This window comes from Micromys minutus (assembly GCF_963924665.1).
Source record: "Micromys minutus genome assembly, chromosome: 19".
NCBI lineage: Eukaryota > Metazoa > Chordata > Mammalia > Rodentia > Muridae > Micromys > Micromys minutus.
In genome coordinates, this window is record NC_137954.1 from 32,280,185 (window position 1) to 32,352,273 (window position 72,089).

Consider the following 72,089-nt stretch of genomic DNA (forward strand, 5'->3'; position numbering starts at 1 on the left):
CTCCAATGAGAGATCTTTTCCCACAAAATACTCTGGAGAGATCAAAGAAGGCACTGATATTCCCCTGCTTGTGCATACACCAACATGTATTTGTACATGTACCAACACACACATGAGAGTTCATGCATTGATTTATCTTTTTTCCCTTTATAATTGCATGTTTCATGTACTTACATTTCAAATGTTATCCCCTTTTTCTGTTTCCTCCTCTCCCATTCCCCCTCCCCCTGATTCTTTGATGATGCTCCCACTCCCACCCACTCACTCTCACCTCAATACCCTGGAATTCCCCTAGACATGTGAAATGAGCCTTCACAGGACTAAGGGCTTCTTCTATTGATTCCAGACAATGCCATCCTCTGCTACATATGTGGTTGGAGCCTTGTGTCCCTCCGTGTGTACTCTTTTGTTGGTGGTTTAGTCCCTGGGAGCTCTGGGGGTTCTGGTTGGTTGATATTGTTGTTCTTTTATGGGATTGCAAACCCTGTCAGCTCCTTCAGTCCTTTATTTAGGTCCTCCATTGGGGTCCTAGTGCTCACTCAAATGGTTATCCAAAAGCATCCTCATCTGTATCAGCTAGGCTCTGGCAGAGCCCCTCAGAAGACCTTCATATCAGGCTTCTATCAGCAAGCCCTTCTTTTTCTTTCTTTTTTACTGTGTATATTTTATTCACATTTAAAATTTTATCATTTTTTCCCTGTTTCCCCCCCGCCCCCCATTAACACCCTATCTCATCCTCCTCCCCTGCTTCTATGAGGGGGCCTCAGACACTATTTTTTATTGGTAGGGAGAGAGTAGGCAGCCTGTGTCTAGTTACTGATTTTAGTGGGATTGCTTCCAGTTTCTCTCTATTTAGTTTAATGTTGCCTACTGATTTTCTGTATATTCTTTTACTATGCTTAGATATGGGTCTTGAATTCCTGATGTTTCTAAGACTTTTCCTTTTAAAAAAAGGGGGTGGTGTATTTTGTTTGATGCTTCCTCAACATTTAATGTGATGGTTATGTTTTTTTCCTTTGAGTTTGTTTATATGATGAATTACATTGATGATTTATATATATTGTAGCATCTCTGCATCTCTGAGATGAAGCCTACTTAATTATGGTGAATGATCATTTTGATGTGTTCTTGGATTTGCCTTGTGAGAATTTCATTGAGTATTTTTGCATCAATAATCATAAGTGAAATTGGTCTGAAGTTCTCTTTCTTTGTGTGGTTTCAGTATAAGCATATTTGTAGCTTCAAAGAATGAAGTGGGTAGTGTTCCATCCATTCGTATTTTGTGCAGTAGTTTGAAGAGTACTGATGTTAGGTATTCTTTGAAGGTCTGATAGAATTCTGCAGTAAACCCATATTGTCTCGGGCATATTTGCAGTTGGGAGACTTTTGATGACTGTTTCCGTTTTGTTAGCGGTTATTGGACTGTTTAGATTGTTTATCTGATCTTTATTTAACTTTGGTATATCATATCTGTCTAGAAAATTGTCCATTTCATTCAGATTTTCCAGTTTTGTTGAGTATGCTTTTGTTATAGGATCTGATAAATTTTTGAATTTCTTCAGCTTTTGTTGTTATGTCTTTCTTTTCATTTTTGATTTTGTTAATTTGGATATTGTCTCTGTGCTCTCTAGTTTGTCTGGATAATGGGTTTTCTATCTTGTTTTTTTCTCAAAGAACCATCTCTTGGCTTTATTGATGCTTTGTATAGTTCTTTTTGTTTCTACTTGGTTGATTTCAGCCCTGAGTTTGATTATTCCCTGTTGTCTACCCTTACTGGGTGTATTTGCTCCTCTTTCTTCTAGAGCTTTCAGGTGTTGTTTTTCAATTGTGCTGCCAAGCTGTTAGTGTATGCTCTCTCCAGTTTCTTTTTGTAGGCACTCAGAGCTATGAGTTTTCATCTTAGCTCTGCTTTCCTTGTATTCCATAAGATTGTGCCTTCATTTTCTTTAAATTCTAAAAATACTTTAATTTCTTTCTTTCTTTTTTTGACAAAGTTATCATTGAGTATAGAATTTTTCAGCTTCCATATGAATGTGGGCTTTCTGTTGTTGTTGTTGTTATTGAAGCCCTGCCTTTGTCCTTGGTGATTTGATAGAATGCATGGGATTATTTCAGTCTTATTGTATCTGTTGAGCCCTGTTTTGTGTCATGTCTTGTGGTCAATTTTGAAGTAGGTACCATGAGGTTCTGAGAAGAAGATATATTCTTTTGCTTTAGGATAAAATGTTCTATAGATGTCTGTTAAATCCATTTGGTTTATACCTTCCGTTAATTTTAGTGTGTCTCTGTTTACTTTCTGCATACATAATGTGTCCATTGATGAGAGTGGAGTGTTGAAGTATTTTATTTATTTATTTATTTATTTAAACTGTATTTTAAAAAACAAAGATAAAAGAAAAAAATTTAAACATTTTTGCATAAATGTATACAAATACAATTGTGTCATTGCTTGGCTTTTTTTTTCTTTTTCTTTTTTTTAAGGTTTGATACTCTGCATTAAGGTCTTACTATTTACAATGAGCAAAAAGTACATGTAAAACAGGGTGTAACCCGGAATTTGTCAACGTGTTCTTGGTGTGTAAGGATTGAGCATGACTTTTTTTTTTTGTTTTGTTTTTGTTTTTTGTTTTTGTTTTCTTTTTTTCTTGAACTTCACACAGTCTGTGAGTTGTTTCTGGGGCAGTCCAAGCCTCTGGGGTTAACATCCCACTATCAGTGACTGCATATTATGTCTGTTCTTTTATGACTGGGTTATCTCACTCAGGATGATATTCTCTAGATGCAGCCATTTTCTTAAGATTTTGGTTAAGTCATTGTTTCTGATAGCTGAGTAGTATTCCATTGTGTAAATGTACCACAATTTTTGTATCCATTCATCTACTGAAGGACATCTGGGTTCTTTCCAGCTTCTGGCTATTATAAATAGAGCTGCTATGAACATTGTGGTGCATATATCGTTGTTGTATATTAAAGTGTCTCTGGGGTATATGCCCAGAAGTGGAATAGCTGGAGTTGCCAGGTTGTCTTGGTTTCCTTGGGATATACTCTTTCACTTTCCTCTTGCCATCTTGTTGTCAGTGATATGTTCTTGCCTTTCCCTTGTATCTGTTCTGTGTCCCTGGATCTCCACTGGTCCAGGTGGTGGATGATCCTAGCCCTGTTCTGCGTCCCAAAGCTACCATGTGGAAGCAGAGGTCCCAGTGCTGGGTTCCTGGTCCCTGGGTCACTCAAAGCAGGGGCGCGCTTTCAGTGTGCACTCGACAGAGATCTCTCTGCTCCCTGGCTGCCCAGATCCCCTATTCACCAGTCTTTAAACATTTGGGAACTGCTGGTCCAGGTGGCAGATGGGCCAAGCCCTGTTCTGTAACCCAAAGCTGCCAGTGGGAACAAAGGTGCCAATGCTGTGTTCCTGGTTCCTGGATCAGGCAGGGTAGGGGCACGCTTTCCGTGCACACTTGGCAGAGATCTCTCTGCTCCCTGGCTGCCCATATCCCCTACTCACCAGTCTTTAAACCTTTGGGAACTTGTGTTGAAATATTATTGTGTGTGATGTAACATATGCTTTGTGCTTTAGTAGAGTTCCTTTTATGAATGTGGATACTCTTGTATTTGGAGCAGAGATGCTCTCATTTTTTCCTTTGATGAGTAAGAAGTGTCCTTCCTTGTCTTTTTTGATGACTTTTGGTTGAAAAATCTATTACATTTGATATCAAGATGGCTACTCTAGCTTGTTTCTTGGGATCATTTGCTTGGAAAGTATTTTCCCAACCTTTTACTCTGAGGTAGTGCCTGTCGTTGTGGTTGAAATGAGTTTCCTGTATGCAGCAAAATGCTAGGACTTGTTTATGTATCCAGTCTGATATTCTATGTATTTTTATTGGAGAATTGAGCCCACTGATGTTAAGCAATATTATGGAATAGTGATTGTTATTACTGCTATTTTTGTTGGTAGTGGTAGAATTATGTTTGTGTGCTTTTCTTCTTTGGTGTTGTGTGGCAAGAGGAGTAGTTTCTTGATTTTCTTAGGGTGAAGTTTCCATCTTTGTGGTGGAGTTTTCCATCTATTATGTTTTGTGGGGCTGGGTTTGTGGACAGATATTGTGTAAATTTGTCTTTGTATTGAAATATTTTGGTTTCTCCATCTATGTTGAATGAGTTTTTTTCTGGATATAGTAACCTGGGCTGGAATTTGTGTTCCTTTATGGTACGTATGATGTCATTCCATGATCTTCTAGCTACCTTAGTGTCTGTTGTAAAGTCTGGTGTAATTCTGATTGGTCTTTCTTTATATGCTACCTGTCCTTCTTCTCTTACTGCTTTTAGTATTCTTTCTTTGTTTTGAGCATTTGTTGTTTTGAATATTATATGTCAGAAAGAATGTCTTTTCTGATCCTGTGTATTTGAGGTTCTGTAGGCTTCTAGTAAGTTTGTAATTATCTCTTTTTTTTTTTTTTAGGTTAGGGAATTTCTCTTCTATAATTTTTTTGAAAATATTTACTGGGCCTTTCAGTTGGATGACTTTTCTCTCTTCTACACCTATTATTCTTAGGTTTGGTCTTCTCATTGTGTCCTGGATCTCCTGGACACTTTGAGTTAGGAGCTTCTTGATTTTTGTATCTTCTCTGACTCTTTTTTCTGTTTTCTATGTTGTCTTCTGCTCCTGAGATCCTCTCTTCCATCTTTTGTAGTCTGTTGGTTATGCTTACATCTATGACTCCTGATTTCCTTCTTAGGTTTTCTAACTCCAAGGTTGTCTCTTTTTGTGACTTCTCTATTGTTTCTATATCCATTTTCAATTCCTTCACCTGTTTAGATGCATTTTCCTGTAGTATTTTTAGGAATTTCTTCTGGTTCCTGCTATAATTTTTTTTAAAAGATTGATTCATGTGCCTCTTGAAGATCTTTATCATCACCATGAAGTATGATTTTAAGTGTAAATGTTGTTTTACTGGTGAGTTGGTATATCCTCTATTTGCAGTGGTGGGAGAACGGTGTTCTGATGTTGCCAGGTTGTCTTGGTCTATGTTTCTTAAAGTCTTGTGCTTTCATCTTGTTATAGGTGATGTTAGGTGATCTTGTTGTCTCTTTCTGGAGCTTGTCTTTCTTGTGGGTCTGTGAGTCTATGGTCTCCAGGGAGAGATTGTTTCTGGGTTTTTGCTCTCTGGGTAGGCTGTGGGTTGTGATGGAAGTTTCCAGTCCCGATGTAGCTGAGCCTGGTCTGGCCTTGGGCCTGAAATGTGTCCTTCCATGCTGCACTGCTCCCTGTGCCATGAGAGTTCTGGGCAGCTGTTTCTTGGGGTAGACAGTGGGCAGAAGTTGTGACTCATCCTTCCATGTTGTCCCTCCTGCAGCTCTTCTGAGCACTCATAGATCTGTTGGCTGCTTAACAGTTCTGATGAAACTTTGTGATTTCTTTATTGCTTCTCTTTTCATTTTTTGATCCTGGATGGTTTTGTTCATTTCCTTCACCTGTTTGCTATTGTTTTTTATAGTTCTTTAGCAATTTTGTGTTTCCTCTCTAAAGGCTTCTAATTGTTTACCTGTATTCTTCTGTGTTTCATTAAAGGAGTTATTCGTGTTCTACTTAAACTCCTTTCTCATCCTCATGAAATGTGCTTTTAAATTCAAATCTTGCTTTTCCAGTGTGATGGGTATCCAGGACTTGCTGTGTTGTGAGAACTGAGTTTTGATGATGCCAAGTACCTTTATTTTTGTTGCTTAGGTTCTTATGCTTGCATCTCACCACCTGATTATCTCTGGTGTTAGTTGGTCTTGTTTTCTCTGACTGGTGCTTGTCCCTTCTGTGGGTCTGTGAGCCTGTGATTCTAGGAGTGAGAGCATTTCTGGGTCGAGATTTGGGTATGAAGGGCTGCAGGTCAGCCTTAGCACTGTGAGCAGATGAATACCAGAAGGGTCCTATTCCAGGCTACTCCACAGATCCTGTCACTTGTGTGCTCCTGGCGGGTCTTTCTTTGGACAGTTATTGAAGTGAAAGTGGGGTCTCACCTATGGGCCTAGGATTGAGAGCACTCCTGTAAAACCTGCTCTCTCTTGGTAAAATTTGTTTATAGAGGATTGTGGGACAGCCCTAGCTCTTAGCACCATTCCAATGTATTATTTCAAAATTTCTCTGAAAACAGGCTATGGGATTTCAAGGTTTTTCAGGAAACTTCCATTGTGACCAGAGACAAATTAATGCAGAGGCAATGAGTGTAACCAGAGTGAAGAAGTGGAGAAATGGTGATCTTCTGTATTGAAAGGGACAGCAGGGATAATCTCTACAAAGTGTCTCCCCAAGGTGTGGATGCAGTGAAGTTTTGATGGAGTGACTTAGGTTTGTTCCTACTGGAGAATTCTGTTCTCACATGTACTGTAGGATGACATCTCTAGTACCCGAAATTTGAGACCGTGCTTCATACCTGGTATGATTATAAATGGCAGGAGAGTGTGCTCTGTGGTGGCAAATGAGCATTCTGATAATATTATAATGAAGAGATGTAAATCTCAAGTCCCCTAAAGACTGGCTGAGCAGTTGATGATTTAAAGCCATTTCAGTGATCTTCTCTGGCCAGCATTACCTGAAATAAACAAAACAAAACAAAAGAAAACAGAAGAATTTTGAGCAGTCTTTATAGGATGAACATCTTCCCAGAAGCACATCTAACCCTAATATTGTTGCTGAGCAAAATTTCAAAACTAATGTGTAGTTAGAACTAGAGAGGCTAGAGAAGCAATGTCAAGATTTGAAGTGCATGTCATAGATGAAGTTACAGAAAACACCACAAACACACAGACACACACACACACATACACAAACACACACACACACACACACACACACACCAAAAGAAAGCAAAGCTTGTTGTCTGTTCTCCAAGGCAATGGTGAATGTCCTTAAAGGATAGAAATAAAATATTATCTGTATTTCAGTAATGAGTGTTGTTGTTTGTGTTGTGTGTGTATTTATACATGTGAGTCATTATGTCTCTCTGTGTGAATGATGGAGAGGCTGTATTATGTTGAGGTTGTGCATGTGAGTGTTGTGAGTTTGTGTGTAAAACAAGGTTATCGATGATTTGTGGAATTTGACTTTCCCAATATGGATCTGAGATGTCTTCTAGAGATCAGGTGTAGTGTGTTTGGTCCCAATACAGAAGGCATGACCTTGTCAGAGGGGTATGATTTCATCAATGGCTTAATCACTATCAATGATGGGCCACAGAGACTTGAGGTAATCTTTGAGTTGGATCTAATTGTACGTGTGAGTCCCAGTTTCCAACTCCTTGCCCTATTGTGAGTTTTCTTTTTATACCCAATTGCCATGAGCTGTGTATCTTTGCAACATCATATTTCCAGTGGTACTGTTTTGCCTCTGTACAGGTATTATGGGATGGGGTTGAGGAAGCATGAACTGAGATGTCTGAAACCATGAGCTTACATTAATCGTCCCTCCTCTAAGTTGACCTAATTAGGAATTGTGTCACAGTGACAGAAAAATAAAAGACATGTTGTAACTGGTACTTCTTGAAACTGGAACTCCAATCAGAGGAGAAGCAGATCCTTGAGGAGTGTCAGGATGTTGACAGTACAACTGTTGGTGAGCAGAGAGGAGAGAGAACTGGCCTGAGGGTTCTCTGCCACCTCTGGTGTCCACCAAAGTTTTTTATAAGGATTTAGAGAATGTTTAGGAATGGGGATGCAGTCACACCAAAGAAGAGAAAATAGAAACATTCAGTGGTTATTTGCATTTTATTAGAAAACAAAAATTATATTGGATAAGTACCAATAAATAAAAAGCATAGAGACAGGAAAGCACGGGGGAAGAAACAGTCCTTTATCGGCAGAAACATCCAGAATAACTTGAGTCTCCATTCTGAAGGAGCACAGTGGGATGACTACTGCCGGGCTTGGCTACTTATTACTGGAGAGCAAACACCTCAGAAGGGATGTTGGAAATACCAAAGTAGAAATAAAGGAAACCAGAATCCAGAGGCAAAGCCATATGCCAGGAGACATGCAAGGACAGGTAGGAGAAGGTAAAGCTGGTGTGGAGGTTTGAGGAAAGGTTCTGGTTTCCTCATGCCCATGACGCTGAAACAGACCTGGTGGCCATGTTAGCAGCAGCACTTCTTGCAGCCACACTTCTGCTGACAGCAGCAACATTTCTGCTGACAACATCCCTTTCCACAGCCACAGCCACAACCACAGCCACAGGAGCTACAGCAGCTGCGGTGGCAGCAACAGACTACCACAGGCTTGCAACAGCCACAGCAGCCACAGCAGCCACAGCAGCCACAGCCACCACAGCCACAGCCACCACAGCCACAGCCACCACAGCCACAGCCACCACAGCCACAGCCACCACAGCCACAGCCGCCACAGCCACAGCCTCCACAACCACAGCCACAGCCTCCACAGCCACAGCCTCCACAGCCACAACAACCCATGGTGTCAGTAGAGAGGACTCAGGTGCAGTGAGGAGAGAGACTCAGGAGAGGAGAGGAAGATGTGATGCTCCTCCTGCAGAGAGAGCCCTTTAAGTACCATCTTGGGAAGGGGAAGGAGAAGGATGGAGGACACATGACCTGAGGTCACTTCCTTGTGGAGCAGCTGCTGTTTGTCCAGCAGGGTCACCCAAAGTTCTGCCTGTTTATATCCCATGCACTTCATGTGATCTTGTATACTTGCTAGCAGTGACTTTTCCTTTGTAAAACTAAGGTCCCAAGCCAGTGATGAGTAGCTGGTTTCAGGTAGGTGCACTCGTCTTCTATGGGCATACCAAAACTTTGAAATATGTGGAAGTAGACATCTTGTTGAGAGTACCCTCTTCATGGTCCTCTTTACTGTGTGTCTCTCCATTTCCTGCTTGAAGTCTCCCCACTTCAACAGGAAGTCTCAAAGGAAAAGGCATAATAGGAACATCCAAATAGAATTTCCCCACCCCCTGAAATAGTTATATCTACCATACTGTGATTTTCCCATTAACTGCCCAATTAGCATCTTGTGAGTTTGCCCATTCTCTATTTAATTAAAGAAGACAGAAAGAGACGATATAGAAAAAGAAATGATTCTTCTTTTTCTATTTTTTTAAACTTTATTTGTTTTATGTATATGAATACACTGTAGCTTTTTCAGACACACCAAAACAGCATTTTGGATCCTATTACAGATGGATGTAAGCCACTGTGTAGTTGCTGGGATTTGAACTCAGACACTTTGGTGCAGCAATCAGTGCTTTTAACCACTGAGCCATGTGTCCAGTAGTTTTCTTCTTTCTTTACTACATAAACTGTGTGTTGGTTACTTTATGGCACAATCTTTGCTCCTTTCCTTCCCATCCCTGGACTCACCCCCTTCCTGATCTAATAATTCACTGGCTTGGATTTAAGTTTGTAGGTAATGTTCTCCTGTGTATCCTCTAGTGTAAGTCATTCACACCGGACTCTGACAACACAATCTACCCATATTCTGCTCTTGACTACATGTTGCTCTGGGGCCTCTGCGGCACAGTTAGTGTCCCACTCTCACATTTATGTTAATATTCCCCTGAGTTCCCACCTGCTACACGGATGCTCCACCATACCTTATTCGTAATGCATAAAAATCCTGTTTGAAAGCTTCCTTTCTTTTTAAAAATATTTAAAAGTTATATTATACTCATACAATTACACTTTAGCTATCTTCAGACACACCAGAAGAGGGCATTCGATCCCATTACAGATGGTTGTGAGCAACTATGTGGTTGCTGGGAATTGAACTCAGGACCTTTTGATGAGCAGTCAGTGCACTTAACAGTTGAGCCATCTCTCCAACCCTGAAATCTTCCTTTTTTCTTTCTTCAATGTCTACTCTCCCACTGGATTCACCAACAACCTTAAGTTAAACCACACATCTCCAGTTTTCCTCAAACCAAACCCCTGTGAACCAACCAAGTACGAGGTGCCATTAATAAACAGATTAATTAGCTCATGAAACTTCCAACCTAAGATCCCCCAGTTCAGCTTTGCCAGTTCAGGAAACAGGCTCTGGCCAATGAGGCAATCCCACAAGAGCTGAGGAGATCTTCTGGGATCCTACTCACCCCTGAGCTGTGTAGAGCTCTCCATGGTCATCTGCAATGCTTCTTTTGTGTTTTCTTGGAGAAAAGTCTTCACCTGTGTTTCTGGTGCTTTGGTTCATATGTTTACACTCACCTCTTTGGGGCCAACCCTGAAACCTCAGCAGAACCCTCAGCAAAGACCTTTATCTCATATCAGTATATACCTTCCATTCCTACTCTAGCTATGAACAACTCTCCTCTGTTCCTTTTGTGGCTGCACTATGTCCAAACTGCTGACCTATGCACAGTTTCCTAAACAGTAAGAATAAGGTCTCAGGCAGAAAGAGCCCATGTGAGGATATTTGTGTTTCCTTCAAATTAATATCTAGACATAGGAAAGCATCTTCCTACCCCAACTCAAGCTGTAAAAATTATTGTGTCATTGAAATACATATCCCAGAATGACTGTCATGTTAAGAAATTGTTATTAAGGCGTGAGTGCCCATTAGATAAATCCCACAGTTATGGATGGGAATAGTGACTGCAGCCCAGCTTATGCCATTGCTGGTAAACAGGACAGTGGTGTTTGTACTTAGCAGTGACTTTTGACTCTGTTTTTATTTTCTCCTTCCCATCTCATAGATTTACATTCTCTTACAAACTCCCTGAAGGCAGGTACTAGGCCTTATCTTTGCTTGTGGACGTCTCAGAAACCCACATTCATGTGGCCTATGGGCTCTCTGAAGATGCCTGTCATGTATAAACCCAGCCCACAGCATCACAGAACAACAGATATACTTCCAACAGAATGAGGGGAGATGGAAGACCACACATTGCTTGCACAGGATTTCTGGGTCCCTAGAGCCCAGAATTCTTCCCAGAAATGTTAGGCTGTTTGCATTCATACTGGAGTGTACTTTAGGAAGAGCAAACATGACTGAAAAACTTGACTGAAGTCAAGGCTGTCTGGGAAGAGAGGTAAATATTAGCTTGTGAGTTTCTCACGTGTATGGCATGTCATGTGACAGTAAGGAAGTGGTCATGTGCTCCCTGTTGGACTCCTCAGCATTGGTACTTAAGGGATTCACTCTGCAGGAGGAGCATCACATCTCCCTCTCCTCTCCTGAGTCTCTCTCCTCACTGTACCTGAGTCCTCTCTACTGACACCATGGGTTGCTGTGGTTGTGGTGGCTGTGGCTGTGGTGGCTGTGGCTGTGGTGGCTGTGGCTGTGGTGGCTGTGGCTGTGGTGGCTGTGGCTGTGGTGGCTGTGGCTGTGGTGGCTGTGGCTGTGGTAGCTGTGGCTGTGGTGGCTGTGGCTGTGGTGGCTGTGGCTGTGGTGGCTGTGGTGGTTGTGGCTGCGGCTGTGGCTGCTGTGGCTGCTGTGGCTGTTGCAAGCCTGTGGTCTGCTGCTGCCGCCGATGCTGCTGTAGCTCCTGTGGCTGTGGCTCCTGTGGCTGCGGCTGTGGCTGTGGGAAGGGATGCTGTCAGCAGAAATGTTGCTGCTGTCAGCAGAAGTGTGGCTGCAAGAAGTGCTGTTGCTAGATGGGATGCCTGGCCTCTTGGCTTCTGATATAGGTAACTAATAGAGGTGAGTCTGTCTGTCTGTCTGTCAGTCTGCCTGTCTGCTCCTGATAAGATTGTGAGTTAACAGCAGGAACTGAGCTTATTACCATTGCTGTCTTGCATTTCTATAATTGTTATCCTTAAACCCCTTGATAGGGACCATGCAAATGGATTCATCCTCGGTCTTCTGTATCACTTGCTATTGAGTCATGACTGTGGCTGATGTAGTCTTGTTATGTTACGCTGTGTCATCATACAGTGCCTGAAACTCTCACTAATGACCTGTTTTCCCATTGCATCGACATATCTGTAATCTCAAAAATCCTCTTTCCTAATAAACTTCAGCCAACTTCTCCCAAACTGTTGACTCCTGTATCTCATTTACTTTCCAGCCTCTAAACTGTCTTTCCATGGGAGGAAATAAACTCCATCTTAACAGGTAGGACATTCTAGATGGAAGAGACAGGCAGTGGTGGCTGATTTTTGGGCAGATACATCTTCCTGATATTGGGGAGGGCCAGGTCCTTGCAGTGAGTCATGAACCTCAGCTCAGAATCCTCCTTTTCTTTCCAGAACATCTTAGTTACTCTCAGCCTCCAGGATTCACTGTTGGACCCACCGAGTCCTCCAGTCCTCCTGTGTCCACACTGGGAATTTGACCTTCCATTGGTACCTTGTATCTGACTAGGGAGGAGTGAGGAGAGCTCAGATTCATCCATCTGATTTGTATTTAGTCATTCACTCAGCCCCTTGAGCCAGCCCCTTGAGCATTACTGATGGTCAGAAGAACCCTGGGTCATCCAAGCTGTTGTAGAACATACAACCCAATTCCTTCTAGGAGTTTGATCCCCTTTTCTCATGCCCTGGAGATAAGTTTGCTTTTGGTCTATAGCATTAGATAAAAAATACATTTGTGAAGAAATGAACAAGGAAGGGTGTTTGATACTTGGCTCAGTCAGTGGAGTGCCTGCCACACAAATATAAAGAGCCAAGTTTAGATCCCCAGGACCCACATCAATCTCAGCATGGCAGGTGCCTTAGTTAGGATTTCTTTTCTTTCTTTCTTTTTTTTTTTTTTGATAATTTTCTATACTTTCACATAGTATAAGAGAAAAATAACCAGAGCTCACAATGTACAGTTCTTACACTATTTTCATAGTTTTTGGACACTATACACTCTATTGTTTTATTAAAGATACATTGTCATAAATTTCTTGCCCTTAAGTTTGTAGTTTATAGTAATATACGATTAATACACTAACATTGCATTTTCATGTGGTCACCCACACAGCAGAAAGTGAGATAGCTCCTGGACAGTCAGAATTACTTTGAACTCCATTTGCATAATGGCGGAGTGAGGCTATGCTGAGCCAGACAGGAAGCTGACAGCAGAGAAACAAATTCCTCTGGAGTCCTGGGAGCAATGGAGGACAATGGCTTGGTGCAGAGTAAGGAAGACATCCCATAATGTCTCCTTGTAGAACATAGAGAGGGGTTAGGGTTAGGGGATCAGGGGTGTAAATGAAGGAAGTGTACCAAGAGAGAAATCAATTTTAAATTCTTCTGTGAGGAGGGATATAACTTCGAACAGCACCATTCTCCTTTTATTGTTTGATAGTGCTTTGAGTGCCTCTCTGGAGTCACAGAAGTGCCCACCAGGAATAGATCCTGCATGGCAGACCAAACTACCAGTGCTGCCTAAATGCTGTGCCAAGCCTAATGCTCAGTGCCTGGCTAATGGGCTAAAGACAAGCAGCACATGAGATGAAGTGGCTTCGTTTTCATTTTGTCCTTTTGGGGACAGAGGTGGGTAGAATTCCACTCCCAAGAGAGATAGTGAACTGGTAGAGACCCCAGGAGGAGACAGCTATGTCTCTCCGAAAGGCTGCCGTTTCAGGTCTTTATTCTGCCCAAATGTGCCTCTCCAACAGACTGCCTCTCTCTCAGCTACATCAACTGCGCCCAGCTACATCACTCAGCTTTCTGAACATCCGAGCATAGGAGAGATCCAGGGTTATAGACTGTGGTCAGTAGCATCCCTGGTAATTTTAGGTTCCACATGTGGAAAACAAGGTGGAATATTGGACTGAGCAAAAATCACATGGTGACAACCAATTGTGGGGAAGGGAAAGAGTTAGAAATTGAGGACCTGGCCCATGATGACAAGAAGCGAAGAGTTGTGATTTGGTGTTTTGCTGCCTGCAGGAAATCTTCATCAAGGTACATCAGTTCTCCCTGTTAGTGAGTTATAATGGCTCAAGTCCCAGGTTTAAGGCCAAGAGGGAATCTCTAGCTGCTACAAGATATTATGGATAAAATACCAGAATCAAAAACATTTGTAAACTTTGCCCTCAGTACTGTTTCCTTCTTTCAGTCCTGGCGGTTGGTCGCAGGTAGAGCATCAAGTTGGCAGCACCCTTCTGTGACAGGTGGCAGACTCCTGTGTCTTCCCATCAAAAATCAGGGCTGGAAAAGGACAAAGCACACATTCTGTCCTGTTTCAGTATTGTAATGTTCGCTTCTCTGAAAGCAACATGGTTTTTGGTAAATATAGGCTAATTCTAACTTAACAGGACATTTTGAACAAGGAATTTGTCTGGGCACATCAATCCCCAAACATTGACTGTGACTGTAAAGCTGCAGAATATCAGATCAGTAAATCTATTGCACTTGGTGAAAGAGGAAGTCCTTCCTTTGTCTCCCAGCTGCAGAAGGCAACGTGTCTCACTGGCTGTGCAAGCTCTTCTCACTCAAGCCCAGGTCTCTATGTTCAGACATAGTACATCCATGACTGTGTCCTTCCAGCCTTTGGAAGCTCACAATGACTGTGTCCTTCCAGCCTTTGGAAGCTCACGAAACACCATTCCAGTAGCTGTGTCTCCAGGTTTTGAGTCTAGAAATGAATTTAAGGCGGGATCTAATCCCAGTCAACAACTTGATCGTACTGACTTCCACACGTCATAAATATGATCATCACAAAAGAGCAGGATGAGGTCTCTGACCAGCACTAACACCGTGATCAGTCAGGTATGACAGGGAAGCACATTCTAGGTGACAGAAGTACACAGGCATGATGGGAACAAACACCAATCTTATTGCACAGGGTGTCTATGTGAGCAATAAAAACATTGTGGTACAGGATTGTACTGGCTGGTTTTGTATGTCAACTTGACACAAGCTGGTGTTATCTCAGATAAAGGAGCCTCAGTTGAGGAAATGCCTCCATGAGATCCAGCTGTAAGGCATTTTCTCAACTAGTGATCAAGGGGGGAGGGCCCAGCCCATTGTGGGTGGTGCCATCTCTGGGCTGGTAGACCTGGTGTTTTATAAGAAAGCAAGGTGAGCAAGCCAGGGGAAGCAAGTCAGTAAGTGACATCCCTCCATGTCCTCTGCATCAGCTCCTGCTTCCTGATCTGCTTGGGTTCCAGTCCTGACAGTCCTGACTTCCTTTGATGATGAACTGCAATGTGAAAGTGTATGTATGCTGAATAAACCCTTTCCGAGCAAACTTGTTTTTTGGTCATGATGTTTTGTGCAGGAATAGAAACTCTGACTAAAACAAGGATGAAAACTCTTTACATCTTGCTTCCTCTCAGCCCTCTTTTCTCTAGTCGGATGTCGCAGCAGTATTAGTTGATGCATATGGGAGAGCTGGGAGTAGCTGGCATCTGATTCAGGATTTTACAAACATAGCCTGTGACCTCTACAGTACATTCTTCATACATCAAAATTAAGGGATGTTTCAGAAGCTCTTTGTACTTGGGCCTTTTGGATTTGACCTTCATAAGGCACAGGTGACAAAGTTGATGAAACTGGGGGAGATCTCCCTTTCTTTGGAATTACTCAGCTGGGGAGAGTGTCCTTTCATCTGTGTTAGCTGATCAAATACACTATTCCCCTTTGGATAAGGAAATTGGCCTGTGGCCAACTCACACAATGGAATCCCCAAACTCCAGATATCAGAGCAGACATCATACCCTTGTCCTCAGGTACTTGGGTCTATTCTCTCAGGTGCCATATACAGCCTATGCTCAGCATCTCTGGTCTTGGCAATAGAATCTGCAAGCTGTCTACTGATGCTGAAATCAGAGCTTTATATCTCTACTTCTGTCCAGAAGAATACTGAAAGGTTTGGTGTCTCTGTGAATACTTTTCAAGTTTTCCTTTAAGTAGTTTGGTGCTTTCACAGCTACCAAAGTGATTTTGCCTAAGATCTCTTCCGGGATAACGTCATCTAACACACTATATACATATTTGTAAAACTTATCGAATGAAGTAGACATGAGTCCCATACAGATTCAACAGTCGCCCTCCCTGAAGAGTGCACCATAGAACTGAACAATGTATGGGCAATCACTACTCCGCATTACTACATCCAAATCCATAAGAAGTTGTCTTTGTTCTTTTTCATCTACAGTTGATCGTATTCCTCTAACTGCCATTATCTGCCCACTTGGTTTGTGGACCATTTTGTTGACAGAACCATAAGCTCCTTGTCCAAGTTCTCCATGATCTTTCAAGTCCTCTGCAGTGAAATCCAAATGTTCAGGGGAGATCTTCAGCTTTCCTGATGACTCAATGCTGTGTGTTCTCAGTCTCTTACGTGCCGGTTCTGGACTCCTGTAGTATTAAGATTCAGAGTAAAACGAGCTGTTCAATTTGAGGGGTGGATTTGTAAAATTCAACTTCAGTGCTTTGCATTTACCCTGAATGCTTCTGACCACTGGGTGGCAAGGAGCTGGAGTCCACCATCCCCAGAGCCGCCACCGCTCGGGTTCAGAGCCACCATTGTTGGAAGTGGGAGCTGAGAAGCACCAAGGTGGCTGCAATGCAGCAAGTGTGGCCTCTTGCTCCTAGTTAGGATTTTTATTGTTGTGGTAAAACATCTTGAATTGTGTGTGTGTGTGTGTGTGTGTGTGTGTGTGTTGGGGGGAGATTTATTTTATCTTACAGCTTGTAGTCCATCATCTCAGGAATTCGTGGCAGGACCTCAAGGCAGGAACCTGGAAACAAGAGCTGATGTGGAGGCCATGCCGGAACACTGCTTACGGGCTTGCTCTTCATGGCTTGTACAGCTTGGTTCTTATAGCAACCAGGATCATCTAACCAGGCATGGTACCACCCAGACTTGGCTGGGCCTTCACACATAAATCAGTAATCAACATAATATGCCCATAGACTTGCACACTGGTCAATCTTAAATAGATATTTTCTCATTTGTGGTTCCTTTTTCTCAGACAACCCTAGCTTGTGTTGAGTTGACAAAAAAAAAAAAAAAAAAAAAAAAAAAAAAAAAAAAAAAAAAACAACAACAACCCACAAAGGGTGCCTATTGTATAACCCAAAGGTTTAGGTTTAGATTTCCACAGGCCATGTAAAAGCCAGATATATAAAACATGTTTATGTAATTCCAACATGCCTCTCTAAGGAGATAGAGACAGGGAAACACATGGGCCAGATAGACAGGTATTCACAGCTGTGATATCTATTCTCAAACAAAGTGGAAGGCAAGCACCAATAACGGAGGTTGTCTTCTAACGTCCATTGTACAGAGTACACACATCAATATAATACAAACACACACATACACACTCACATGTACACACATAGACACAGACAGACAGAAACACACACATACAGAGGGAGACAGAAAGACAGAGAGAACATAAACAGTGGTGCTCACATGTAACCCTGGACTAGGGTAATGAACTAGATGAATTTCTGTTCCAACTCTAGTGAAATATCTTGTCTCAAAAAAAAGTATGGAGAAATCAAAAAAGACACTGGACTTCTACCCTTAACCTCCGAATGCATGTACACATACCAACATGAATATATACACGTACCACACACACACACACATGTCAGAGTGTATACATTGTTTTATTTAATTTTAAAATAAACTTTAAATTATGTTTTTAAAAAATGTATACATGTATACAATAGGTTTTAATATTATCCAACCCCAATACTTCCCTGAAACTACCCTATGACCTACCAATCTGTCTCCTACTGATTCAAATCCTTTTTTTCCCTTACAACTTTACTTAAAAAACCAGAGATACATATAAAGATTATTAAAAGCATTTTAGCATAAAACTATATGAATATATTTTTGTCAGTACTTGACTTTTTAATGGTTTGATAGTATGCACTGAAATCTTACTAGTTACAATGAGCATAAAGTACATGTAAAACAAAACGTAACATGGAAATACTCAAATTTTATTGGTGTACAAAGATTAAACATATGATTTTTAAATATCAAAAATTGCCAAAAGGTTATTTTCTTAGTTCTTGAGTTATTAATGATTTAAGGTCTATGTGTACCCCACTCTGAGATGATGCTATATACTTATTGTTTATTTTTTTTCTAAGAGGGACTGAGGCTTCCACTTTTTGGCCTTTCTTTCTTTCTTTCTTTCTTTCTTTCTTTCTTTCTTTCTTTCTTTCTTTCTTTCTTTGAGCTTCATATGGTCTGTGAGTTGTTTCTTGAGTATTCAGAGCTTTCTGGGGCTAGTATTCAATCATCAGTGGCTACATATTATGTCTAATCTTTTGTAACTGGGTTACCTCACTCAGGACAATATTCTCTAGATACATTCATTTTGCTAGAAATTTCATAAAGTCATTGTTTCTAATAGCTAAGTAGTACTCCATTGTGTAAATATACCACAATTTCTGTATCCATTCATCTACTGAAGGACATCTGGTTCTTTCCAGCTTCTGGCTATTATAAATAAGGCTGCTATGAACATGGTGAAGCATGTGGCTTTATTGTATGTTAGAGCATCTCTGGGGTATATGCCCAGAGTGGAATTACTGGGTCTTCAGGTAGAACTATGTCCAATTTTCTGAGGAACCGCAGACTAATTTCCAGAATGGTTGTATCAGCTTACAAACCCACCAATAGTGGAGAAGTGTTCCTCTTTCTCCTCATCCTTACCAGCATCTGTTGTCATCTGAGTTTTTGATCTTAGCCTTTCTGACTGTTGTGAGGTGGAATCTCAGGGTTGTTTTGATTTGCATTTCCCTGATGACTAGGGATGCTGAACATTTCCTCGGGTGCTTCTCAGCCATTCGATATTCTTCAATTGAGAATTCTTTGTTTAGCTCTGTACCCCATTTTTAATAGAATTGTTTGATTCTCTGGTGCCTAACTTCTTGAGTTCTTTGTATATATTGGATATTAGACCTCTATCAGATGTGGGATTGATAAAGATATTTTCCCAATCTGTTGGCTGCCATTTTGTTTTCTTGACAGTGTCCTTAGCCTCACAGACCTTTGCAATATAATTAAGTCCCATTTGTTGATCTTTGATCTTAGAGCACAAGCAATTGGTTTTCTGTTCAGGAAAATTTCCCCTGTGCCTATGTGTTCTACGGTTTCCCCCAATTTCTCTTCTAGTAGTTTCAGTGTACCTGGTTTTATGTGGAGTTCTTTGATCCACTTGCACTTGAGCTTTGTACAAGGAGATAAGAAAGGATTAATTTTCATTCTTCTGCATGCTGACTGCCAGTTGAGCCAACACCATTTGTTGAAGAGACTGTCCTTTGTTCACTGAATGTTTTCAGCTCCTTTGTCAAAAATCAAGTGACCATATGTGTGAGAGTTCATTCCTGGATCTTCTATTCTGTTCCATTGATCTACCTGCCTATCTTCGTACCAGTACCATGCAGTTTTCCACACAATTACTTTGTAATATAGCTTGAGGTCAGGGATAGTGATTCCCGCAGAAGTGTTTTTTGTTGTTGAGAACAGATTTTGATATTCTAGATTTCTTGTTATTCCAGGTGAATTTGCAAATTGCTCTTTCCAACTCTATGAAGAATTGAGTAGGAATTTTGATGGGGATTGCATTAAATCTGTAGATTGCTTTTGGTAAGATTGCCATTTTTACAATGTTGATCCTTCCAATCCATGTGCATGGGAGATCTCTCCATCTTCTGAGATCTTCTTAAATTTCTTTCTTCAGAGATTTGAAGTTCTTGTCATACATGTATTCCACTTGCTCAGTTAGGGTCACATCAAAGTATTTCATATTGTTTGTGACTATTATGAATGGTATCTTTCCCCTAATTTCTTTTTCAGCATATTTGTCCTTTGAATATAGGAAGGCTACTGATTTGTTTGAGTTAATTTTATATCCAGCCACTTTGCTGAACTTGTTTATAAGCTGTAAAAGTTCTCTGGTGGAATTTTTGGGGTCACTTAACTATACTATCACGTCATCTGCAAACTTCTTCCTTTCTGATTTGTATCCCTTTGATTTTCTTTTGCTGTCTAATTGCTCTGGCCAGGACTTCCAGTACTATGTTGAATAGGTAGGGGGAGAGTGAGCAGCCTTGTCGAGTCCCTGATTTTAGTGGGACTGCTTCAAGTTTCTTACTGTTTTGTTTGATGTTGGCTATCGGTTTGCTGTATATTGTTTTTATTATGTTTATGCATTGGCCTTGATTCCTGCTCTTTCCATGACTTTTAACATGAGGGGGTGTTAAATTTTGTCAAATGCTTTCTCATCTAGTGAGGTGACCATGTGTTTTTTTTTTTCTTTGAGTTTGTTTATATGGTGGATTACGTTGATGGATTTCTGTATATTAAACCATCCCTGCATCCCAGGGATAAAACCTACTTGATCATGGTGAATGATTCTTTTGATGTGTTCTTGGATTTGGTTTGCAAAAATTTTATTGAGTATTTTTGCATCTGTGTTCATAAGGGAGATTGGTCTGACATTCTCTTTTCTTTTAGGGTTTTTGTGTGGTTTAGAAATTCGAGTTATTGAGACTTCGAAGAAGGAATTGAGTAGTTCCATCTGACTTTCTTTTGTGAAATAGTTTGGAGAGTATTGGTATTAGGTTATCTAATAAATGTCTGATAGAATTCTGTATTGAACCCATCTGGTCATGAGTTTTTGTTTTTTGTTTTTTGTTTTTGTTTGTTTGAGAGGCTTTTGGTATCTGGTATCTGTCTAGAAATTTATCCATTTTGTCCAGATTTTCCAGTTTTGTTGAGTATAGGCTTTTGTATTAGGATCTGATGATTTCTTTAATTTCCTGAGTTTCTGTTGTTATGTCTCCAGTTTCATTTCTGATTTTGTTAATTTGGATACTCTCTCCTTCCCCTCTAGTCAGTCTGGCTAAAGGTTTATCAATCTTGTTAATTTTCTCAAAGAACCAGCTCCTGGTTTTGTTGATTCTTTGTATGACTCTTTTTCTTTCTACTTGGTTGATTTCTGCTGCAAGTTTGATTATTTCCTGCTGTTGATTCCTCTTCGGTGCATCTATTTCTTTTTGTTTTAGCACTTTCAGCTGTGCTGTCACATTTTCACTTGCTAGCGTATGCTCTCTCCAGTTTCATTTTGGAGGCACTCAGAGCTATGAGTTTTTCTCTTAGTACTGCTTTCATTGCATCCCATAGGGTTGAGTATGTTGTGCTTTTATTTTCATTAAATTCTAAAAAAATCCTTATATTTTTTCTTTATTTCTTCTTTGACCATCCATTGTTTAGCTTCCATGCATATGTGGGCTTTTTGTTATTTTTGTTGTTATTGAAGACCAGCCTTAGTCCATGGTGTTCTGATAGGATGCATGGGAGTATTTCAATCTTCTTATATCTATTGAGGCTTGTTTTGTGACCGACTATATGGTAAATTTTGGAGAATGTGCCGTGAGGTGCTGAGAAGAAGGTATATTCTCTTGTTTTAGGGTGAAATGTTCTGTAAATGTCAGTTAATTCCAATTGTTTCATAACCTCTGCTTGTTTCACACTGTCTCTGTTCAGTATCTGCTCCCATGATCTGTCCATTGATGAGAGTGGGGTGTTGAAGTCGCCCAATATTATTGTGTTTGGTGCAATGTATGTTTTGACCTTTAGTAGAGTTTCTTTTATGAATATGAGTGCTCTTGTATTTGGAGCATATATGTTTAGGATTGCGAATTCATCCTGATAAATTTTTCCTGTAATGAGTAAAAAGTGTCCTTCCTTATCTTTTTTGATAACTTTTGGTTGAAAATCTACTTTATTCGATATTAGAATGGCTACTTTAGCTTGTTTCCTGGGGCCATTTGCTTGGAAGTTTTTTTCCCCCAGCCTTTTACTCTGAGATAGTGTATGTCTTTGCCTCTGAGATTAATTTCCTGTATTCAGCAAATTGCTGGATTTTGTTTATGTATCCAGTCTGATAGTCTATGTATCTTTATTGGGGAATTGAGTCCATTTATGTTAACAGATATTAAGGATTAGTGATTGCTGTTTCCTGCTGTTTTTGCTTTTTGGGGTAGAACTATGTCTGTGTGTTTTTCTTTTTTTTTTAGTTTTCTTGCTTAGTTATTTTCTTGCTTTTTCTAAGGTGTAGTTTCCCTCTTTGTGTATGCTTTTCCATCTATTATTCTTAGTAGGGCTGGATTTGTGTTCAGATATTGTGTAAATTTAGTTTTGTCTAGAATATCTTGGTCTCTCCACCTATGGTAAATGAGAGTTGCACTGGATATAGTAACCTGGGCTCACATTTGTGTTCTCTTAGAATCTGTATGATGTCTGTCCAGGATCTTCTAGCTTTCATAGTCTCTGTTGAGAAGTCAGGTGTAATTCTGATTGGTCTGCCTTTACATGTACTTTTTCCTTACTGCTATTAGTATTTTTTTCTTTGTTTTGAACACTTGGTGTTTTGACTATTATGTGTCGGGAAGATTTTCTTTTCTGATACAGCCTATTTGGAGTTTGAAGGCTTCTTTTATGCTCATTGTCATCTCATTCTTACTGGAAGGAACATTTTCTTCTATAATTTTGTTGAAGATATTTACTGTGCCTTTTAGTTGATATTCTTCACCCTCTTCTATTCTTATTATTTTTAGGTTTGATCTTCTCATTGTGTCCTGGATCTCCTGGATGCTTTGGGTTAGGAGTTTTTTGATTTTTGCATCTTCTCTGACTCATTTGTCTATGTTTTCCATGTTGTCTTCGACCCCTGAGATTCTCTCTTTCTTCTTTTGCAGTCTGTTGGAAATGCTTGCATCTGTGACCCCTAATTTCTTTTTTAGATTTTCTATCTTCAGGGTTGTCGTTTTTGTGATTTTTTAAAATTGTTTTTATTTTCATTTTCAATTTCTTCATCTGTTTGGTTGTGTTTTCCTGTAGTTCTTTTGGTGATTTTTTTTGTTTTCTCTTTAAGAGCATCTATTTGTTTATGTGTGTTCTCCTGTAATTGTTTAAAGGAGGTATTCATGTACTTCTCCAAGATCTCCATCATCATTGTGAAGTATGATTTCAAGTCTGAGTCTTGCTTTTCTGGAGTGTTTGGTAATTCACTACTTGCTGTGGTGGGAGAGCTGTGTTCTGATGTTGCAAGATTGTCTTGGTTTCCATGCTTAAGTTGTTCAGCTTTCCTCTTGCCATCTTGTTATCTGCGATTATATGTGGTCTTGTTGTCAGTGACTTGTGCCTGTCTCTCCCACGGATCTGAGGGCCCATGTGCTCAGGAGGAAAATTGCTTCTGAGTTTTCTGCTTTTTGTGGGCAAGCAGTGAGTTCTGGTGACAGTGACTCAGTTATGTCTTTGTGGGCTCAGGTGTGGAAGCTCTTGTGAGGCTGTTCTGGGATCTCAGCCCTTTTCCCACCAGTCCTGAGTACTACCTCTAAGATTCTGGCTTTTTCTCTAGGCCAAAAGGACACTTTTCCAGTGAGCACAGAACTCTCTTTTTACTGAGAACTCCCTGTGTGCCCTTTCTGGTCCTATGTGTCAGGCTCACCTCTGGTCCAGGTGTAAAAGCACCTGTGGAGCTGATCTTTGAACACTGCCTTTTCCAGCAGATCACGTTTCTCTCTGACAGAAGCCTGGCCCTTACTCTGGGCTGGAACGTGTCCTTTTTCACAAGCACACCAAGCACTCTGTGCTCTGGGTACTCACAGCACAACCTCATCAGGGCTGTGCCCCAGGTTCTCTGCTGGTCCTGGTGGAAAAGCACCTGGACATCTGGTCTGCAAGCACAGCCTTTCTGGGCAGATCTCAATTCCCTCTGACAGTGGCCCGGCCCTTATTGTGGGCGGGAAAGGAACCTTTGCCACAAGCACCGCCAAGCACTCTTACTCATACCCTCTTTTAAAATTACTCATTTCTTCCTGAATTTAGTTGGTGTTGACCATACGAAACTGGATGCAAGATCGTCCACATGGGCAATTCACTAGAGTCCACATCTCCAAAGAAAAGTGACCCTCCATCAGCAGTCATCAACTGCACCCATAATTCTTCAACTAGGGCTTGGGACTTGGGAGCTCCTTCCTATCTGTGCTGGAATGCTGACTGGCTTAATTGTTTTTACAAGTACTTTGAAGGCAATGAGAACTGTAGTGAGTTAATGTGTGTAAGCAATGTCATATCTAGAATGGAATATTTTACAGTTCTCTTCCCTATCTTCTAGCTCTTATGTTCTGCCCACTCTTTTATAATATTCCCTGAACCTTGGATGTGGGGCGGCTCTACAACCGAACAACCACAGCCTCTTAGCACTTTGACAGCTGTGAATCTTTGTCTTAAACACTACACACTTCAAAAACAACCAACCAGCCAACAAATCAAACAACCAACCAGTCAACAAACAAATTAACAAAAACACTTTCTGTCAAATAACAGGAGCAGAATAAATTTATGGACAGAAATATAAATATTAAGAAGGTAATATGACAAGTTGGCAGTTAGCAATAGTTTCTCTCTTTGGTCCTATGATCCCCCAAGTCAAGAGTTTTAACCATGGTTATAGTACCAGACATGAAATCCTTCCGGGGAAGCCAGCCTCCAATCAAATCAGACAGTGGTTGGTTATCTCCTTAACTGTCATGCCACTACTGCACTGTAGAACAGCTTTTCTGACCAGTTGATATTGTAGCATGCAGTTCATCTCAGGGCTTGATCATTGATACTCTTTGGTCCTCATCAACTGGCTTTGTACATCCCAGCTCTATGTAAACTAGTCACCATAGAAAGAGTTTTCTGGTCAGTTTGAGATTGACTCCTCAGTGTCTTCAATCAAGGAGAATAGTGTCTTTAGGAATTAGGTATTGCATTTTGAGAAAAGGCAATAGTTTGCATTATTTTGTGTTCCTCGTGACCTTTCTGGCCAATAAGCAATAGGGAGGTAAGCCCATGGCTGGAACTGAGAAATAATCTAAATAATGAATCCAGTGCTGTCCACCACTGGGATACCTCATATATAACTCCATGTTCATATTTTAATTTGATTAGCTCACAATCTAGTAGATTTCCCTGGGGCATCTATATACATCTTAGTTTTGTTTAACCAATACCTCACCTGCTCTGCCTAGTTCACCTATGCTGTTTTATTTTTCTGAATACATGTCAAATATGGGGACAAGAGGAAATAGAAAATCCCAGGGAAGTAAAAAAGAAAAGGTTTAGTTTGCACTGAGATTCTGAAGTGATGATATGCCTGCACACCAAGAGGAGGGTCACATCATAGGGAGCAGCAAGAGAGAAAACCCAACCTACAAGGCTGAAGAGCAGGGAGAGGCAGTGTGAGGGTGCAGTTACTTCCAATGGATTGTACTGGTGTCCCTATGAGCTAGTTCTCAGAGGTGGACCAGGAAAACTCTGGGGTATGATAGCATTGATGCTCAAATTTTCCAAGACAGTACATCATGGCCATTTCATGAATGTGTCTTTGTCAAACATAGTTCAGACTCCTCTTGCAAATACCAGTTTGCTATGAAAAAAAACAAAACAAAACAGGATTTAAGTGCAAATTTCTCACAGCTCTTAGAAACAAAATGAACAAAAGCAAAAGACATGCTAGAATGAACTCAGGTCACTATGACAATTACTCAAATAAAGGATGAACCATGCAGTCTCTAATTTGCTACTTTTCTGCTATGGATCTGAACTGTGCACTCTCTTTTATATATTGATTCTCCCAAGACTCTGGAAAGCAGATTTATCTGGAGATAGCATGTTTACTGCAACTAAGAGAAGGTGGCTAAGTCAACATAAGATCACTCAGGTAGTGTCCAGGATAATTTTATGTCAACTTAACACAAGTTGGCATCATATGCGAGGAGAGAACTATAATTAAGAAAATGCCTCTATGACTGGGCTGTAGGCAGCCCTGTAGATAATTTTCTTTCTTTTTAAATTTTTTCTGAGTTTATTGGATATATTTTATTTACATTTCAAATGGTATCCCCTTTCTGAAATTCCCCTATATATCCCCTATCCCATCACCCTCCTCTGGCTTCTATGAGGGTGTTCAGCCACCCACCAACCCCCTCCATTCTCCCTGCCCTGACATTCCCCAACACTTCAGCATCAAGCTTTGGCAGGACCAAGGGCTTTTGAGCATTTTCTTAATTAGTGGTCAAAGGGAGAGCGCTCAGCACATTGTGGATGGAGCCACCCTTGGAATGGTGATCCTGGGCACTATAAAAAGCAAACTGAGCAAACCATGAGGAACAAGGCAGTGAGTGGCACCCCTCCATGGTGTTTGCATTAGGACCTTCCTCCAGATCCCTGCCCAGTTTGAGTTCCTGTCCTAACTTCCTTCAATGATGACCTGTGATATGTAAGCTGTGATATTTCATCCCAGCAGTGATAAGCCAAATGAGGGCAGGTAGGTTTGAATTCATCATGGCTGAATTGTTCAATAAACTAAGAAAGGAAGCACACATTAACCCAGGCAGACCCTATGAAGACAGAGATTTCCAAATCTGCTTACAGCTTGACCCTGGACTTCTAAGCATGGGACACTATGAGAAAATAATCATCTCTGATCTAAGCCAGCCACCCCAGCTATGTGGTGGAATCTGAGAAAGGACACTGATAACACTGCTTTTTAAATTCTTTTTCCCTTTTGATCCATCTGGGCCCCAAGACCTTGGGTAGGTGCCACTCACATGCAGTGTGTTTCTTCTCCCAAGACCTGTGTATCTCTCTACAAATAGCCCCACAGACACATCCAGAGTTTCCCCCAATCCATCTCCCAGGCCAATCAACATCAATATAAATGCAGGCAAGCTGACCCCAGAGAACAGCCATCACAATGGTTGGACCCAGCAGATTCAGGCCCATGGTGAGGCAGCATGCCCTGGCAGGGATCTCCCGAAAGAGCAAAGCTGCTCAGATCATGGCTAGTAAGTGGGAAGAAAATGAAAATTCTGAGCTGGAGACCATGACTTACTGAAAGGACCCGTCCCTCTTCAACATGCAGAAGATCTATCTGCCCTAGGATCAGCCATCACTGCCTGTCTCTGTTCACCAGAGTCCATCCCATCTTTAGTCCTCTGCTGATAGTTTTCCATACAGAATGTCCTGTCTATTGAGATGGGATTTATTTCTCCCAGTGGAAAGACAGTTTAGGGACTAGAAAGCAAAGGAGACACAGGAGTCAACAATTTAAGAGAGGTTGGCTGAAGTTTATTAAGCAAGAGACATTTTGTGATTACAGATATGTTACTGCAATGAGAAAACAGGTTGTTAGTGAGAGTTTCAGGCACTGTAGGATGTCACATAATAACACAGTCAGATTACACCTGCCAGTCATGACTGAATAGCAAGTGACACAGAATGCTTAGGATTTATTCATTGCTTGGTGTCTATCAAGGGTTGGCAGAATATGAACTATAGAAACACCAGGTTGTAATGGTAATAAGCTCAGTTCATTCTGGTGAGTCACAGTCCCATCAGGAGCAGACAGACAGACAGACAGATAGACAGACAGACAGACAGACTCACCTCTATCAGTTATCTACATCAGAAGCCCAGAGGCCAGGCATCCCATCTAGCAGCAGCACTTCTTGCAGCCACACTTCTGCTGACAGCAGCAGCACTTCTGCTGACAGCATCCCTTCCCACAGCCACAGCCACAGGAGCTGCAACAGCATCGGCGGCAACAGCAGACCACAGGCTTGCAACAGCTACAGCAGCCACAGCAGCCACAGCCACCACAGCCACAGCCACCACAACCACCACAGCCACAGCCACCACAGCCACAGCCACCACAGCCACAGCCACCACAGCCACAGCCACCACAGCCACAGCCACCACAGCCACAGCTGCCACAACCACAGCCGCAACCACCACAGCCACAGCCACCACAGCCACCACAACCACAGCAACCCATGGTGTCAGTAGAGAGGACTGAAGTACAGTGAGGAGAGAGAATCAGGAGAGGAGAGGAAGATGTGATGTTCCTCCTGCAGAGTGATTCCCTTAAGTACCAATGCTGAGGAGTCCAACAGGAAGCACATGGCCACTTCCTTACTGTCACATGACTTGCTGTACACGTGAGAATCTCACCACCTATTATTTACCTCTCTTCTCAGACAGCCTTGACTTCTGCATTTTTTAGTAATGTATGCTCTTCCTAAAATACACTCCAGTATGAATCCAAAGAGCCTAACATTTCTGGGAAGAATTCTGGACTCCAGGGACCCAGAAATTTTGTGCAAGCAATGGTGGTCTTCCATCTCCCCTCATTCTGTTGGAAGTATATCTGTCATTCTGTGATGCCGTGGGCTGGATTTATAGACCACAGTCATCTTCAGGGAGCCCCTGGTCCACATGGATGTGGACTTCTGAGATGTCCACAAGTAAAGATGAGGCTTAATGCCTGCCTTCAGGGAGTTTGAAAGAGAAAGGAAGTCTGTGAAGTGGGAAGGAGAAAATAAAAAACAGACTCAAAGGTCCTTGCCAATTGTGAATGCCAGTGTCCTCTTTTCTAGGAATGATGTCACCTGGGCTGCAGTCACCATTCCCAGCTCTGTGTATGAGGGATTAGTGTGTGATTTATCTAATGGGCACTCAGGCCTCAATGACAAGTTTAAATGCAGCACTCAATCTTTTTAACATCTGTTTTGTAGTGATGTAGCTTTTGGTGTCTTCCACTTTGAATTAGGAATCAACCTTAGTCTTTGGTTATGGAACATAACTTTATATCTATGAAATATATTGATGCTTACAAGCCTGACCCAGGTTTCCAAAATAACCTAGATAGCTTTGCTAAGCATCAGGGGCATGGAGAAGAACTAATCACGGACTTTACATAAGGGAGTAATCGAATTTATGTTACAGGGATCTGAATATGGCTTGGATCATCATGAGGCTTATGTGTTATTCACCCATAAAAATCACGAAGAAGTCTCTTCTCTATACAAATCTCCTATAGGAGCACCTATCTCAATCTGGGAATGCCCTGGGGAAAACTCAGCTCATGGGAAACATACCCTCTATTCTTTACTTTATTAGTAAACCCAGGACTTAGAACCTGCTTCCTTAACTGATAACAGTGCTCCTCAAAGATTTGAGCACCAGAAAGGGTTGAAAATTCTTATGGTTGATTGGTGCTCTCTGCTGCCTAGTTCCGCCCACTTGAGTGACATCTGGTTCAGAGATAACTTTCATAAAGTCTTTTAGGAATTGGGTAGCTTGAATTACATGCTTAAACAAGGGATCTAGAGATGTGCAGATTGGTCTGACAGCACTAATGTGATGAGAAAACTGAGTTTGGTGAGGTAGAGAAAACAGGAGTGAAGGAAAGCAAAGGTGTACACACACACACACACACACACACACACACACACATGCGCACACACACACACAGTACATCAGGAACATTCACTTGTCTTGGTTCAGGAGAAATTCTGAATAAGTGTATGCCATCCATAGACACTGAAGATGTTTCTTAAGATTCAAGGAAAAAAGATTTGTAGACTTAATTATGAATAGATTAGGTGTATGGGGATAATTGTGAGCTAGAAACATACATTTGATGTGCATATGAAAATAAAATTCAGGGCAATAAATGGGGACAGGCAAGGAAGGAGTCCATCATAAGAAAGATTGCATCAGAATTTTTATTGGAAATATGGTGAGTTAAAGAGGGAAAAGTGACATTTATGATTAATGATTTTTAAATGTAGCTATCAATATATAAAATCATAAAAACAGATTTGCTCTTTTAATGAGGAGAAAGGGAAGATGGCATAGAAGACAGGAGACCTTTTAAAACATGCTGTGTTCTATGTGGATGGCCCTTGTCATTCTTTCTCCGTGGGTGTGAATGTGCTTGTCAAAGTGGGGAGATTTCAGAGAGGTGATGGTGAGAAACACCTACGAGGAAAACGGCTGCCATGACTGAGTCCTCTTTCAATATTTGAAAGATGTCCAGCTGGGAACGTGATGGCCCCTCCTCCATATGGACACCTTCTGACTTGGTTGTGACTTAACTTTACAAAGGAAATGTCACTGCTAGCAAAGGTGCGAGGTCACATGTAGTGCATGGGATGTAAACAAGGCAGAACTTTGTGTGACCCTGCTGGGAAAACAACAGTTGCTCCACAAGGAAGTGCTCTCAGGTCATGTGTCCTCCATCCTTTCCCTTCCCCTTTCCAAGATGGTACTTAAGGGGCTCCCCCTGCAAGAGGAGCATCACATCTCCCTCTCCTCTCCTGAGTCTCTCTCCTCACTGTACCTGAGTCCTCTCTACTGACACCATGGGTTGTTGTGGCTGTGGTGGCTGTGGCTGTGGTGGCTGTGGCTGTGGCGGCTGTGGCTGTGGTGGCTGTGGCTGTGGTGGCTGTGGCTGTGGCTGTGGTGGCTGTGGCTGTGGTGGCTGTGGCTGTGGCTGTGGTGGCTGTGGCTGTGGTTGTGGTGGCTGTGGCTGCTGTGGCTGCTGTGGCTGTTGCAAGCCTGTGGTCTGCTGCTGCCGCCGATGCTGCTGCAGCTCCTGTGGCTGTGGCTGTGGGAAGGGATGTTGTCAGCAGAAGTGCTGCTGCTGTCAGCAGAAGTGTGGCTGCAAGAAGTGCTGCTGCTAGGAAGCTTCCAGAATGTTGGCTTCTGTGTCTAACATTTGCCACTGTGTCCTTTGCTGTCTATTCTATCTCCCACTCTCCTGCCTGTAGTGTTTCAAGTCTCTCTATCTGAAGAGTTTCTATCCAGATAAATAAGAGTCTTCTCACAGGAAAAATGTCTGCTCAGCCTAGCTCTCATGTAACTCTCCAAACTTTGACCCTGTTCCAATGAGGTTCTGCTTTGGCTTTATAACAACTGTTTACTGCCTCAAGTTTTTTCTTTATCTGGTCTTTCCCCCTCCACTTTTCTGTACCTTTTTTTCTATTTTCATTTGTAGTTCTTGTATAATACTGTCTATATTTTCTAATAAAATAAAATATGCCACAAAAATCTTTCCCCCTGTTTTTTGTTTCATTCATTTTGTGAATGAATCTCTGTTCATTCTTTTGAAGCTTGAATGATGTTTTGTTGCCGAAAAAGACTGTTGAGACACCCACCATGTTAGCACTCCTACAACATGTCACCTAAGAAACTGTGATCAGATCCTTGTAGACCAGTTTTTCCACTAATGAAATATCAAATTGTTCCATCTCATGTTTCTAATGAGTATTACTACCAGCTGACTTCTGGTGATATGAGGTCCTACCAAGACAAAATGTAGAATTTAAAGCCATATGTGACTCTGGGTATTTGGTCTTTAATGTGACATCTTATCATTAGTCCCTGGTCCATACTAAGGTTCTTGGACAAGCTCAGAAAGGAATGGGGAAATAAGGCAAGAAGTGGAGTTGGGGAGAAGCGTGGTAAAATATCTTTTCTGAATATGACATAGCTTCCATACTTATGACCCCTCAGCAGTTATGGTTACGTAATAAGGTCTTTAGAAGCTCAGACCATTAATAATTCCAGTGTAGAGTCAGGTTGTGGTGATCTCAGGAGGCCCTTATAGCTGCTAGGAGAAAACAGGTATTCTTCTTTGTATTGTTGTCTTTAATACTATGCCCCTGGTCTCATGGATGGCCCATACTCATGCACATATGGTAAACATTAAATGGACTCAGTGAGTTATGAAGAAGAAGGAGGGAGAGAAGGAAGAGAAGAGGGAGAAAGAGAGAAAGAAGACATGGAATTGGGATGTAAGATGGGGGAGTTGGTTGGGGAATGAGGGGTCGCAACAGGATCACATTTCATTTATACACATAAAAATTCTCAAAGAGCAGAAAAAACAGAAACAAAGAAATCACATTTAGGATCTATGCAACAAATTTTATTAAGCAATGCCAGAATTAAGCCTTTGTGTGTTTAGAAAGATTTCTTTTTAAGCAATACATTCAAATGAAGGCACAAGAACACACTGCAATACCTAGCTGCAATCCAGATCCTATAACTGGGTGATCTATACCTGTATTTAGTATGTGTTACTTCCACAATAATCTCATACCCAGAGATGCACACCTAAACATTCATCTCTATATTTCTGTTTCTAATGTGGAAAATGTCGTGCATTTCGAGAGGTGCAGTAATACAGCACTAATGTAACATATTTGAGGCTCAATGCAGAGTTAAACGCAAAGAAAATAATGGAGTTATTCTGTGTAAAATGTATCTCCTTGTTGCTCACCCATTACTTCTGGAATGCAGTTATTGATCTCAAGCAGAAGATGTGGAGAGAACCCACAGAACTGTGCATGACATCTGCCTTAGGGGACACCAGTGTATGCTTTTCGAGTAAAGGAGGGGCTCCCTTCCTTAGATAGTTATGTCAGTTTATGCCACCATGAAGTGGAAGTTTCTGGTGTATTTGGAAACTCATTTATGTCATATTATGTTTTGCTGGGGCAGACAGGTGAGAAGATGTTTTGCTGAAGATGCTGCTGAGAACACATGATATTTAGAAAGAATATAAATATGACCCCACAAATGGTGGGAAGAGGGTCTGGCTTGGTTCATCATGCTCTGACTTGCTTGTCTTCACTGACCACACTCATGTATTGGTTCACCTTGCATTACATTGCTGATTTCCACTTGTCGTGACTTCATAGAGTGTAACTTGACTAGGGATTTCTCATGATATTCAGCAGACTCAAGCCAACCGTCTGAGCCTTGTGGTTTCTTCTGTATTGAACTGCTATTTCTGATTTAGGAGTGGTGATTGCCAAAGTGAACTGGACTGCTGACAATGAAGATCGGAACAGCCCCAAAGAACTGTTTCTAAACAGGTCTATAACACCCCTTTCCTACTAACATTTCTACCACTACCTCTGGTAGGTGGTGGGCTATAATGGAAGTTGAAGCATTTCAGATCTCTTATTAAAGCAGGTTTTGAAAAAGGGAAGCTGACACCACTGTGACTAAGTATCTATAATAAACAAAGAAAGCAGGGTTTCTTTCAGTTCACTATTGCCAAGGATTCAGCTCCTGGCGTCTTGACTCTGTTGCTCTGATCTTGTGCTAAGAAGGAATGACAAGGTGGAGTGTATGTGTCAGCACAAAACTATACATGTCATGGCCTAAGGAAGTAAAGGATGGAGAGAGAAAGAAAAGGGAGAGGGTCACAATGTCTATTCAGCAGCATGTTCTCAGTGACTTGGCTTTCTCCAAGTTTACCCCATCTCCTAAAACTATCCTGCCTTTCAACAGTGTCATCTGCTAAGGGCCAACTCTTCCACACATGAGCTCTTGGTTGATCCAAACATCTAAGAACCATAACATGAGCAGTAGAAGAACTGAGTCTCCAGAAAAGAGGGTTTTCAAATCTTGGTCAGAATGTAGTGGTTAGATGTCCCCAGCATGAGTGACATCCTCCACGCTTCTCCACACCAGTTCTCGCAATTCCATTCTTTCCCACAGAGTGCTCTCTCCTCATCTCTTTGGAGATACCTTGAAAGATTCAAAGTTCAGTTCACACTGAAATTCAGTCACTTGCAAGATTCTGCATTTGGTTTTCAGAATGCTAGCTTTCTGGCTATGGGTGGCAAGAGCTCCCTCAAGCCATGTTGGCTTTTAGGTCATGAATGTCACACTCAAGATGTGAATTTGAAGCTCCGAGCTCATTTTCTCCCATTTGCCCCACTGTAGTTAAGAGCAACAAACATCACTATACTTCTGAGTTTGACAAAGTGATACAAAAATCACAAATACATGGATCTAGGTATGCTTAAATGGATGTGAGCTAACTGGACGAGGAAAGAACTGCAATCCGACACAACTGGTTTCTCTCTAAGAAGAGAGCAGCCTGGGCATAAGCTCACAGAGAAGAAAACCACACACAGCAGAGGAAGAGATTGATGTATCTGTAGGATCTCTGGAAGACACCAAATACAAGAAAAAAAACAAAAGAATGAACGTCCCTCTTTCTGGCCCCCAAGAGAACATGGCCCTGTCGATGCCTTGATCCCAGACTTCACCAACACAACAATGAATGTCTCCACTGTTTTACACTCCTCTGTCCCTATACTTTGCTATAACAACTTTAAGAAATTGATAATTGATATAGCACTTGTTTAGGAGTTCACTTTTGATATTTTGTTGCCTCTATAGCCACTTTATGCTATGGTCACTTCATTTATCCCTAGATTCATTTGCAATTTTAAATGTAGCCAGATTTGGGGCTAAAGAGATGGTTTGGTAATTAAGTGCACATACTGCTATTGCAAAGACTCAAATTTAGCTCCCACACAGCTACCGATAACTTCAGCTCCAGGAGATGTTCGTTTCTGACCTCTGTGGGCACCTGCACTCACATACACAGTCCTGTCCCACATATATGCAAGATAAAAATAATGAATTTAAAAATATACCCTGATGGAAACTGTGTTCGGCTTCCTATGTTTTTAGATATTTGGCCATTCTCAGATTTCTGACAGAGTTAAAAACTAAATATTTTCAAGTAGTAATAGTTGTACACAGCTTACTTTTAAAGGTAATGGGGTCTTTTGTTGTTTCTATGGTTTTTATAAGTAAACAAATGGAGTGATACGTAGATTTATTGGTCAGTGAGGAGGTAGGTGGAGAAAAGTAGGTAAATGGAAGAGGAACCAGGATTGAAAAAGAAATCAAGATGCAGCTGGGGAAAGCAGACTTAGATCCTGATGGCTGTAAGCTGACATAGTAGATATAAATACTTAAAGGGATTCTATAGGTCGTTGTCTCATATGGAAGAGCAGTTTGTATCTTTGTCTATTGAAGGTAATACTATTGTGTAGAGGGTTTGTGAATTGAGAATCTATTATATAAACCAGTTTGAAATATATATATATATATCCTGATTATTGAGTCAATTCCAGAAAACCCAGAAATTATTCAGAAAGTTATTTTTCTAACATAATTTTTCATTGATTATTTTACACCATGTACCCTGATTACATTCATTTCCCAGTCCTTTTATGTCTCCTCTGGATCCTTGTGAGCTCCCAACTACTCTTTGCAAAAGAGAGAGAGAAAGAGAGAGAGAGAGAGAGAGAGAGAGAGAGAGAGAGAGAGAGAGAGAAGGAAAAAGGACAAAACCCAAGTCCATTTTGTTTTGTTCATATACTCATTGGAGCCTTGTCAAACTCCTTAGGAAAGCAGAATCCCTTTCTATCCGCAGCCCTCACCAGAAGCCATCAATTGTGGAGAGCTACACTTTAGCATCCTTATCAAAAATATTAAGAGTTCACTTTGATGGCTCCATTTTTAGGCTGTTACTTTTGGGCATGGAGTTGGGGTGGAGGAAGGGGTTGTTACAGAAGCCCTCTATGTCCCTCTTTCTCAGTTGTGAGTCTGAAGTCATCAAATGCTACTGCAAGAGTAGCTCCCTTGCCCTTTACTGTCAGCGAGAGCATGGATTCTGGGCTTCTACATGCTTTCTGACAACAGCATGGACCACAAATATCCACATGGTCTTCAGCATCAGTATGTGCCAAGGACCTCTGTGTGGTCTCTGGTGGTAGTACTGCCTGCCCCCTGTTAAAGCACAGCCACAGACTAGCATGGCCTCCCAGAGAAGTACAGACCATGGCAATCTTTTGATGTTCAATCCAGTAAATGGACCATTTTTCATCTTGAACATCCTGTCACACTGTTCAGAGACAGGATGTGACTCAGCCCATTGTTAAGGAGCTAAGTCCACACAAGTTCCAGGCTGCTGCATGCCATCCTGCCACCCCTACTGGAGTTCCTCCATCGCCTGCATCTTTTTATCTGTCACAGCTATTGGGTCACTAGTTTTGCTGCATATGTACTACTCTGCTCCTTCATCTTTTCTGCCTCTCCAGCACATTTTCTTTCCTCAGAGAGGCACTGGAAGCTTCGGTGGGTCATACAGTATACCTTTTTACCCAAACAATGTCACATGCAAATGTTCATTGCAATGAGTCATTGGTCTGGTTCAAGGCCCCTGGCTTCTGCCACCCAATCGATACCAGACCCTCTCTAAGCTTCTCTCAAATATTATGCTGTTGCCCAGAGTCAAAGAGATGCTGTGGCTTTGTTTCTTCAGGGCTGATCCCCTCACATGCTCTCGCAGCTTATAGAGGGTAGATGTTGGTGTAGGCTAACCCAAAGCCTTAGATCTTGGCCTGGGTGGCAGCTGAGTTGGTCAGTCCCAGCCATTACCACACTGGTACTGCTGGCCAGAAAGCTATTGTTTTTAAGATTCTGTTTCTCTAACTATGTCTACTACCAATTTATACTGGTCAGGGGTCAACCTATAAGAGATATGGGTTAAGAACTTTTTTTATCACAGTTTATTACAGGGGCTGGCAAATAAGTTCAGGATTTATAGAACAAGACATAAAAATCAATGTGTGTGTGTGTTTGTGTGTGTGTGTAGTATATATTATAAACATATTTGTGTAGTCTAAGAGTATATAGTTCATCTATTTATACACTATAAATAATATATGAAAAAACTTAGTGGGGCATGTCGGCTTAATATACCTAGTGGTAACCCATATAAAAATGATAAGTACGCAGCTGAGGACTGAGGTTCAGTTTTCAGTAGCTACACTTGAAATATTAATATCTCAGCTAAATAAAGTGCAAAGGTGGGAATAGACTGCCCCAGGACCGCCGGGAAGATGAATCTGCAGAGGATGTAAAAGACAGTAAAAGCCAAGGCTTGAGCTACTGTTCTTTGTCATCGGTGTTCAAACAGAAACTGTAGAACATTATCAAACAATATATAGAGAAGAGAGCATCAGGGCTTTCTGAGGTTAAAAAGTTTCAATAGGAGAGGCCAGCAGAGGTGATAGAATAGAGCAGTAATGACAGAGAGAAGTCAGTTTGGGTGGTATCCTAGAAGCCATTAAGGAGCCCTTCTAGGTAGCATGATCAAGGCAACAATGTTACCAACAGTAGCTAGACCACAGCAACAGTGTTACCAACTGTAGTGAGACCATAGCAACAGTGTTACCAACTGTAGTGAGACCATAGCAACAGTGTTACCAACTGGTGCAATAAGATGACCACTGGTGTGCACTCACTGATATGTGGATACTAGCCACAGAAAGCTCTGAATACCCAAGAAACAATTCACAGACCATATGAAGCTCAAAAAGAAGAAAGGGCAAAATGTGGATGCTTCAATCCTTCTTAGAAGGATTTTTCATGAGAGAAAATACAAGGTCAGTTAGAGGAGCAGGGATTGAAAAAAAGATCATTCAGAGGTTGTCTTACCTGGGGATCCACTCCATATGCAGCCACCAAACACAGGCACTATTGCTGATGTCAAGAAGTGCTTACTGGCAGGAACAGAAGGTCAGATATGGATGCCTCTTCAGTGGCTCTACCAGAGTCATACAGATACAGCTGAGCATGCTTGCAGTTAACCTTTGGACTGAACATGGGGACCCCAATGAAGGTGCTCGATAAAGAACTGAAGGAGCTGAAAGGGTTTGCAACCTTATGGGAAGAACAACATTATCAACCAACCAAACTCTCCACAACTCCCATGGACTAAAACACCAACCAATGAGTACACATGGAGAGACCCATGGTACCAGTTGCATATGTAGCAGAGGATAGCAGTGTCTGGCATCAGCAGTGTCTGTGTCAGAAGAGGCAAGTTTTCCCAATGTAGGGGGAATGCCAAGGCACTGAGAGGGAAAGGATGAATGGGAGAGGGTGCACCTTCATGGAGACATGTGGAGGAGTAGGGAGGATGGGAATGGGGTGGGGGGGGGAATAACATTTGAAATGTAAATACAGAGAGTATCTAATTTTAAGAAAAGGATGTGGGTTAAGCAAGACATAAACAGGGAGCCAGTGTGCCATATTCATTTATTCTGTCTCAAAAGTTATTTTGTTTGATAACAGAAGGTCTGGTTTTCAACTGCAGCTGTGCTTTGAAACAACACAATAAAATAGTCATGAAGTGGTGGCACCTGACAGATCACACCCACCTGTGTATTTACATGAAATGTGCTCACTCAAGCTACCCAGTCTTCCAGTTTCACGGGCTGCATACACACTGAAGATACTGTCTTGAGAGAAGGGCAGTAGAGGGTACAGAAAGGATGCTAATGCACAGCGGAGGGTGTGTAGCTCTAATGTCACATGACACAGTAGGAAAACTGTCATTGACAACATGCTTGAAATCACTGGAAAAGAACCCAAAGACTTCTAGTGTGCTGACACATTCACAAAGGAGGAGCTAAAAATGCTAGTGATTTGCTTACTGTAAATCATGGACACAGTGTCTTCCTTTTGTCCGGTGTTAGTGACTGAACCCAAGGCTCATGGATGTTAGGCAAGTTCTGAATCACTGAGTGACAGACTGGACCTTGTACCTCATTTTAAAGCATGAGTATCATTTAAAGATAGAGTGATGGATAGCAATTCTGGGCAGGCGAGCTCGCTAGCTCAATAGGTAACAGTGCTCGCCGGCATGCACGTCAAAAGCTGGATGCACTGCTGTGCATCTATGATCTTAGCACTTCCAGAGGCAGGCTGGCTAGCCTTGAGCAGTTACACAGCAGAAACAATAGAGTCACACACACACACACACACACATACACACACACAGATGATAACCAAATAAAAATAAAAATTCAATTTCTACATACACGAGTCTGCCCAAATCCTAAACAAATCCCCATTTCATGCACCTAAAATAATCACATTCCTCTTTTGTTCTACACGGAGTGCCTTTTCCCTTACTAAGCTCTGTGGAATTACAACTGAACTCCATTTCTGTGAGGCCTAGTTTTTATCGAATTAGAAGTAGACTAATGCACCAGTTATTCTAGTCAGATAATCTAATGGAGGGTGCAATCAGGATCCGTCAGCTGGTCCCAAGGCAGCTGAGGCCCGTGTCTGTCTGCTTCGGCCTGGGGATGCAGAGGCAGAACTGTGGGTTTTGTGAGATGAAGGCGCCACCCAGCACAGATGATCCCTGCCTTGTCTACCTCATGTGAACTTCTCACTGTTTCTGTTTTACCCTTTAAGGTCCCCTGGGGAGGAGAATTGAAGGCAATGAGATTACTGAGTATGGGAGGGACCTGATCAACAACTGATGTCTCATCTGTCCCCTCCTCCCAAGGGTCTCTCTGACAACTGGGTGTGGACCTGCAGTAAAAGAGATGGACAGAGATAGTAGTCAGTATCTCATAGTTGGGTGTTCCAACATGAAAACTCTGGGGTCTTACAGCTCCCATTTATCTAAACAAAGGGTCACTTTAAACAACAAACTTTCTTTAATGTGTGTGGCTGTTTGCCTGCCTCCTCCTACACTCTCCTTGACTCTGAGGTGTGAATTTCATCTGCTTCTGTAAATTAAAATTTCCATAGAAAATTTATGTCAGCAGTATAGCAGTATATCGAAGCACTTCCCAGGTGTTCTTTAAAGACATTGCGTAGTTACCATGCCTGGCGTAGAGACAGTACATAGTGGTTGCTGTGCTTTCAGTAAAAACAGTACACAGTGAACGGAGCCGAGCACCTAAACATAATTTCTAAACGACTCCCCGGCCTTTCCTCGGTGGTATAAATCTTAATCCTTTGAGCTTTTACCAAAAAAATTCTTCCCTAATTTTCCAGTCATCTCTGAAGATATGTTTTGAGTTTCTCTATTAAATATCTTATCCAACTTTTAATTGGGAGATCCACAATTAATCAATGTTGTAATAACATTTTGAGAAATACTGATAAAATGATTGAATATATTTCATGCAGCCTTCTCTTTGACAAATCTCTGTTACGTGAAATTGTTGATTCGATTAATATTCTCCATTTAAAGAAAGATTCTAATCTTCTTAAATGTCACTTATATTCACAGGAATTAATAAATATATTGGGTAATGAACATTTGCGACGAGGACTTGGCAGTTATCAGTCAATAAACTTCCATAGTTTGGCCACTAAAAGTTTAATTCAAGTATGCTCAACCAAATCAACTTTTGAGAAGCTTACATGCTAGAACCAGGCATTTGCAAGAACACACATTGCTTTAGGAGTATGGAGGAATTGAGGAACAGGACTTATTTTCTGTTATTTGGACTATTTCTATTTGGTTGCTTACTTACCCTGCTTTGGTCTTGTTCTAGGAGCTGGTGTTTAAAATACCTTTTGCTAAAGTTAATTGAATGCAGCTACAAAGCTTAAAATATCAGAAGCCATAAAAGACACAGCAGAAAGATAAAGATTTTGAGCAGAGTACTTTAAGTGTAAAACTTGAATCTCCTTACGTGTTTGACATCATCCTTTTGTTTGGTAAAAGAACAAGATGTATGGATTTCACATAATAGACATTTAAACCAGGTTGTATAGAATCATGTAGAAAGGATAGACAGCCTCCTAATAAAAAAAAAATTGGTGCTGTGATACAATACCTTGACAGAAATGTCTCAATGGAGAAAGGATTTACTATGGCCTCCTATAGTAAAGAGTATGGTCTACCACGGGGAAGAAAGTCAGGACAGCAGGAGCCTGAAGCAGCAGGGCACATCGTATCCATAGGTGGGAAGTAGAGAGCACAGATGATGGCTACATTCATTTCACTTTCTTCATTTCTTACAGTACAGGATTTCAGCCTAAAGAGTGGTGCCGCCCACAGTAGGCTAGTCTCCTTACCTCAGTTAACCGAATTAACATAACCTCCCATAGCTATGGCCATCCCCTAAGTCATTTAATATCCCATCAAGTCAACAACAGTAGCCATTACAGAGCGATGCCTCAGTTGCGTTTCTAGACTTTGAACTAGGAAGTACAAGAGCTATCTGGAAATGATTAATATAAAAGTCCTAAGAAAATGTAAAGTTCACTGACCATTATATAATTTGTATAGACACTATTTATTTGGGATAAAGAAAGATACATCAACATATTGAGGACACTATAGGTCAGGAATGGTTTTTAGTTTTTCTTTCACTTTAAGAAAATATCTTGCCATGCAGATAGAACTGGCTGAACTTAACTCACCATATACAACAGGCCGACCTTCTGGTTTTGCTCTGTCCTTTGTCTCCTAAGTGTTGGGATTACAGGCATGTACCACCATACCACACAGGAATGGTGTGTTCTAGAATGCAGCATCTAACCTATCTAGGACCTCATAAAACAGGTCATGTATGTTAGTTGTATTAATAGGAGAACTGACCCACTAACAATAATTTTTGCTTCAATATAATCTAGGAACAGGGGTAAATAATTTAATATTAAAAGCAAATGGGGCATGATTGTCTATACACAAATTACTGCCCAAGTTGGAACTTGTGACAAGAGGTTTCACTGCACTTTTCTCTCTAACATTTCTTTTAAAAAACATTTTTAATTAATTAATTTATTTCATGTATATGAAGTACACTGTCTTCAGACATACCTAGTATAACTATAAAACAGATTAAAGAAGTTGATAAAATATCTCAGTATTCTAGGGGTTTTCATTAAATATTTATAGAGATAGGTAACACTAGCTGTCTATAAGACTGAAGACAGACTTATGGAGGCTGTGACTTAGAATGTTAGCTACCCTAGGGACTTTAGCTATGGTAATGAGAAGCATGTCACTGGGGATGGCCACAAGGCTCTGTCTTACAGTGTTTACTCACGTATAAAAACTTCTATACAAAACAGAAAACACTAACTATACATCATTTATATTTCTCAACACAACATTGAAGACATTATGCTAACCAAGAGAAACCAGAAATGAATGGCTATATGATATGATTCTATCTGTATGGTATTCTAAAACAACAAACTATAGGACTATAAAACCAACCAGTGGTTGAGATGGACCAGGGTGGGGAGAAAGGTTGTGGGGAAAAGGTGCCAGGGCATCCTTTGGGGTAGAAGAACTGATCCTGAGCTACTCTGAAGCCATGGCTAGTTATATAGACAAGTGTAGTGACCACATTCTAAATTCATATATAAGAAACTGTGAATACTGTAAGTTATCTCCCAACAAATCTGATCTCAGAAATATTCGTTTGTATACATATAAATGCAGTATGTTTTATAATAGAATACATATTACACAGATAAACCTAAGTCTATTACATACCCGCTTTGAGCAGAGACATCTGTGAAGGCACAGAGGCCATGTACTCAACTGAGTGTTGGCTACATTTGCATATGCTGTGCCATCTTTGCACCCCTAGTATGAAACCGACTTGGTCATTGTTTCTGCACGTATGCTTCGTTGAGTTCAATTTGCAAGTACTTTATTGATAATTTTCACGTCTATGCTTATCAGAGAAATTGGGTTTGGCCGGTGTGTCCTCATCTGGTTTTAGTATCAGAGTAACACTGGCCTCTTAGAATCAGTTTGGAAATGCTGCTTTCCTTTCTTTTTTAAGGACTAAATTGAGGAGTGTTGATGCCAGTCCCTGACAAATCTGGCAGAATTCAGCAGTGAGTCCATCTGGTCCTGGGCCATTCTTCGTAGGGAGGCTCTTTGTTAATCTTCCATCTCGTTGCTCATTATAGTTCTGTTTAAGTTGCTTATATCCTCTTCCTTTAATTTTGTATCTAGGATTTTATCTATTTCTAAATTTTCTAGTTGTACCATGTTCTGACCATTTCAGCAGGCAAGGAAAATGGGGTACGAAACTAAGTGTGGTCCAAATTAGAGTCACATATTATTCTATTAAGTTGTTAAGTAAGACAACTTGAAAGCTCCCAATAAAGCATTGGTGATTCATTGTGGGTTTCTCATTTCTCCCAACCCCACCCCAGAAAAATCTTAACCAGGACCCGAGAAAGTAGATGAAAGAAGAAATACAGCTTGATTGTCTCCCATGAGCAATATTGAACAAAACACAACAAAACGCTCTTCAGAGGGACAGGAAGGGCAAATGAGACTGCTTTGTTGCTTCAGATTTAGTCAATGAAGACCAACAAATCTTTACATTTCTGCTATGATGCACGCAATTTTACTCGAATATCAAATGGCCAGCTGAGAACATCTAAGTATTTATTGGAAAATACAGGAAAAGTGGGGGACCCCATATCTGCTGTGGAGAAGCTCTCCGAGGCTGTTCCAGAATAGTTCAGCTGACTATCACATAGCCCAACAAGAAGGTGAAGGACGCCAGAGCCACTCTGGGGAAATGGGAATTTACATTACTCTGTGTTTTTAAACCAGACAGCAAATAGTTTTTAAGTCAGCTAACATCTAGGCTCTGATTTAAAAGAATATTGATGTGTGCTGGAGAGCCGCCTTATCAGTTAGGAATGGTGATTCACTAAATCTTTTTTCTTTTGACTGTTGTGCCAGTGTTTGACTAGGCTGGATCAAACTTGTAATCCTCCTGCCTTAACTTCCTGAGAGTTGGACTTGTAGCTACGCTCCAGTACCGTTTTACCATACTTGGTCCAGCTCCGGACAGTGTGCACATCCTTTTCTTTTTAAGTTTGAAACAGACCGACAGTATTTGGTGTCTCTAAATCCACAGGCTGGAAAGGGGCTAAGGAGGCACTCCCCCCCCCCTTTGTTCCTTTCCTTTGCAGATGGGAAAACTCAGGCTCAAAAATCTGCTGTCAAATGAAAGGAAATCTGGATTCAGGGAGAGGCTTTATTTGAAAGATAGATTGTTGCAATAGGAAGAAGACATCAGAGGAATCGACAAGTATTTGGAAATCAAAGAGAAACAGGATTTACTTTCCTGGGGTGAAGGAGGGGTGAGCAGAGGTAAGCAGATCAGCAGAGGAAGCTGAACAATAGGGGGGAAAGGCTCCCTGAGGATGGACAGGAAGCCATTCCACTGTGGCAGCCAGATGCCAGAAAGAGCTGATAAGGGCACATTCCACAACTGTGTGCTGGCTCAGGGTTGGGACCCCAGAGCTTGAGGCCAAAGAGAAATACCCTGTTAGGGTTTGGACAACTCCAGACATCGAGTGTAAGTGGAAGCCATCAACACTCGCTGTCTGCGTATCTTGAGGCTAGGATTTTCTAATCTGCAGCCTTCTCTCATTCTGATGGTGACCTAGTCTTGTGCCAATTCTGAAAGTCTAGCAAAGGCGGCGCCCCTCCCTTTGTCTCTGGGTTACCTTTCTTCTCTGTGGCATCATTTAATGAAATGCCTTCAAGGTCCTTGAGAGCTCTCTCTGCACACTTTGTTACTGTGGGTCAGGTCATTCTCTTCTGTGTTCATTTATCAAGGGATTTCAGCTTCTTTGTGGAATGGTATGTTGGTAAACTTTACAGTTCCAAACCATCCTTCCTAAACTGCTAATGCTGCATACTGTGACCCCTGAACTTTGGGAGGCTGAACCAGGGGAGTCATGAGTTCAAGGACAGTTAGGGCTATGACAAAGACTCTCTCAGAAACTAACAGAACCCACAAAATAGTTCCGTGTGTAAAAGCATTTGTCATACAACCCGGATGTCCTAAGCTTGATCCCCAGGAAGAATGCTGTAATCCCTGCATTTTTTTCAGTGAGGTGAGAGGCAGCAGGCAGAGGCAGGAGAATTGCTTTCAAGTTCTCTGACCAGCTTATGTAAAGTGGAGTGTGTTTGCAGAGTCTCAAGAGAGACCCTGAGTCAGTAAGGTATGAAGCAGGAAATGTGTCCCTAAAGGTCCTCTGGTTTTTCCATGTATGCTGTGCATGGTTCTTCCCCCCCCCTCTCTCTCACACACACACACACACACACACACACGCAGGACCACCACCATCACTAATAATAATAATAATAATAATGATAATAATAATAGATAATACTAACAACAACAATAACAGAACAACAACAAAAAAACTCATTTATCTTGGTGGGGCAAATATTGACAAGTTAATTTGTAGTTTTACTATATTGTCATAAGAATTACTTAAAAACAGTCTTTAGTTCCAGCCTAACCCTAACTTTAATATCATGGTTCCCGATCAGGGATTTTTTGTTTGGCAGTATCTGAAGACACACTTGTCATGACGAGGCACAGGCCAGCCTCTAGTGGTTTTAGTGACAGATCATGTGGTTCTTCATCTCTCAGGACAGGAAGTGGCCCTCACAACAAAGCCTTCTCCAGTCTGAATGCCAGTATGTGAGGGTAGGAGACACTGGTTTCAGTTCTGATCTGACTGGGCACATGTTTGGTAAAACATGCCGCTATTCAACACATCCCTAGGACAAACTCACTTTATGATATGCACTGTAGATTTACGGATAACGTGCTCCTTGCTCTGAGCTGGGAAGGCAACTCTCAGCTTACCTACGGTTCCGGCTTTCTTTCTTAAAAGTGTAGCTTAATGTAGAAGGCCTGAGGTCAGCAGCTGATCAATTTGGTTTTGCCTAAAAATTTGACACTAATCAGAGTCCTTTGGTATTACAAAGATACTGAAGAATATTTGAATCAGAAGGTTTTAAGTAGCTACTTTTCTGAAAAGTTCACCTTTTTAGCATATTCCCCAGAGATGAGAGCTTGTTATGTGACTAAAAGAGAGTTTCTTTCTTTATCCCTAGAAGCCAGTACTTAGAATGCCAACAAGTTTAGTATGAACTGAATCCTAAAATGGGATTCCAGGAGTCAAGTGGTTTAGAAAGGAAAACCAGAACACCAATGTAACAATGGACCCTGGCAATGTCAATAACTAGAGGGGTGTGGGACAACTCAACGTTAAAATAAATAACTTCAAAGTTTCATTTGATGTCAGGAAAACATGTGCATTGCTGGGGTAGCTTCAAAGGTGGTTCCCAGCTCTGCCTTCTCTTCGGCACGATGTATATCAGATCTCATTACTGTTTCTGTGCCTGCATCTCAGACTCCTCGGAAAAGTGTCTCAAAGATGACAAAAATGTATTCTTGGGAATAGAAAGACTGTATGTAAACTAACCTTCCTAACCATGGCTCTTTAGATGGACATTTAATTAAACTGAACCCAGGAGGGGCTTGAAGAGTGAGCCCAGCAGCTAGCTGGAAACTCTTCAGTCCCAAGAGCGCTTCTCAAGGTCACCATAGGTCACACTTTGTCTCTACCTGTTTCCTGTGAGATAAAAAGAGTATCAGTTACCCGGCTGTAAGGAACTAAGGATAAAGTGGTCCCCAGCCGACTCCAGGGAAAATGACAAACATCCAAATGCACAGACATCCGTGTTTATGGTCTGTCTGCCCCACTGTCTCATGTGGGACCTCTGCCCTACCCTGTACTCATCCAACCCATCAGCAGAATAACCAAAGATTGCTGATTAATAGAAAGAACTGTGCTCTTGGTCCTCACCAGGGACAAAGGGATGAAAGTCTGATATGCATGAGAGGCTAGACAGAAAACAGTATCTGACTGTGGAGTGGAGATGGGAGGAAGGCTGTGGGTGGCCAGTCAGAATTACCTCATGCTCTCACAGATACCTGGCTATGTGTTCTTAAACATGAAGGCACCAAACTGGAAATCCCTAAGGGGACAGCCTCAAGTATCGATATTAGTATAATATTTGAGCAGTCTGAATTGCAGTGATACCGTTGCTCTAAGAGGAGGAATTTGTGATTCTCCTTGACTATAGTCTGTAGGGGAAGAATATGTATGCATTGGTTGCACATGTGTGTGCACGAGATTTTTGTAAAGACAAATATATCCTTATTGGCCTACCCATATCCTCTTTCTACCCACCTCTATACTGTGCTAGCCCATCCTACTCCATCCTGTTCCGGTTGCTTTGTGATTTTAACGTGCTGTTTGGCAACGGACTAAGAAGAATTCAAATTCTGTGATCTGTGAGGCCAGATAATAAGTATTTTATACTTTTAGGTAGGGACGCATTTATTTTAGGTTAAGGAGAGTAAATGAAATTCACAGTATCATGTTATATAACTAAATGACAAAAGAAGGTTGTTCTGTGCCTCCGTGAGTTTTGTTACAGTTGAAAAGTGGGAGTTTGTTCTGTGTGTGTATTTATGTATTGCAGATGTGTACATATATATGTATGTGTCTGTATGCTGGTGTGGAGACCATGAGACAATGCTGGGTATTGTTTCTTGGGAGCCAGATACCTTGCTTTTGAGACAGGCTATTTTATTGGCCCACACTGGTGACTGTGCTGGGATGGCCAGCAAGCCCTAGGCATCCTTCTGTCTCTGACTCCCCAGGACAAGGGTGACAAGTAGAAGTGGGTGCTGGGACTCGAACTCAGTCCCTTTAACTTTATCATCCGAGCTGTCTCTCCACCCCAAGAACCGTTATCTTCACACGATTGGTGCAGAGACGCCATTAGTGCCCGCTTGTTTATTTCAGAGACTGTAAGAAGTGCTGGTGCTTTGTGAGACAAGCAACTAGATAGGAATGTAGGGCGATTGTATCGGCTAACTCACACTGAGGCTCATATTTTTATCTGGCCCTGATAAATAAGGTACGGTTTTGTCATAGAGAAAAATCCAAATAAACAGACAATAATGATGATGATGACAAAGATGATGGTGGAGATGGTGACAATGACACTCATGCCACCATGCACAAGTCAGGAGATAATTATGGAGCCCGTTTTCTCCCTCCACCAGGGATTCAGGTTGTTAAGGTTACAAAACAGACACTTTTACTCATGGACCCATTCTATTGACCCTAAGCAGAGAATCTCTGTGAGAAAAGAAAATCCAGAAATGGCTCAACGAACTACACTAGTGATTCATAGTTATTAAAATGATGCAGAAAATTAATCAATTAGGAAGACTGGCCATCAACCAAATGGGTTGCATGCCACAATGTGTGCATCTCCTTCTTCAGCTGCCTTTAGTCTTTCAGTCGTAAAATGAAAAAAAAAAAAATCCTTGAAGCACTGACAGCCCATCCCAGGTCAGCACACAGGAACCTGAGCCTTTGATTCTGGATTTCTTCCATGAGGAAAATAACAATGACCTAAAAAACATAGCAGCAAGGATTAGGTTTCATCTCAGCTCTGTGTTCAAGTGTGGGAGCAAGAGCTCTAGAGAGCCACAGAAAGAGCTAGAAAGGAGAGAGGGGAGATGGAGAGAGGGAGGGAGAGGGGGAAGGAGGGAGGGAGAGAGAGAAGTAGGTAGGCAGAGGGAGAGATGGAGAGAGGGAAGAAGGGATAGAAAGTCACAACTAAATATGACTGAGGTAAGTCAGTAAAATCTCATTTTATTCTTTTTGATGGGGGGAGGCCAAGGGATGTGTCCCGATGGGAGGTCTTAGCATAGGGCAGTACTTTGGAGATTTTAGGCAGGAGAGAGGCACACAGTACTAGGTAAGCTTGGGCTTCGTGATGCTGTCAGGAGCTCATTCACAACTTGTTGATGATATAGAAACTTATTTTAACAAGTATTTAGATGTGAATAAAAAGCTTTTACAGAGTACATAGACCTCTAAGTTATTTATTTATATATTTATATACTTACGATTTTGCAGTTAGTTGCTCCTCCTCCTGGTCCCCCTGCCTCCTAGTTCCTCATCCCATTCCTTCTCCCTCCTGTTTCTAAGAGGACCCTCCCCCACCACCAGGTATCCCTGTCCCTGGGGTCTCAAGTCTCTCTAGGATTAGGCACATCTATTCCCACTGAGGACAGACCAGGCAGTCCTCTGCTATATATGTGTTGGGGGGCCTTGGACCAGCTTGAGTATGCTGTCTGGTTGGTGGCTCAGTGTCTGGGAACATGTGTGCACATGCATGGGCGCGCACACACACATGCACACATATGCACAGGCACACACACCCACATACCTGAAAGCACTTATTTAAACACTCAATAATATTTTTAGAAGTAGTTTTCTAACTTGCTACTTAGCTCTCCACGCCTGTTTCTTCTCATCCCTGAGAAGTGAGAGGTTACAGTGGCAGGCTTCTGGCTGGCTAAATGGAGAGACTAGTGACTTTCCATAGAAAGGCGACAATGCCAGGAGAATTGTCATTACTCAGTCCTGGACCACTTCCTTTCTGGAGCCTCCCTGACGCATTCCAGCTCCTCCCACTCCTGATGTTCTGACTATTTCCTGTAAGATGTTATTGCAAGGCACTTTAGTCAGTGAGTCAGGCCCAAAGCCACCGCTGCCCCTTACACACGTGGACCATTGGCAGCTGTCTGACTCTTGTTACCTGAGTCCTCATCTGCAAAGCGGAGACGATAACATGCTATGAGGGCTACTCATGTTAACATATCCCAGAAGGGCACACTCTATGCTGCCATCAATAAGCATAATCGTACTTCAAATGCTTTTGGAAGGCACTGATGTTTCAACATGCAAATCTTGGTGTTAGTTGAAAAGCTTCTCGAAAGCAGGGACAAACTTTGTCCCCCCAGGAACAGCACAGTGTTTGACTCTTCAAATGTATCCTAGAGGCATGGACAGGATATCATTCATTTTTGTTTCTTTCCTTCCTTCCTTCCTTCCTTCCTTCCTTCCTTCCTTCCTTCCTTCCTTCCTTCCTTCCTTCCTTCCTCCTGTGGTGGTTTGAAAGGGAATGACCCATATAGAATCTCATTTGAATGCTTAGCCACAGGGAGTGACACTGTTTGGAGGTGTGGCCTTATTGGAGAAAGTATGTCACCGTTAGGGTGGGTTTTGAGATCTCTTCCACTCAAGCTATACCCAGTGTGGCACACAGTCTCCTTCTGCTGCCTGTGCATCAAAATGTAGAACTCTCAGCTCCTTCTCCTGCACCATGTCTGCCTGCACAGCACCACGCTTCCCACCATGATGATAATGGACTAAACCTCTGAACTGTAAGCCAGGTCCAACTAAATTATTTTTCCTTTATCAGAGTTTTCATGGTCATGGTGTTGCTTCACAGCAATAGAAATCCTAACTAAGACACCTCCCTTTCTTTTGTGCATGTGTGATCTATGGAGTTTTAAATGTACAGGTACAGGTGCACTTTTTCGTCATTGGTTGCAGGGGACGAGGACAATGTCAGGTGCTTCCTCAAGCACTGTTCTCATTAAAACAGAAGTTCGAATTCTAGGCTACTTCTGGCCATGTATCAAAGTCAAATGTCTTTGTGGGGACACTGGTATAGTCATTCTGTCTGTGGTATTTCTGAACCCATGTTAGGAGTGTGGCTATTGTATTCATTAACTGATAAAAGACAACAGGGGCTCATTTTGTTGGCCAGAGTTCTGCCTATGGGCACAGACTCTCTGAACTAATGATTCAAATGTATGAAAAATTAATGACTTTAGAAAGACGCACAAAACATGATATTCTTTGGTTATATGGTTTATGTAAAATAAAATGGAGTGAGAAATTGGACATAACAGATTCAAACAACCCTTCTTAAGGCTCTGTTTCTAATCCTTAGACATTTTCTGCTTTTAAAAAAGTTAATGGGAGAATGATAAGGGTGAAAGAATTCAGTGAATGTTCAACCTCAGGACACTTGAGTGGCTTGAATTATCATACTTCAAGCAGGTATCAGAGTTTAATTAATTTTAAACCTATTTCTACAAAGGTCAGTGGGACTGTTGTTAAAATATTGCCATACAAATGCTGTAAATTCTTAGTCCTAAGGAGAAAGCTGGGTGCACAGAAAACAGCAGTCCAGGGGCTGCCATCTATCCTAGCATTGCTTTGGGTTGCTGTCCTGTAGTCTAGGACTCTGGCTCATAAACACTCTGGCTAAAAACATTACCATCATGTGGACCGTTAGGGTTTTTTTCCTGTTGTACTTAAGCCCAGCAAAGCTGATATTTCTCAAGTTCCTTAACATCTTTGGTCTTACTGATCTTATTCTCTGTGTAGAATAGATGAGTTAAATGGAGAAGGCATGGCTGCCATCTAATATGAGTAATACTGTGCCTTTGTTTGGAGACATCTTTCTATGATGTGGGCCTGGTTAACAAGGGGTTTACAAGAACCAATGAATTGCTGCTGGGACAAAAATCTCATAATGTCTGACCCAGCTGTGGTACTGCGTGACATTACAATGAAAATATGTCTTCTGTTATAAGAGACTGAGACTTTGGCTAGACTTCATAGTGTAATTTACTGGATGTACCTTTAAGAGGGCTGAAATTAGTTTCTATATCTCAGGCTCTTATGACTCAGTATAAGTAGTACTTTTTTTTTCTTTTACTGGCAGTGTTGGTTAATACATACTGGCCTCATGGCCTCATCTTTTTAGTAGTCTCGGGTCAGATCTTCTGGAACTTTAGTTGCACCACCGAGCTTGCTATTTGGGTATCATGAGCTGTTTACTTTAATGGAATGAAGTTGTTTGGTACCAAATTTGGAACAAGAGAGTGGAGGCACTTCTGTAACAGAATGTACAATGTGGAAGAGATTTTGGGATTTGGTAATGGGCAGAAGTATTTTTGAAACACTGGATATCTCTTTGATAATGTTCACAGAACTGTGGACTTTAGTTACAGATCTCGAGAAGGTTCTGAAGGAAGCTAGGAGTCTCATCTATAATTGATTTAAATGAAGAGATCTGGGGTTCAGAGCTGATAATATTCAGATGACAGATTTGAACCCAAGTTTGATGCTGAATGGAGTGAATAAATACACTTAGTACTAGGGAAGGACATGAACTATATTTCCAGTCTAGGACATGTGCTTTAGGAAGCAGAGAGCTGCACTTGCTTTTTGAGCCCACTCATCCTGTACCTGTTTATGGTACTGGGAGTTGAATCAAAGACCTTGCTCATTCTGGGTAATTGCTGTTCCACGTGCTACATCTGCACACCTTTTTGTACTTTCTATTTTTGAGACAGGGTTTAAGTAAATCACCTAGGCTGGCCTTGAACTTGAAATCCTCCTGCCTCTGCTTCCCAGGTAGCTGAGATTAGTGACTGTTGCCAGGCTTGGCTAAACACTTAAACAAACACTAAGTCATGGAGAAGAAACAGAGATAGACACACAGAGCAAAAAGACCACCATGTGTAGGCTGATGCAGAGACAGGAGTGATACGTCATCAAAGACTGCCAGGAAACAGAAGCAGGAAGCTTCAGTATTCAGAGGCCCCATGACTCTCTCTGTATCTTTGGACTTTGAATCTTTAGTATTATCCTAAAGTAATTTATACTTATTAATCCAACTAATTTTTGATACTCCATTGTAGACAGCTATGGGATAGACGCAATACCTCTAATTTAAATTCTTAAAGATTTATACAAAATATGATATTTTTACATTAATAAATGGGAATGCTGTTCAGTGGTAAAGTGCTTGCCTAACATGTGTGAGGCCCCATGTTCAATCCCCAGCATACACGCCCCGATGTCCCCATTTTCCTATTCCTATACTTCCATCATTACAGAATAGAAATAAAACAGATGCATCTTTATTTATATATGTGGTGAAAAGTTTCATTTGTTTTTGAGCTACCCATAAATATCCTCAATTAGGTAATGCACATTGGATGAACCCCATATGGCTGTTGGAAAGCTTAAATGTATTCACAGAAGACTGAGGAGCAACTGCCTGTTGTATGAAAGGCAGAAGGGCTAAGAAGTTGACTGACTCAGGTGCCAAATAAAAACGTGTAAACTTCTTTATAGTCATTGCTCTATTTATACAGATTTCACACCCGAGATAGCAATATGTAGTGCCAATGCTTTTCTCGATCATTCCCGGGAGACCCTGGTACCCCGAGAATCAAGGTATCTCTTGTGTGTCCTGCTGATGCTGGATGTCTTTGTCAGGTTTATACTTTCAGACATTGGAGGAGCTTGCATGCTCATGGTATCCTTGGCATTCAGAGACTCTTTGGGGAAGGAAATATGAATGAGTGAAAGGGAGAGAGGAATGGATGGATGGACAGATGGATGGAAGAGACAGGAAAGCAAAAAGAAAGGAGGGCAGGTAGGTAGGCAGACAGGAAGGAAGGAAGAAAAGAAGGAAGGAAGGATGGAAAGGAAGAAGGAAGGAAAGAGAGCAAGCATGCAGGCAGGAAGAAAGGAAGCAAAAAAGCAAGGAAGGAAAGAAGGAAGGAAAGGAGGAAGGAGGGAAGAATGGAAAGAAAGAAGGAAGGAAGGCAAGCAGGCAGGCAGGAAGGAAGAAAGCAAGGAATGAAAGAAGGAAGGAGGGAAAGGAAGAATGAAAAGGAAGCAGGAAGGAAGGATGGGAGGCAGGCAGCCATTCATCAGGTGATTGTGGTGGGCTTTCTCTGACTCATTCCTGCACTTGTATCCTGTCTCCCTTATAAAGGACAGAACTGTGACGTGGCTTGTGCAGAACCAAGAGTTTTACTCACAATAACATCCTGCTCGAATGCTAAACATGACTAAGTTGTATAGAGTTTTTCCAGTATGGAACCTGTCTTTCACAACTGGCTATCATTATTGAAAATTTACTCTGAAAAAGAGGAAGCTAGGGATAGGAGTTAGCTCAGTGGGACCCATGTGAGCCCTGGGTTTAATGTCAAGGACTTCGTCCGTCTATGTTTTAAAGCAGTCCATGCCCATTACTCAGCATTTTGTCACCATGACAATCATCTGGTAAAGGGGAAAATGTTATTCTGGTTCACAGTTTGATTGACATGGTGCTTTGGGCCAGAACATCATGGTAGACATACGTAGTGGAACAAAACCACTCAACCAAGGGTGGGGAGTGAAAGATTAAGAATTAAGGCCTGGAGTCTCACAAACCTCTTCAAGGTTGCTCCCTCTGAGACCTCCTACCAGGCCCACGCTCTCCTTTAAAAATTAAAAAGAATTGAGGGGAAAATTGTGATGTCCAGTTTAGGCTGACCTTGAATGTGTAATGTTCCTGTTTTACTCCGCTCAGTTCCAGGATGAGCGGTAACTACTCCCTTCCTGAGTTGGGTCTCACTTCTTAAAGATTCTACAATCTTCCAACAATAATACGGGCTGGAGATGAGGCCTTCTGCACATAAGCTTTTGGGGGACTCCCAAAATCTAAGCTACATCATTAGTTTACTTCTGGAATCTTCTCTTGGCAAAGAAACTGTTCTGGGAGTTTTGTTGGAAAAGATATAACTCATTGTGAGTCTGGAAGCACATTATGAGGTAAGACCTGATGAATAAATTCTAAGCATAGAAATTCTCTTTTTTGGACATTCTGTATTTCAACAGGCCATTTTAAACGTATTTTTACTCTACACTGAATATGTCACAAAAATGTGTACCCCTGGTACTGCCTGAAAGACTGAGTTATGACTTTGGTTCCTTGCCTGGAGGACGTATTTCAACAGCAATTGTTGGTCCTGTTCCCAGTTACTAACTCGCTGGGACTTGTAGGGAGGGGCTGGGACCAAAACTTAATTAATTAATTAATTAATTAACTAATTAATTATATTGAAAATAGATTCTTCTCTTTTACAGTACCTCCCAACTACAGTTTCCCCTCCATTCTGAACAGTTCCCAGGTGGAGTTGTTCCTGTGGCTGCCTGGTGTCCTCACTTTGGAAGCCACTACTTACCAAATAGTAACAGCCAACACTTATTGCTGATTGTTTGAAAGAAGAGGTATCTGTAGTCATTTTAGCTTTTTTTTTTAAGTCCCCTTGGCCATTTCCCTAGAGGGTAACAAGATGATGGCACATGCAATAGATACCGATTGTCACATGGAGTCTAGACTCATCCTGACTAGTTGTTATGTGTTGTTTCTGCCCAAGGAGTCTGTGGTTTTTATTGGTTTTGTTATGAATGTTCCACATAGTGTCTTGTAGGTAAGACAAGTTCTATTGCTAAAAGAGAAGTTTAAAATCTAGTCTCTCCCCTGGCTATTTTAAAGTCACCCATCAATGAGCTAGAAAACTGAGCTGTTGGCTTGCCATGGGTCCTCATTCTTCAGAGAACTTTGGAACAGAGAGATGAATTTTGCTTTTTAAACTCACTGCTTCCAAATGTGTTTTCAGTGGCCTAAATTCTATTAATAATAAAAGTCAGGTTTGAGACTGAATACATTTAGAGACATGGAGTTCAGGTTTTCCAGACTCCCTTACTAGAATGTTCCTCAGACCCTCACGATTGTTACTTTTGGAAACACAGAGATGAGCTGATATGGAAGGAATACCTGTCTGATCCCAGTGCCTCACTTTCCCCTAATTCCTCACTTCCCAGAAGACAAAGTGGCTGATGGAAGCGATAGGACCTGACTCCTGGCTGCAGCCCATGGTGACCTCACTGGGTCACATACTACCAACCTTAGGATTTTAAAACAACAAAGGTAAGGCAAGCAGATGCGTGCTTTCCTTGGGACCTTGGTTGTGCCTCTTTTACCTGTTGGGATCCTCTCCTTCAGGTCACCACAAGTTGTACCTGACCACTTCAGGTAAATGCTTTTCAGTTGTCTCCTTATCAGCGAAGACTTTTCAGTCTACCCTGTCCAAAAACGACCCTCTTTCTGACGCCATTTTCTCACCTTTAAAAAGTGCCAATTATGGATGTGTCATTGTTAGTTTCTTTCTTCACCTCTAAAAGAGAAAAGCCAGGACAAGAGATCACTGTGATTGTGTTTTATGTTCCCAGGACTTCATCGGGCTCCACTAGCATAGATCAGATGGCTAATGCATGCTATGAAAATGTAGGACACGAGTTTGGTAATTCTAGCAGCCAGTGCTTTCCAGTGAAATATAATTAATAAGAGATGTAGCCGTATGTGTTCTCCAGAGAAATATAATCAGTATGTGACAGACAGAAAGACACATATAAGTGATATTAAATGCATTTGAATGGTAGAAGCTGGTATATTTCATGAATGGTTCTAACAGTGTCTCAAGAATCTAAAATTGTATGAATTCATAGAAAAAATGTTTTTGAATTTAAAAGCATGGTCTCAGTCTAAATGGGCATGGAGGTGCATGCCCTTAATCCTACCACTCAGGAGGTAATTTTCTGTGAGTTTGAGGGCAGCCTGGTCTACATAGCAAGTCCCAGGTCATTAAGGAACTTTGTCTCAAAACAGGGGGCACAAAAATCTGATATCATCTAGAAATTATTTAAATTTAATGACATTTTATTTTCATATACCCTAATTGTGTTATGGTTATTCTTTTAGTCTTTAGGCTGTTTGCATTTAAATAATGTTAGGTATTTGTCCAGAGGCCTCTCTGAGAAGGAATTTTTGCACTGGGTTTCACTGTAATTGAGATAATTGCCTTGAAAACACTGGACATTTAAACATTTTCTGCTCTTTGAATCTCACGGGAGTGCCTCTAATTGGCAGATTGACCTATAACCATATAGCCTTACCTGAGAAAAGAATGATGTCATTCCGGGTCTATTTGATGCTCCTGGGACTGCATGGTTATTGCTCATTATTCAGAGAACTCTGGAGTTGAGAAATAAGCTCAATTTGAGTTTACCGTCTCAAGATGACTTTAAATGACCCTGGTCCTACTAATATGAATCAGGACTCAGAGTTAAAGTTATTCAGGTTTCTCACAGGACAGTACTTGGGGACCTGCTGGGAGCGGGGTGCAGAAGAAGAGACTCTGGAAGGTGGTGATGGTCATCATGATGGTGAACTGCCAAGGGAGAGTGGTAGTGAGGGCCTTTTAGAGAGGGTCTTGAAGTATACTAACATATAACGTCTATTTTCCCTGTCTGCTGAGAATCACATGCTTTTCTTTCATTTTCTTGAATAATGGAACTCTCTGTCTGACTATGATAACATCGATGAAAAGCTAAGCTACAATGAGAAAAACATTTACTACTGGTTATACCAAGGTCAATTGCTTTCTGTGCACTTCTTCACTGAGAGTCGGTTATAGAGTTCAAGTGCCAGCTTCATCAGAGTCTGGCTATGATCATGTAGATGCCATCACTAACATCATCTTTATTCTTCATGGCTGCTTCCACACAATTCCTAGAGGCAGACACATGGGAGAAGGTGGAAATACTCACTTCTGTGAGCTTCTCTGATGAGATCTCTCTCTCCCACCTGATACTCACTCACCCACTGTCTCTTCTTTAAGTCATCAGAATCCTTGGCATCACTTGCTTGTTCCAAGCCCCATCCTTGTCTCTCAGTTCTAGAGCATCCACACAGTATGTGTCTGGCCTCTCTAGGTCCTCCCCTTTCTCTTCTACCTCAGTTTTCTTCTCTACTAGCCATCTTTTCTCACGGTCACACAGATTCTTCTCATGATGTAAGAGAATAAGGGAGTCAGTCATCTGTCTGGATCTTCAGCCACCTCTCATTCCTGTTCTCTTGGTCAACTTCTACAGTATGTCCTCAGCTGCACTGGGTACCTGTTGTCTCCTTCTAACCAAGCAACCTCCCTTCTTAATACATTTGTCTCTAAACCAGTGGTTGTCAAACTGTAGGTCATGACCCCTTTAGGGTTGACTGGTCCTTTCACAGGGGATCTCCTAAGACCATTGGCAAACACAGATATTTATTTACATCAGGTTTCATAATAGTAGCAAAATTACAATTATGAACTAGCAATGGGAATCATTTTTATGGCTGGGGGGGGCACACCATGAGAAACTGTATTGAAGAGTCATAGCATTGAGAAGGTTTAGGACCACTGCTTCAAACAAACATGGCATTGCCATTTCTTGTCTGTGTTTTGGTTATAGCTCTGTAGAAGAAAGCCAACTCCAGAAAAAATAAAATCTTCAGTTTGCCTCATCTATTTTCGCTGGCAAACATCCCATAGCATGATTCCATTATGACTTCATCATCCCGAGCCTCCGTGTGACTGAGCATAAGGCAGTCATGAGAGGTTTCTCCACCCACTCAGTCCTTCTGCTCATGCGTGGTCTGATAATATTATTAGTAGCCCTCCCTCTTACCCTTTCATCCTCAGAGACTATGACCTATTTCCCAGAGAAGAGGGAAGCTGCCAAGTGCCCTCTTTCTAAATGATTCTAGATCTGCCTGTAGCTGCTTGAATGTCCCAACAGGCTAGCAGTTTTGAACACATGGCCCCCAGCTGATGGTGCTGTTTGGGGGAAGTAACGGATCTTTTAGGACATGCAACCCTGTTGGAGGAAGTACATTATGGAGGTGGGCTTGAGTGTTCATAGCCTTGCCTCACTTTCAGTTTGTGCTCTCTATTTTCTGTATGTGGTGGAAAATGTGATCAACCAGCCTCCTGCTCCGGCTATGTGTTGCCATGTTTTCCCCACCACTATGGACTCTCCCTCTGGAACAGTTATTCCAAACAAACTTTTCCTTCTGTGGACTGCTCCCAGGTACCGGAGAGTCTTCTTTCTTGGGCCAGTCTTCCCTAAGGCACTGCCTTGCTCCCCTCATCTTGTGAAAACATTTATACTGGACCTTTCTTTCCCTTTATGCTTTTATGAAATAATCTTACTTAAAAACAAAATATTTATTAACACCCTGGTTTTTTTTTTTAAGTTTTAATTTTTGAACCATGAGCTCACAGTGTAACTGTAGCTGTTCCTGGAGCTTACTGTGTAGATGAGGCTGGCCTCGAACTCACAGAGATCTGCTTACCTCTGCTTCCCACGTGCTGGGATTAAAGATCACTACGCCTACCTTATTAAACTTTGGAATTCAGAAATTCCCCTTTTAAACAATAGCTCACTTTACTGATAGTTTCTCCTTCCACCTTGTTTCACAGACCATCTTCTTGAACAAGCCGTCAGGATTGACTGGCTCAATATCAACTTGGCAGAATAATAATTTTAAAAAGCACTTTAGTATTTGCAAATATAGTGAGAATGTTTCAGCAGTGTATTACTCAACTTCCCAATATTAATATTTGATTTTATGTGCATGAATGATTTCCTTGCATGCATTATATGGAGCACATGAATACCCGCTGGACCTCCTGGAATTGGGATTACAGATAATTGTGAGCCACCATGTAAAAGCTAGGAATTGAATGCAAGTCTTCTCTAAGAGTGAGAAATGCTCTTAATTGCTGACCCCTCTGTCCAACACTTCCAATGTTAATATTAATTGACATTATTGGTTGTTCTTTCCCATGTAAAACTTTTTGTCCCTTGACCACTATCGTTACAAACAAACACTTTTTTTTTTCTGTACCCTCACCACCCCCAGTCACTGTGCAGGGTCATTTTCTCCACTAAATAAACAATCAGCCTTATTTGGAGTTCCTCAAGTCTCCAAGAGTGGTTCACTTCTCATCTCATTTCAAACATTTTTGGAGGCAGTTTCTTCTCTGTTACTGGTTTCTCTTGATACCCCATTTGAATGTCTACCAGAGGCATTTCAAGTAGGTTGTGTTTTTCAGACTCATGCTTGACTTGTCTGTGCCGAAGCTAATGCTTCTGCCAAAAAATGACGGGAAAGCCATCTGCTCAGAACCAAGTTAGACCTTTATTCTTTTTTATAAAGTATTCTTGCACAACTTCATTACACACACACACACACACACACACACACACACACACTACATTGATCTATATTTTCCCCATTTTCGTTTATTCCTGTTTTCCTACCATGATATGCCTTCTCATTCCACAAAATTTCCCCTCCTATGTTCACATAGAGACCCGAGTCTGGGATTTGTGGGAAAACTCCCAGGCTCTTCAGAAGCACCCCTTGTGGCTCTGCCCTCAGCACCAGGGCTGATCTTCGAGCTCCAATCTCCTGATGCCTGAGTCCTGCTTCTTTAATGCTCATGTGGAGAGGCTGTTCTGGCTATTTCTTTATTCTCATATTTGAGCACCCATCTTGTTGATTCCCTTATCAATCTTTACCCTTCCAGTGTCTTCATGCAGGTGGTTTATCCCGAGAGAACAGCTTCTATCATCAGGTCATACAAGAAACCTGACTTTCTGATTTAATGAATCAGATTTGAATGCTCAGGAATGTGTGACACCAGCAAGTACTGGTGTTTCTGATAGAGTAGGGTGGTCACAGATTGATGCAGGGGACCTTTTTCTAATCCTTTGCAAAATGTGCAGATTTCACACCGCATCCATTTTCCGGTTTGGACCGCAGTCCTGTAAGAATGTGGGGCCTTTCTTCTCTTCCCCTCTACCCACCAGGCTGACGTGTGCTATTCTCAACTCTCTCCTCTCATTTGCCTCAAATTGTTTCAGTTTTGTTTCTTCCTCCTCTGAGGGTTACTCCTTCCAGTTGATTAATCTTTCGATAAACTTGTCACCTACACTGTTGACTATCATTAAATGGCCACTTATTTCCCCAAGTGCTAATAATGGAACATGAATTCTTGAAATCAGTTCAATCCTTTTTTGAAGACTTTCAACATGGTTCGACAGGATCCCGCGTTATTTACCACTGGCGACATCTACTGGGACAACTTGGAAAGGCTAGCATTTCGGTGATTTTTTTTTTCTTTTCTTTTGAAATTGAATATATTTTATTTGCATTTCAAATGCTATCCCCTTTCCTGGTTTCCCCTTCATAAGCCCCCATCCCATTTCCCCTCCCCCTGCTTCTATGAGGATTCTCCCCAACCCATCTACCCCCTCAGGCCTCCCTGCCCTGACATTCCCCTACAATAGGGCATCAAACCTTGGCAGGACCAAGAGCTTCTCCCATTGATACCAACAAGGCCATTTTCTGCTACATATGCATCTGGTTAGTTAGTCTTGTAGTTCTTATTGGGTTGCAAACCCTGTCAGCTCCTTCAATCTTTTCTCTAACTCCTCTACTGGGGACCCCGCTCTCAGTTCAATGGTTGGCTGTGAGCATCTGCCTCTGTACTTGTCACAATCTGGGGACATGATCTCAGGAGACAGCTATGTCAGGTTTCTGTCAGCATGTACTTCTTGGCATCAGTGATATTGTCTTTGTTTGGTTCAGTATATGGGCTGGATCTCTAGGTGGGGTCGTCTCTGAATGGTCTTTGCCTCAGTCTCTGCTTCAAACTTTGTCTCCACATTTCCTCCTGTGAATATTTTTATCCCTCCTTCTAAGAAAGACTGAAAAATCTGCACTTTGGTCTTCCTTCTTCTTGAGCTTCATGTAGTCTGTGACTTGTATTTTGGATAATCTGAGCTTTTGGGCTAATATACAGTCAAACCTCCTGTAATGCAAACACCTAAAGAAATTTTCAGCATCCTTAGTCATCAGGGAAACGCAAATCAAAACCAACCTGAGATTCCACCTCACACCAGTCAGAATGGCTAAGATCAAAAACTCAGATGATAGCACATGCTGGCAAAGATGTGGAGAAAGAGGAACACTTCTCCATTTTTGGTGGTATTGCAAGCTGGTACAACCACTCTGAAAATCAGTCTGGAGATTCCTCAGAAAATTGGACATAGCTGAACACCCAGCTATACCACTCCTGAGCATATACCCAAAAGATGTTCCAACATATAACAAGGACACATGCACAGCCAAGTTCATAGCAGCCTTATTTATAATAGCCAGAAGCTAGAAAGAACCCAGATGTTTCAACAGAGGAATTAATACAGAAAGTGTGGTACATTGACACAATGGAGTATTACTCAGCTATTAAAAAACAATGACTTCATGAAATTCTTAGGCAAATGGATGAAACTAGAGACTACCATCCTGAATGAGGTAACCCAATCACAAATAACACACATGGTATTCACTCATTTTGGTGAGTTTTAAAAACACATGCTTCATTTGGTATTACTGGGGAGATGGCTACCCTTTAATGGTACTCATTGTCTTAGATACCAACCTTAAACTATACAGACTCAACCTTTTGTGAAAGTCCCTAAACTCAAAGTTCAGACAAGAGAAGAGCAGATTTGATGGGCACCTTGGTCTTCCTGTGTAGCCAGGGGAGCCTTGCTGAGTGACGTGTTGCCTTCCCATCCCTTCCTTATGAACGTATTTCACTCCTTTACTTTCTGGCAATGAACATAGGAGACACTGATATTTCAAACTTTGCTACAGCCATCCATCACCTCCACATAATGCGGCGGCACACAAGAATTGTATTACCATGGCTCTCCGTAGAATTGTAGCCACAGTAGAAGAAAGCACAGGTATGCCCGCTTTATAGGAGAGACAATAAATCCTTATACTAAGAAGCAGGGAAGAATAGGAGAGATGAATGTGACTGGTGGAAAAAAAGCTGTGGGAAGTACAGTGCTTGTGTCCCTGGCTGGGGCAGTGTTTCTAACCAGCAATTATGTAAACAGCTGTGTAACGTACAATCCTAGTGCACCTGGCTGGGCCAGGGTATACAATAGATGCTTATGTAAACAGCACTTGCTGTTGAGTTATTATAAATTGCCCAATCAGCAAATCCCGGGTGGTCTGTCAATAGTTACAGAAAGGAGTAAAACGTAAATGTAAGGTTGTGAAAATAGCAGCAACCTCAAAGAGTGGTTAGAGGAGAGGGTATATGGAGAAGCAAGTAGGGGGCCCAGCATCTTTAGAAGATGGGGTGGAAAAAGCTAGCAAGAACAGAAGAACATGGTGGATGACTCACAGCAGAATGCCAAGTCCATCTGAGAGAAGCTAAGTCCATCTCAGCTGTAGATCAGTAGATAAGTATTAAAACCTGAAACACCAGAAAAAGAGAATATACATGTATATTCTACAGTGTCTCCTGACTGATACCTATTAAGAACTGGGGCTGAATACCTAAACATAGTAAAAGCAATATTCAGCAAAGCAATAGGCAACATCAAACTAAACAGTGAGAAACTTGAAGCAATCCCACTAAAGTCAGAGACTAGACAAGGCTGCCCACTCTCCCCCTACCTATTCAATAGAGTACTGGAAGTCCTGGCCAGAGCAATTAGACAGCAAAAAGAAATGAAAGGGATACAAATTGAAAAGGAAGAAGTCAAAATATCACTATTTACAAATGATATGATAGTATACTTAAGTGATCTTAAAAATTCAACCAGAGAACTTTTATAGCTGATAAACAACTTCAGCAAAGTGGCTGAATATAAAATTAACTCAAACAAATCAATAGCCTTCATCTACTCAAACAACAAACAGGCTGAGAAAGAAATTAGAGAATTGACACTCTTAACAGTAGTCACAAAGAATATAAAATACCCTTGGGTGACTCTAATCAAGCAAGTGAAAGATCTGTATGACAAGAACTTCAAGACTCTGAAGAAGGAATTTGAAGAAGACCTAAGAAGATAGAAAGATCTCCCATGCTCATGAATTGGAAGGACCAACATAGTAAAAATGGCCACCTTACCTAAGACAATCTACAGATTCAATGCAATCCTCACCAAAATTCCTACTCAATTCTTTATAGAGTTTCAAAGAGCAATTTGCAAATTCATCTAGAATAACAAGAAATCTAGAATATCAAAATCTATTCTCAACAACAAGAAAATTTCTGTGGGAATCACCATCCCTGACCTCAAGCTATATTACAAAGCAATTGTGTTTAAAACTGCATGGTACTGGTACAGAGATAGGAAGGTAGATCAATGGAACAGAATAGAAGATCCAGAAATGAACTCTCACACATATGGTCACTTGATTTTTCACAAAGGAGAAAACATTCAGTGAAAAAAGGACAGCCTCTTCAACAAATGGTGTTGGTTCAACTGGCAGTCAACATCCAGAAGAATGAAAATAGACCCTTTCCTATCTCCTTGTACAAAGCTCAAGTGCAAGTGGATCAAAGACCTCTACATAAAACCAGGTACACTGCAAGGAACAGAACAGAAAGTGGGGAAGAGCTTAGAACACATAGGCACAGGGGAAATTTTCCTGAATAGAACACCAATGGCTTAGTCTCTAAGATCAAGAATCGACAAATGATACCCCATGGAATTGCAAAGCTTCTGTAAGGCTAAGGACACTGTCAAGAAGAGAAAATGGCAGTTAACAGACTGGGAAAAGATCTTTACCAATCTCACATCTGATAGAGGTCTAATATCCAATATATACAAAGAACTCAAGAAGTTAGACTCTAGAGAATCAAATAATCCTATTAAAAATGGGGTACAGAGCTAAACAGAGAATTCTTAACTGAGGAATATCAAATGGCTGAGAAGCACCTAAAGAAATGCTCAACATCCCTAGTAATCAGGGAAATGCAAATCAAAACAACCCTGAGATTCCACCTCATACCAGTCAGAATGGCTAAGATCAAAAACTCAGATGACAGAACATGCTGGTGAGGATGCGGATAAAGAGGAACACCTCTCCACTGTTGGTGTGGTTGTAAGCTGATACAAGCACTCTGGAAATCAGTCTGGCAGTTCCTCAGAAAATTGGACATAGTACTACTAACATGATGACCCAGTTATTCCACTTCAGGGCATATATCTCAAGAATCTCCAACATATAATAAGGCCACATGCTCCACTATGTTCATAGCAGTCTTATTAATACTAGCCAGAAGCTGGAAAGAACCAAGATGCCCTTCAGTAGATGAATGGATACAGAAATTGTGGTATATTTACACAATGGAGTACTACTCAGCTATTAGAAACAAGGACTTTATGAAACTCCTAGGCAAATGAATAGATCTAGAGAATATCATCCTGAGTGAGGTAATCTAGTCACAAAAGAACAGACATAATATGCCATCCCTGATAATTGAATCCTAGCCCCAGAAAACTCTGAATACCCAAGAAACAACTCACAGACCATATAAAGCTGAAGAAGAAGAAGAAGAAGGAGGAGGAGGAGGAGGAGGAGGAGGAGGAGGAGGAGGAGGAGGAGGAGAAGAAGAAGAAGAAGAAGAAGAAGAAGAAGAAGAAGAAGAAGAAGAAGAAGAAGAAGAAGAAGAAGAAGAAGAAGAAGAAGAAGAAGAAGAAAGGTCAAAAAGTGGAAGCCTTAGTTCTTCTTAGGAAAAAAAAAAAAAAACAATAAGTGTATAGCACCCTCTCAGAGTGTTGTACACCTAGACCTTAAATCAATAATTCAAGAGCTAAGAATGTAGCCTTGTGGCAATTCTTGTGATTTAAAAATCATTGTTTCATCTTCCCACACCAAGACAACTTTGACTATTTCCATGTTACGTTTTGTTTTACATGTCCTTAACGCTCACTGTAACTAGCAAGATTTCAACGCATACTATCAAACCTTTAAAAATATCAAGTACTAAAAAAATATATTCATATAGTTTTACACAAAAATGCTTTTAAAAATCTGTACATTTATCTCTGTTTTTTTAAGATAAAGTTGCTTAATTTAAAAAAAGAAAAAGAAAAGAAAAATGGAGCTCAAGTGGAAGGTGCTTTTCTAGCTCCTTCCAGTATTTGATGAAACATTTTTAAAAACATAAAAAGAAGAGTTAATGATTTTTAAGATTTTTAAAAATGTTTTAGAAGGATATACTCACCATTATATACTGCACAATTCCTTACTTAGGAACAGTCAAGCCTGGAATCTCCATATTTGGCGAAGCCAGTGTGTAAAGGTAACTAAAGATCATTTGCTCTCCCAGCTGTGCGTACAGCGGTGAAGGAAGCCCTCTGGGCTCAGCTTCAGTGATCTGAAAGCAGGAGCAGAGAAGCTGTCCACGGAAGGAGCAACGAGTGTCAACTGGTGAGAAGAGGGGTTCATCCTGCAAGGCTAGGATTCTGGCCTCTACCTACCCACCTCAGGAGGCTGCCGCAATCAGCCACATGTCAGCATTTCTGTTCCTGGGATAGATCATGGAGATAACACCTGTCCTAAGCCTCCACAGAGCGGAGGGACGCAGAGCGCGTTGCTGAGTCTATAGTTAGGAGAGATCAAATCAGAGTTCCACATTTCAGATTAGTGAAACTTCTTCTTCTCCATGGGTTGGGGGAGGAAACCACTCCTGATCCAGGTATGAAATCATAGCTCTCCTGTCCACAGCTTCCAGGAGAATCTGGTTTGAAATTTTTCCCAATATCCAATCTTGTCAGTGACCAGAAAATGTCACACACTCACGGTATGCCACTAGCTTTTCATTTTGGCCTCATGCCCAGGGTTTTACCAAGGTCCTATTTCTTTTCCTGGCACTTTGTAAGAGTCTGCAACATCCACACACTCCTATGATATCCTATGACACATTCTTATTAATTCCTTGCTCTCCGCCCTTTACTCTCATCCCATTACTTTTCTATATAAGAGTCACCTTTTCCAGGAGTGCAAATACAGTTTAATCACTTAGATCAAAGTCCAGTCATCACTTTCCTTTTATTGCCTTTGATAATGGCTGGTGGACTTCTCTGGTGACACAGCTCAGGAGCTGCTCATGAGACACCTCTTTCAACATATAGCCAGCAGCTGGCTCCTGATCTGTCACTGCCCTAGATCTGGAAAATGGAGCTGATAAATGAGAGATGGACTAGAGTCTCCTGCAAGAGCCAACTTTATTCAAAGCACCAATCTAAACATCAAAGCGTACAATCATGGGGACAAGCTGCACGTGGACGATTAAACCACACTAGGCAGAAAGGTTTTAATGAATAACCTGAAGTAAACTCACTCTTACGCGCTGGTTCTGGTCTCTTGTAGAACTGTCTTTAATAGAAATGCAAATGTTATGATATCTTAATAGAAGGTGATTTAAATCTGAAGAAAATATTAAACACAGTCCCCTTTCCAAATGAATGGATAAGTCTACTATAATCCTAAGGTCCAGTCATAAACATGTGCTCAGAGGCATTAATGGCAGAATTCAGGTCAGCAGCTAGCATCATCAGAAGGATTCTCATGGGGCATTGGGCTCTGTGTACTCTGTAGACGATCTACTCTCTTGGTTACACAGGGTCTTGACATAGTCCCAGGTAAGCAGACTTGACCTCTGATGTCATCATCTCTTTTTGGCCTTTAGATGGAGGTTTGCTATCTTCCTGGTGGCTTCTGCTGTTTCCTTGCCCTCCATCATTGCCTTTGATGGGCAGGGGCCAGAGGAGCTGAAGAAGAATCCACAATGCTTCAGTGGATCAATCTGCAAAGACAGTTACATATCCCTTCCCAATTTTCTGCTGGAGAAGTAAAAATTGTCAGGTTAATGCATTCGCTTGCTTATTTCCCTCTGCAGTAAAATAGAGGTTAAAGTGCCCAGAGTGTGGGGCAGTAGCCTGTGCTACCAGACAGAATGGTAGCAGCATGTTGAGAACCCTGGGTAATTCTCATAATTGAGAATGGCAGTTCTCACTTGCTCCGGAGCAGGTTCCCGTCCTGGAGCACGTAACCATGACACCCCACTAAGAGGACCATGACAAACAGTTGTGTAGCATAAAAACCTAGAATTCTCCATGCTAGATATGCCCTGAGTGTTTAGCTAATGAACTTCCCTTCCCGGGCATCCTTTCACGCAAAAGGTATTTAATCCATGATCCATCCGAAGTCAGACTTATGCATCCTCATCTGCCATGAATAAAACAAGCAAAGACAGATCTTTTGTCAAGGATTACTGTATGGGGAGATCTTCATCATAGAGAGCTTCGCCCAAGTCTCCTATGTCTCCAATAGTAGGTTTTATTTTAGTCCCTCCGTATTCCCAACATTCACTTAGAACTAAGCCCGACTCCCCATTCCCCTTTTTCCAGGTCTCATCAAGGGCCCATTCTCAACATCTCATGGTTCCCAGTAGTGTCTGGGTACAGAGGAGGATAGGAACCAAAGTTCTCAGCTCCTAGAGATTCACAGCTGTGTTTAGGTGCACAACAGTTTGAGAATCACAGGCTTTGTCCCAGTCCCTGCTGTCTTCATGGAAACACAGGCTGGGCCTCCGATGTTAGACTGTTTCACCTTCCATGAGCAGGATGTAAGCAGCCCAGCACCCCAGCAGTGAGGAAGACACATGAGTATGATTCTGTTGCTGGAAATAATCCTACAACATAAGCAGATTCTTAAATGATATTTAAGGTTTACTAGTTAACCACAGTGGATGAATCAAAGCAGCCATTTCTACCTGTTGGGCTAAAGAAAAAGAAGTATAAATATAACAGTGAATATCTAGACCTTGAGTTCCTCCTATACCCTTAGATGATGTCTTAGGGTTTTATTGCTATGAACAAACACCATGACCAAGGCAAGTCTTATAAGGACAACATTTAATTGGGGCTGGCTTACAGGTTCAGAGGTTTAGTCCAGTATCATCAAGGTGAGAGCATGGTAGCATCCAGGCAGGCATGGTGCAGGAGGAGCTGAGAGTTCTACATCTTCATCCAAAGGAAGCTAGGAACAGACTGAGCATCCTCAGGCAGCTAGGAGGAAGGTCTTCAAGCCCACCCCCAGAGTGACACACTTCCTTCAACAAGGCCACACCTTATAATAGTGCTACTCCCTGGGTCAGGCATATGCAAACCATCACAGATTAGATGTCAGTAAAATGAGTATTTTTCTGTAGAATGGGACAAAGCTGGGTGGTTTTTTTTTTTTTTTTTTTTTTTTTTTTTTTTTTTTTTTTTTTTTTTTTTTGTAATTACAAATTCAGTTTATAAGAGAAAAATTGCATAGCTTGCCAGCTGGACAATAATGTTCTATCTCTCCATAGAAATGTGCAAATGAAATTTGGAAATCCATAGAACTCTGCAATGCTCTTAAAAACTTGTTGTTAAAAGTAAAAAGCAAGGATCAAGTCCATATAATACTGATGTCAGGTCATCCTCCAATTTACTTTATTTGCTCTGATTTGAGCAAGAAGAAGAAGGCAAGCAGTTAATATTTTATGGTCCTATGGTGTCAATAAATCCATATTTATTATATCTTTTTGTGCTATGTAATACCTGCAGGAGACAATTCTTTTCTCGCCCCTTAAGATAATATATGAGGAATATCCAATGTCACCTTTCCTTCTAGAATAGTGGTTCTCAACCTTCCTAATGCTGTAACTCTTAATTCAGTTTATCATGTTGTGGTGACCACCAAACCATAAAATTATTTTTGTTCCTACTTCATTTTGCTAGTGTTATGAATTGTAATGTAAATATACATTATAATATGTGGATCTCGGCGCAGAGCCACAAGAAGATCAGACACACTGACATCAGGACTGGCAGCCTACCCATAGAGAACTGAGCGCCCGGGGAAGACTCAGGAGCGCTCTCCCTCCGGAGCCCACGGGCTTCCATCTGAACCCAGAACTAGTGCTGGCCCATTGCCATCTGCACTTAGACTGCCCATAGAGAGCTGAACACTGATTAGGTGGCCTGCCCACAGGATGCTGGGAGCAGAGAGGTGAGTTAATGTTCCCTCCCCACTGACTATCCAGGGAGAGGCCACCCAAAACTCACAGGGTACAGGTGGAGGTGCTGCCTGGGAGTGCACACTTCCAGCCCAAGGCCAGGCCCAACCCAATTTCATCAGGATTGGTGGCCTGCCCACAGTTTGCTGAGGAAGAGCCTTAGGAGGGCTCTCACTCCTGAGCACAGGGGAGAGTGCACATTCCCGCCCCACTGTCTATCCAGGGAGAGGCTTCCTGGAACTCTCAAGGTTCAGGGGGCAGTGCTGCCTGGAAACAGACACTTCCGGCCCAAGGTCTGAGCCGGCCCAGTTGCATCAGGACTAGTCACTGCCTTAGGAACTCACAGCTTGCACAGAGAGCCAAACACTCAGGAACAACCCCCCTCTGGAGACCCACAGGAGAGACAAGCTCCAATAAGAGACAACAAGATCACCTAGCATAACCTATAACAAGATGGCAGGCAAGGGCAAAAATCTAAGAAACGGAAACCAAGACAACCTGGCAATATCAGAACCCAGTTCTCCCAACATGGCAAATAGTGAATATCCCAACTCACCAGAAAAACAAGATTTAGACTTTAAATCATACTTTCTAATAATGATGAAGATCCTCGAGAAGCACATAAATAACACACTTAAAGAAGTTCAGGAAAGCCAGGAGAACACACACAAACAAGTGGAAGCCCTTAAAGAGAAAACACAAAAATCACTCAAAGAGCTAAACGAAAGCACAAACAGCCAGGTGAAGGAACTGAAAACAAAAATATAAAAGGAGACAACCCTGAAGTTGGAAAACCTAGGAAAGACATCAGGAGTAATAGATGCAAGCATCACCAACAGAATACAAGAGATGAAGGAGAGAATCTCAGAGGCAGAAGATACCACAGAAATCATTGACACAACAGTCAGAGAAAATGTAAGAATCAAAAAGATTCTAACCGAAAACATCCAGAAAATCCAGGACACATTGAGAAGACCAAATCTAAGGATAACAAGTATAGAAGAGAGCAAAGACTCCCAACTAAAAGTCCTAGTAAATATCTTCAACATAATTATAGAAGAAAACTTCCCTAACCTAAAGAGATGACCACAAACATACAAGAAGCCTACAGAACTCCAAATAGATTGAACCAGAAAAGAAATTCTTTCTTACACATAAGAGTCAAAACAACAAATGTTCAAAACAAAGAAAGACTACTAAAAGAAGTAAGGGAAAAAAGAACAGGTAAAATATAAAGGCAGACCATACAGAATTACACCAGACTTTTCAAAAGAGACTATGAAAGCTAGAAGATCCTGAACTGATGTCATGGAGACCCAAAGAAAATGTAAATGTCAGCCTAGGTTACTATATCCAGAAAATCTCTCAATCACCATAGGTGGAGAAACCAAGATATTCCAGGACAAAAGCAAATTTACACAATGTCCACAAATCTAGCCCTACAAAAGATAATAGTTGGAAAACTCCACCACAAAGAGGGAAACTTCTCCCTAGAAAAAGCAAGAAATTAATCTTCTTGCAACAACCCCCAAAAAGAAAAGCACATAATTCTACCTCTAACAACAAAAATAGCAGGAAACAACAATCACTTTTCCTTAATATCTGTAAACATCAGTGGACTCAATTTCTCCAATAAAAAAATAGACTATCAGACTGAATACATAAATAGGATCCAACATTTTGCTGCATATAGAAAACTTGTCTCAGAGACAAGGACAGGCACTACCTCAGAGTAAAAGTTTGGGAACAAAGGCTTTCCAAGCAAATGGACCCAAGAAACAAGCTGGAGTAGCCATTCTTGTGGGTTTTGAAGGGCCAAAGTTGGAAATGTGAGAGGTCAAGTGACAGGTAACTGTCAACCAGCAGGTGCTTTCTGAACTCACAATTGCAAATCCACTTAGCCTGAATGCACCACAATGGGGCAGATGTATAAGGCTCTAGGTAAGCTCCAAACCCCACCTCCACAGGAGAGAGTGATGTAGATTCTAGCCAAATCAGCCACTCCCTAAGTCCCTCCCCTGCACACACACTTAGCATTAGAAAAACAACTATGAGCAATCTTAGAGGCAAACGTATGGGAATCTGGTGGTTGGATCCTGGGCTGTTTAAAAAGAACAGAACAAAGGAAAGAGGCAGGCGAAAAGAAAGACACAAGTTGAAACCTTCTCAGTCCTGGCTCCTTTGTGGCCCGGACAATTTCATCCTCTGCTAAATCTTTATTCCAGAGCCTTATCGCAGGCTCTGCACTTTTATAACAGGCAGGCAGGGGTTTATGGCCCAGGCCAGCAGGGTTATAATCTGAGCAAGGCTGAGTCTTGGCCCTCCAGAATAGCCTGGTGGCACTCCACTGGGATTTGTTCCCATGCTTCCCAGCCTTTACTTCTCTGGGCCAGGCAGAGCTCACCAGAAGCAGCCTTCCCTGGGACCTTCAGTTTGAGGAGCTACCTTCCCCCGGAGGAGCAGAGTGGAACCCCCCAAGGCCACTAAGTACAACACATTCTAATAATGAATAAAGAAGAATTTCAGCTAAAAGCCATCAAAAAAGATAAGAAAGGAAACTTTTCACTCATCAGAGGAAAAAATCTATTAATATGAACTATCAATCCTGAACATCTATACTCCAAATACAAGGGCACCCACATTCATAAAAGAAACTCTACTAAAGCTCAAAACATATATTGCACCAAACACAATAATAATGGGAATCTTCAACACCCCACTCTCATCAACGGACAGATCATAGAAGCAGAAACTGAACAGAGACACAGTGAAACTAACAGAAGTTATAAACTAAGTAGAATTAACAGACATCTATAGAATATTTCATCGTACAACAAAAAAATACACCTTTTTCTCAGCACCTCACAGAACCTTCTCCAAAACTGACCATAGAGTCAGTCACAAAACAGGCCTCAACCGATACAAGAACATTGAAATACTCCCATGCATCTTATCAGATCACCATGGATTAAGGCTGGTCTTCAATAATAACAAAAACAATAAAAAGCCCACGTACACATGGAAGCTAAACAATGCTCTACTCAATGATAGCTTAGTCAATGAAGAAACAAAGAAAGAAATCAAAGAGAATTTAACAAAAATGAATGCACAACATATTCAAACTAATCAGATGCAATGGATCTGAGCGCTGCCAAAAAGAAACTGGAGAAAGCATTCACTAACACCTTGACAGCACACCTGAGAGCTCAAAAAGATGCAGATACACCTAAGTGGTGTAGATGGCAGGAAATAATTAAACTCACAGCTGAAATCAACCAAATAGAACCAAAAGAACTATACAAAGAATCAACAAAACCAAAAACTGATTCTTTGAAGAAATCAACAAGGTCAATAAACCCTTAGCCAGACTAAGTA

General features: G+C 41.5%; 4 protein-coding genes and 1 pseudogene across 5 annotated transcripts; 2 read left to right on the plus strand and 3 right to left on the minus strand.

Moving 5' to 3' along the window:
• Positions 1–8,114: 8,114 nt before the first annotated feature.
• On the minus strand, positions 8,115–8,447 carry LOC308432883 (uncharacterized protein; the record flags this gene model as incomplete). Its single annotated transcript, XM_080932746.1, has 1 exon — positions 8,115–8,447. One exon carries the CDS (start codon positions 8,445–8,447, stop codon positions 8,115–8,117), a length of 333 nt encoding a protein of 110 aa, XP_080788872.1.
• Positions 8,448–11,207: 2,760 nt separating this feature from the next.
• LOC308432881 (uncharacterized protein) lies at positions 11,208–11,582 on the plus strand (the record flags this gene model as incomplete). The annotated part of the gene is made up of 1 exon (XM_080932744.1): positions 11,208–11,582. The coding sequence occupies one exon, from the start codon at positions 11,208–11,210 to the stop codon at positions 11,580–11,582; it is 375 nt and encodes a 124-aa protein (XP_080788870.1).
• Positions 11,583–15,232: 3,650 nt separating this feature from the next.
• Positions 15,233–16,667, minus strand: LOC308433238 (dual specificity mitogen-activated protein kinase kinase 4-like; annotated as a pseudogene). The gene is made up of 2 exons: positions 16,653–16,667; positions 15,233–16,456 (listed from the first exon to the last, which is right to left on the minus strand). The product of its transcript is annotated as a dual specificity mitogen-activated protein kinase kinase 4-like (transcript).
• A 10,721-nt stretch (positions 16,668–27,388) lies between these two features.
• Positions 27,389–27,730, minus strand: LOC308432882 (uncharacterized protein; the record flags this gene model as incomplete). The annotated part of the gene is made up of 1 exon (XM_080932745.1): positions 27,389–27,730. One exon carries the CDS (start codon positions 27,728–27,730, stop codon positions 27,389–27,391), a length of 342 nt encoding a protein of 113 aa, XP_080788871.1.
• Positions 27,731–30,101: 2,371 nt separating this feature from the next.
• LOC308433419 (uncharacterized protein) lies at positions 30,102–30,422 on the plus strand (the record flags this gene model as incomplete). The annotated part of the gene is made up of 1 exon (XM_080933482.1): positions 30,102–30,422. One exon carries the CDS (start codon positions 30,102–30,104, stop codon positions 30,420–30,422), a length of 321 nt encoding a protein of 106 aa, XP_080789608.1.
• Positions 30,423–72,089: the final 41,667 nt, after the last annotated feature.